General features: G+C 43.5%; 1 protein-coding gene and 1 long non-coding RNA gene across 2 annotated transcripts; both read left to right on the top strand.

Moving 5' to 3' along the window:
• Nucleotides 1–327: 327 nt before the first annotated feature.
• Nucleotides 328–10,516, top strand: LOC145342582 (uncharacterized). Its single transcript, XR_013886569.1, has 3 exons — nt 328–472; nt 4,961–5,104; nt 10,412–10,516. It is a non-coding gene; the product is annotated as an uncharacterized LOC145342582 (long non-coding RNA).
• Nucleotides 10,517–10,618: 102 nt separating this feature from the next.
• LOC145342581 (adhesion G-protein coupled receptor G2-like) lies at nt 10,619–27,777 on the top strand. Its single transcript, XM_080188134.1, has 7 exons — nt 10,619–10,659; nt 10,745–10,851; nt 12,502–12,626; nt 13,230–13,498; nt 15,790–15,904; nt 23,905–24,161; nt 24,735–27,777. Exons 2-7 carry the CDS (start codon nt 10,849–10,851, stop codon nt 24,830–24,832), a joined length of 867 nt encoding a protein of 288 aa, XP_080044260.1. The 5' UTR covers nt 10,619–10,659; nt 10,745–10,848; the 3' UTR covers nt 24,833–27,777.
• The last annotated feature ends 33,171 nt before the right edge of the window (nt 27,778–60,948 follow it).

Genomic DNA, 60,948 nt, shown 5'->3' with positions numbered 1-60,948 from the left:
GATGTTAGGAGCAGCCGGCTGCCAATATGAGAATGTACTTTAATCAGGCACGCACCCTCATGCAGCCAACTATGCACTAAATGCAGCTGGATCATGGGAAGCTGCCACGTTTCCATTAAAGACAATGAACGGAATGAATCTCATTCACAACTTTAGTCCTCTCCCTAACCAGCACACGGTGAGGCAGCTTGGGTACATTGCAGGCCTCAGACCAGTACACTGTGTAAAATGATTGGTCCTGATTTAGCAAAGTTAACTGTTGCCGTCTCTTGTTGACTGTTTCCATGACAGTAATATTCTTTCACTCTCAATCTTTTACAGAGCATCGATCAGTTCAATTCTGGAAAATAAATTAATGTATAGAGATTGTGAAGGGGAAACACAAGTTGGTGAAACAGAAAATATAATATTTTACATTAAAAAAATAAATCCTGGGAGTTTCACAGGAATCCAGTTTCCTAATTCGGACTTGGTGAGTGTGTTTGGAATTGTTGTGATCCAGTTGGAAATATGGAGAGTGTGGGCAGAATTCTACTGCCCTGCCTGCCACGGAAACAAAGTGGGCGAAGGGCAGACAGTAGAAATTTCCATTGACCTTGAGTGGGAATGTCCAGTCTCGCTCGAATGAGGCTGTAAAACCCAGTTCTGTGTGTCCCAGTTTGAGTTCTGGAGGCAGGAGGAGTATCTGTGGCCTCACTGCCTCCTATCACTGCAGTTTCTTTTCATTATTGCTCCCAATTTGAATGAGCAACGTTCACTGGATTTGTGCTCCATCACCACCATTGGCACTAATGATCACCCCTCCCACCCATACACACAACCACCCGCACCCCCCCTACTACGCACACACTCACGCTCAGACACACACTCAGACACGCATGCACGCGCACACACACACACACACAAGCCCACACATGCACACACACATACACACTCTCACACTCACACAGCCACATTCTCTCTCTCTCTCACACACACACACACACACACACACACATACACACACGCCCACACATGCACACACACACACACACACACAGTCTCACACTCACACAGCCACATTCTCACACACACACACACACACACACACACACACACACACACACACACACACACACACACACACACACACACACACACACACACACACACATTCTTACACACTTAGGGCCTGATTCTCCCCCAAAAATTCGAAGTGCTGAATTGCAGAAAAAATAGTGGAAATTATGATTGTTTTTTCAGTGGGAGTTTGGATCTCCTACACTCTGTCAATGGAGAGGTCACAACTGTGAATATCATTAAAAACCCAGGGGAGTTGGGGCCTATTCACGCTGAAGCCTGACAGTTCCAGAACTCTGCACATGCGCCGTGGCCTCGATCCGTCAGATTACGCTTTGCTGGCCAGCCCAGGACCCTCGCAGTGCGACCCCTCCAGCACCCCCCATGGCCCGATCATGGTCAATCCCAAGCCAGACCTAACTGCCCCCAGTGTCCCAGAGCACTGTAATCTCCCCCTCACTGCCTCCCCTCACCCCACGGGAGGCAGACCCACCCCCCTCTCTGGCAGACTACTCCCCCTCCTGATCGCTGGTGTCCCTTCAGCCCTGACTGACCCCAATGCAGAGTGGCAGCGGGATACCACACCCCCACCAATTGCCCCTGGGCACCATGTTATTGGCACTGCCCAATGCCAGTGGGCAGTCTGCAGTGCCAAGGTGCCCCCTGGGCATGGGCACGTTTCCCCTTGGGCAGTGCCAGGGAACACAGGCTGGCACTGCCAGGGTGCCCATATCAAGGAGGCACCACCTCCCAACGCCCGACCCCCTGGGGGGCCCCAATTGCCCCCTTCACTCCAGCGGGGTTGTCCCGCTAGTTCCCCAAAAGTGAAAAGCCAGCCTGAACCCCGCCGGAGCGAAGCACTCCTGGTGGGGTGGGAGATAATATTGGGCCTGGAGAATTCAGTTCCGAGCCCAATAGCGACATTTAAATAAGATTAGAAACAGATTAAAAGCACTTATCTGTCTTCCCGCTGGTTTCCAACTTAGTCCCGACTGCACATGCTCTCCGGCTTTGGGAGATAGATCGTTAAGGGACAACCTGAGGAATGTGATAGTTGCCCTGAAGGTGGAATGGGGGTGAGGGTGTTTGGAGACAAGATGGAGAGTGAGATTGGAGAACTGGAAAAATAAAGGTAAGTGATAAAAATGCATGAAAGAGATGAAAAGAGGAAATGAAATAAAATAAATGGAAATGGGGTGAAGGTGGAGGGGAGCATACTGCGCCGCCATACCTCAGCTCTTGATATCTCTCTCCAGCAGCACTCACAACCCTCTATCTCAAAGCTGTCCTGGTCCCCAGCTTCACTTCATACTTCATCTCATCGACGCATATACAAGAAACTTTTTCTCTTCCTTTTAGGTGTTAAAAATGCAAGCTCATTGATACCAATACCAATTCAGGATACCCTATCCTTTCCCATCCCTTGAATCTCATCCTTCTTAACCCCAGCACTTGCTGCTTATTCACTGTACCTTCTAACCATCCCCTCTCTGAGGCTGAGCATGCTGTACTCAGCAAAGATTCGGCTTTGTACTCCTATGTCCTCATCTCAACAAATTTCAGGCTCAACACGATGCCGAACTCTTCTTCTGCCACCTTCAGCTCCATGCTCACTTCTTTGGACAAAAGACCTCCTCCTGTTCCGCAGATCCTTTCACCCACTCCAGCATTCTCCCTCCCCCTGGGCTCTCTCTCTGGCCTCTTACCAACTTTTCATCTTTTCATCAAGAACAGTCTGTGTGACATCAGCCATCTCAATTTCTCTGCTCCCCTCAGCCATGCTAACTTGTCTCCTTTCAAACTTGCTGCACTCCACTTTCTCAGGTCCAATCCTGACTTTGTCAACTCTCAGATGCTTCCTCTTATCTTCTCATGGACCAAACATCAGGCCATTGTTTCTAGGACTGTCAATGACCTCATCTCTTCCAGAGATCTTCCTTCCACAGTTTCCAACCTCATTGTCTCCCAATCCCGGACAGCCCGCTTCTGCCTTCTCCCCAAAATCCACAAACAGGACTGCCCCGGTAGGCCCATCATGTCAGCCTGTTCCTGCCCCATCAAACTCATTTCCTCCTATCTTGACTCCAGTCTCTCTCCTGTTGTCCAGTCCCTTCCCATCTATATCCGTGATTCCTCCAATGCGCTATGCCATGTCAACAATTTCCAGTTCCCTGACCCAAACAACCAACTCCTCACCATGGATGAACAATTCCCAGCCACCACCACTCTCGTCTGCCTGGCTGAATTTGTTCTCTCACTCAACAATTTCTTCTTTAACTTATCTCACTTCTTCCAAACAAATGATGTGGCTATGGGCACCAGTATATGTCCCAGTTAAGCCTGTCTCTTTATGGGTTATGTGGAGTATTCCCTGTTCCAGTCTTACTTCAGCCTTCTCCCACAACTCCTTCATCAGTACATTGATGACTCTTTCAGTGCCACTTCATGCTCTCACCTGGACCTGGGAAAATTCATCAATTTCACCTCCAATTGCCACCCCTCTATCACCTTCACATGATCCATCTCTGACACTTCTCTTCCCTTCCTTGACCTCTCTGTCTCCACTTCTGGTGATAGACTATCCACCAGTATCCATTACAGGCCCACCGAATCCCACAACTACCTTGACTACAGCTCTCCATACCCCACATCCTGTAAGAACTCCCTCCCATTCTCCCAGTTCCTTCTCCTCTGCTGCATCTATTCAAATGATGCCAGTTCCTAAAATAGCTTTGCCAATATGTCTCCCTTCTTCCTCAGTCATGGTTTTCCACCCACTGTGGTTGACAGGGCTCTTAGCTGTGTCCAACTCATTCCCCAAGCCACTGCTCTCACCCCCTTCCCTCCCTCCCAGAACCAGGATAGGGTCCCCCTTGTCCTCACTTTTCCCCCCACCAGCCTCTGCATTCAAAGGACCATAGTCTGCCATTTCTGCTAACGCCAACATGATGCCACTACTCAACACATTTTCCCCTCATTCCCCATGTAAGCATTCTGCAGGGACCATTCTATCCAGGACATCCCAATCCGCTCCTTCATCATGCCCAATACCTCACCTCCTGCCCACCTTTCCAATCAGTTGTAGAAGGTGCAACACCTGCCCCTTTACCTCCTCTTTGAGGTAAAAATCTTATCTGATTTTCTTTGCTCTCAGCTTTAACAAAGGGTTATCCAGACTCAGAACACTGTCTCTACACTCTCTCCACAGATGCTGTATTACCTGCTGAGATTTTCCAGCGTTTTCTGTTTTTGTTTCATTTGCTGCTTCCTCCTTCACTTCACTGCAATGGCTGCAATCATTCCTCTGTCTTCAAGCTTTGAAACACTGATTGCTATGGGGGCTGATAAATAATCCATACAGTAAATGTTCATATTTTTTATTAAAGGTAACCACATCTCTAAAAAAAAGAAAAATTAGCATTTATACAGCACTTTTCAGCACCACAAGATGTCACAGAACATTTTACAGTCGTTGACGCATTTTTGAAATGTAGATCTGTTGTAATATTGGAAACACGGAATCGAATTGTGCACAGCAAGCTCTCACACAAAGCAATGTGATAATGAGTACATATTCTGTTTCGGTGATTTTGATTGAAGTTCAGCTCACCTGGTCTTCTTCGAAATTGTGCCTTGGGTTCTTTTACATCAACCCAAGCAGACAGGTGGGACTTCAATTTAACATCTCAGCTGAATGACAGTGCAGCACTCTCTCTGTACTGCACTGGAGCATCAGCCTTGGGTTTTGTGCTCAAGCCCTGGAGTGGGACTTGAACCTAGAACTTTGTGGCTTCTTTCCCACTCAGATTCATTGAACTTGTTACTCCCGAACATAAAAAGGGAAACGTTATTGCAGATTGTTATCAAATAATCAAACCTTTTACATTTTTTTACTTTTAAGGTGAATATCTCTACATCTGACCTCCAGGTTGAGATCAACTTGCCGCCAACTCTCCTAGACAATGTCAACATCATTGACAACGACTTTAATGCCACTGCACTTCGAATCATATTTCTTGTATTCAAGAATGCAACACTTTTCCAGGTAACATAATCACAGCTGCTTTTCTCAAGGTGTGTAATGAGATGTTGGATTTTATTAAACAGTAGTAAAAATATGTGACAATGCTGAAAAAGATGTCAGTAATGATTTCACTTGCTGCATGTTACCCATTGTTAATGGGAGAAAATCTCAAAGAAATCATCAATGCTCAGGGTTGGCCCTCGCATCAAACGGTTTATTTTCACCAGCAGGGAGATGTTTCTATTAAAGCCCAGTGCCTCTCTCCAACGAACAAAGGAAAAACATCCACTCTTACACATTTTTCAAACATCTACACAGCCCATCACGGCAGGACCTTATCCAATAATATTGATTACAAATTATATACATTAGTCACATATCCAATGAAAGAGGCATTAAGGTGAGCTTGTGTAAATTCAGCTCGTGATCTCATGGACATGATTCTCATTCCATGATTCTTATTAATGTTACCTTCTTTTCTCTCATTTTGAGCCTTTGAGCTTACAATCCTATGGGCCTGGGAGACTGCCCCAGCGTAGCTACACATGAATGAATTTACTCCCTTAAATAGCAGGCATATGATTAAACTTGTTTTTGTGTATCCAAAAACGGATAAGAGAAGCAGCTGTCCCTGCTGTTGTATACAATCTTGTGATTATCCCAGCTAATTGTGTTCAGGAATGTGGCTAACCCAGCTAGTATCCATTTTGTGTTGTTTTGATATTCTGAACTCCTGTTAACATGGTGGACCTTAACATGCCTGTGATCGTATAACACTAAATTCATACATGTTTATTATATACTATTAATCCCTACGGATATAAATTGCTGTATAGGTACCTACGAATATAAATTGTTGTACAGGCATCTAAAGCCATGATATTATTCCTTCTAAATCTATTCTTTAAATCTCCCTTCAACACTCATTGAGTACTTTAAGCAATGATATATCTTTAGTTCTTTGTGTGTATTATTTAAACAGTTGTTGATCTCTTGCTGTGTTGAGCTGTTGGATTGACCATTGATTTATCTGTGTGCTAGGTTAGTACACCTTCTTAACTGATGAGGATAACATGTCCGTAAAAGAGGAAAAACTACACTGGGGCAAGGAAATGAGATAAAAATTACAATCTCTGTTTAAAACAAATCAGATATTTTTGTTTCAGGATTTTCCAGAGGGCCAGTAGAGCAAATAGTACATCAGCTTTCCAATGGACAACAGCCAGAGATAAACTCAAACTTAACATTTCCAACATATAACAGAATTCAACAACAACAGATTCATTTATATTGCCCCTTTCATGTGTAAAAAATGTCCCAACGACATTTGTAATCAAAAGCCATATATTGTCAGGCTGTCATTTTAGGCACATGATAACCCTTTATTTTCATGTAGACAAGAATGCTCCAAAATACAAGGTGTTCTTAACTCAATCAGAATCCAGCTTGTATCTGAGGGTTGGAGTTTGTCTTTCCAGAAAGCAATGGATTAAATCCTAGTGCAAAGGCTTCAGAAAAGTATTTGGATCATACCTGCACAGATAGAATGTGTTGACTCACAAGCACGTGTGCAGGAATTGTGACATGTGATTAACACATGTCCATTATTAACATGCAGACAGGACAACAGCTTGGTGATTCCTGCTCATTCCCATGGCTGCTACATGCAGACAATGCTCCCCCTTCTGCTTACTGGCTGCACCAACAAGACACTCAGTACCATGAGTGCTTAGTACCATCTAAAGCCAGCCCTCTACCTCGTAAAGGGGAGGTGCAATTTGGCTCAAGGTGGTACTGAGATCATTTTGAACATTGTGTTGTGGAAGAGTCAACAATAACTGATCCAGGGAGACAGCATGAATCATGTTTTCAGATGCTGCACTGAAAATCTTGATGGAAGAAGAAGGAGAGGTGCCCTGAAGACAGTGGCAGGAGATACATTCAATGCCAGGAGTCAAGGCCCAAGGACTTGGATGCAGTGAAGTTTGATGATCTCATGAGTGGTCAAGTTCAGTGTTGATGCATCTTCAAATGGCATATGTTGCTAACTGCAGCAATAGCCTCAGCCACAGCTCACATCAACCAATGAGAATTATCAGTCTGGACAGTAAGAAATCTGACAACACCAGGTTTAAGTCCAACCGATTTATTTGATAGTAAACTCACAAGCTTTCGAGGTTTCCGTCTTCATCAGGTGAATGGAGCGTACTGGCCTCAGACAGAGCATATAACAGCACAGACAGTTTACAGATGAAGAGGGAAGCCTTGAAAGCTTGTGAGTTTACTATCAAATAAATTGGTTGGACTTAAACCTGGTGTTGTCAGACTTCTTACTGTGTTTACCCCAGTCCAACGCCAGCACCTCCACATCAGTCTGGAGTCAGACTTGACTTTCATATGCTTTACCCCACCCACTCACACATCACACTATTGCAATCTTCACAGTTTGTACACATTGGCAGCTATTCAACCATGACAGCCACATCAATCAAACATATTGAACTTTTGTCACTAACACACTTTCACCTTTCATACAGGAGAAGATGACTCACAAGACGAGGAAACAGAAATTCAAAGGAAGGGAGGAGAAGAAGGCAGATGGATGTACAGGCCTGATGCATTGAGGAGCCTGCCAAAAAGCCAGCAGTCAATGTCAATGATTACGGAGAAATCCAGCTTCAATTTGTCACAGGACGTTGCACAAACTTTGGAGCCTATCCTTTCCGATATGGAACGGGTAGTCATTTTCATTAATACACTGATGGAGCCAACCATGATCCAGTGTGTGATAGATAATATTTCTGCTTCTATTGCAGCTGAAGTCATATCCACCCAAGAAGGTTCAAACTGCTGACAAATCTGCTCTGAATTACAGTGCGCAAAGGGGAGCTCCAGATAATCACAGCTTCCAGCAAGTTCACCTTGAACAGATTACTGCATTACTAAGGCACCATCCTGGGGCAGTGACCCAATGGTGCACAAAACTGCCATCTCTCTCAGGATGACTTTTCTTGTTCTTCCACACCTGGTACTCTGCCAGTGCCTTTGCAGATGCCTGGATAACATGATAGTCAGTGATGGAGGAAACAAATCTGGGACTGCTGGTGAATGGGAAATTTGGGTTGAGGTTACTGGCCTTAATTGTAAATTATTTGTTCACATACAGCTGGACAGTAGGGTGTACATGACTAACAGTCTCCCTTCTTTATCATCCTCTTCTTCCTCCTCATTCACATGTCCTGTTCCTCAGTTTTCTGCCTGATAACTGTTGTCAAGATTTCATGCTGAAGAGGTTATGCAGTATACAACAGGCCAGGAGAAATCTTGAGACCTGCTCAGCTGTTCTGTCCTCCAGAACAGTTCAGACAATGGAAACATTGCAGGCCAGCAATGGTCTGCTCCACAAGAATAACAGCACCATTCTCTCTGAATGCCTGCTGTGCACATGTGTGGGAATTCCAGACTGGAGTCATGAGCCATAGCATGAGTAGGTAAAGCTTGTTGCTGTACAGCCAGCCTTTTGTTTTGCCAACATGATTGAAATAGCACCAGAGACTGCCAGGGAATGATTACATCATGATTGCTGGCAGGATAATGGGCATTCACCTGAAAGATATGTTACATGTGGTCACACGCTAGATCTACAATGAGGGCGTGGAATCACTTTTTCAGTTCAGGTATTTGTCTGAATTTCCACATGGCGTATACAAAGCAATATCCTTGCATTCAGTGGTACCCTGCAATATGGGGAAGCCTGTAATCCATGCAAACCTTTCAGCTCAATCCACAAGAGGGGCTGGGATGAAATTGTCTCTTTTTGTATACAGAGCCTCAGTGATCTCCCATATGAAGTGATGTACTACTGCAAGATGTTGCTTACCTTTCCAGCAATCTGAAAGAAGCCAGACATGTATGAGTTCAGGGCATAATTACCTTGACAGCTACAGTCAATGCTATCTCTGCCTTGCTCTGAGATTTGGGTTGTGACTACAGCAGTTGGTAGATTTTAGTCATGGCCTCTCTAGTGAAGTACAAATGTCTCAAGCATTGGTCATCACTGAAGTTCAGATGAAAATTGTTCCCTAAACCTTTTTTGTAGATATGGTCTATTTCTGAAACCCCTTTCCTCCCCCTCCCTTTTCTCATAGCTTGTCCTGCTCCATGTGGCCTCTATTTATTCTCCTAGTCATGCTCAAGGTCAAGATGAAACCTTATTAAGCCATCTTCATCTGGATGCAACTGATTAATGCACAAGCCTTTAACTCACCAAAACTAAAAGTTACAATAGCAGCCAGAGCACACTCTGTAGCTAACTGAATTTATTAACAAGTGTAGAAAGGTACTCAAAATGCACTAACTTGTAGCAGCAGCCAGAAGAAATAATCCAACAATGAACCCAGAAGCAATTCATGATCTTTTTAAGTAACTCAGGTGGGGGCCCTTCCTGTGTTTTTAACATTGTTTTCAGTGTGTGATATGGAGAGAGATTTTCCAGCCCTTCCCACTGATGGAATCTTCCAGTCCCACCAAAGCCAGGCCCTGCTGCAGGTACCCTGGTAGCAAGGTGGGCGAGCAATGCAAATTGCCATTGATTTCAGCAGGCCTGGATGACCCTAAAGCGACCCAAATGCCAAGCCACCTCTGTCACTGGAAAGCCTGTCGCAGGAAGGACTGGCAAATTCCAGCAATGGTGTACATTGTTCTGTGTGGCTCCAACATGGCAGTGCTACACACTGATTGACAATGAAATCTGCCAGCTCTTTATGGCGTGGGCAATCATTGGGTGCACAAAAACTCTTTTATGAAGATGGCATCTATTTCTCTTCCTATTAGCAATGAGGGTGCACGTTACAGACATAGTTTCAGATTCCTCATAATGGCCAAAAACAGGCGCTGCAAAGTCCAATTTCAACCCAGAAAAGTGGAAATATATTATGCCAGTGTCTACAGGCCAACTCATTTTTCAAACATTTGGCATAAAACTGCTGAAGTGTGCATGGTTGTGAATCAGTCAATAATATGTAGTATAAAGGAAGGAGGAATGTTGAGCTGCACCTATGTCTCATGTTTGTTCATCTCCAACCTTCTCTACGACTCAGCCCTAAACATTGCAGTTTCAACTCCACAAACAGGATCAGGGGATTCAATATTTCTGTCCTTGCCTCCCTTCCAGTTTCAGATGTCTGTCTTCTAATCAATGCTGCATGGCCGACAATACCCCAACTAAGCTGTGGAAGTATCACTATAACCTACTCCCATGGGTCCATTACATTTTTCCTTTGCTCTTCAATGGAAATTCTGGTAAAATCTATATTTGTGTCTTTGCAGGATCAAAATAAGAGCACGATTTTAAATTATGCAACTGGAATTCGAGTGGGAAATATAAACATTGTTAATCTGGCAGACCCTGTGACAATTGCATTTAACAAATCATCATCGGTAAGGACTTTTTTTTACTTTTTGAATCAGTTCAAAGGAATTATTTCTGTTAAAGGCAGTAAAGAATTCTTGTTAATCTTTTTCACTTTAGAGAAAGTCCATCCTAAAATGTGTCTTCTGGGATGTAAAACAAAATGGTAATAAAAGGAATCACTTTTATCAAATATTTCATTCATGTTGAAATCAAGAAGCAATTTCTCAGTGAGTAACTTTCCATTGCAGGGAACACAACTATCGGACACTGGAATGAATCGGGGTGTACAACAGAAAATACAGATGATCAAACCATATGCCGATGCAATCACCTGACTTTCTTTGCTGTCTTGATGGTTGGTATAATGGAATACAATGTTGTGTGTCTTTTATCCCATTCCAGTTTCGCTGTGAACAGCAAAGTGATCATCCTTCATTATACATCAAGTTAAAAAAAGGATATGAAAGACCACCTGGTCTATAAGATGAACCCATCCCAACATGGAGTGAGCTGCTCACAGCATTAAACCCATTCTCCTCCGCCCCCAACAATCTCTTTCCTCCAGGGCCACACAATCTTCTCAGGGAAGCACAAAATAATTAAATAAAATCCTAATTTAGGGATGAAAACTCTTTGAGAAGTTTCTTCAAACTCCCACAGACTAAAAGCAAGTTCCTCAAGACAATGACAATTGGTGTCACAATCCCTATTAATCCGCACGCCTTGGACAACTGGAGATATTTTCCACTCGCAGAACCCAGTTCCATTTGGAATGTTTGCAAGAAATCACACACTCTTCATGTGTGCTGGTGATTTATTCCAGAGAATGACAACTCCTGTGAAGAGAATTGTTTCTGAGTTTCTAATCTAAATCTTTACCTTTATAACTTGTACTGATAAGTCCCATTGTACTTGCCATTTCCACCCCACCTCCTCGTCTTCCGTTGCCTATCCCTTCATGACTGTGAAGATAGTAGCTGGAAATTCCATCAAATCTGCTCCTGCTCTGCTCCATAACTTTTCCAGCAATGCAGTGGAAACTCCATTCATGTGCAGGAATGTTTGTTTCCTCCCAAATCCATTAAGTGGCAGAGTGGGAGAGCACTGAGCAAGTCACCAGGCTTCACCATATCCCTTTAAAGTACACACTTTACCAAAGTCAAAAACACCTAGCTTGCTCATTTTGTTACAATATCTAAGAGGTCCCTGACCTAGGTATCAATCAAGTAGCTTTCCACTGAACCACTTCCAAGGACTCAATTTTCCTTACTACCTGAGGGAGCCAAACCTAACAAAATAATCTAGATGCGGCCAGATCAAGGCCTCGTACAAGGTATGCTCAGCACATTTGGTTTTATGTCTACTTTTTCCAACCATAAATTCTGTTGTCTCATTTACTTTTGCAACAGGCTGAGACGTTATTCATGCGCCTTCATTCCCATTTATTATTGTACCTGGTTAACCAATATTCATTAGGCAATTCAGGAAACTTGCCTTCCTTACTTAGTCTGTATTTTATGTCATTCCAAGCACACACCAATGTGGTTATCTCTTAACTGCCATCTGAAGTGCCTTTGTGAGATTTTCAATTGCACAGAGCAATGAAGGATGGGCAATGAATGTTGGCTTTTCCTAGCAACCTCAGAATTAATTCCATAAAGTAAAACATTGTACAGTAGAATACTAAACAGTGTCTCCCTCTCCCTATAAGTTTCCTGGTGCTGGATATCTAATCACAGACATGCTGTCCTGGCATTATGTGGAAACCAAGCACCTCCGAGCAGGAGTGAGAATTGTCCAAAGTGTGGACGTTGTTATAGCCAGCTTCAAATACACTTGGCCAGAGATGATATTCATGTTACCTCGCAGCAGGGGAAAAGTTGACATCACAAGGGCACTCAAGCAGGTGTCAAGGAGTAAATATCTGGAAAGGAAATAGTGTTACTCATTTAAAAGAAAACCTACCCATTCATCATAATAATACTAACCCTTTTCTTCTCTAAAGCAACTCAACAGGAACCAATCCTTGGATAAGAAGACATTGATATCGTTAACATATATCACACAGATTGGTTGTGGTCTTTCTGCCATTTTCACAACAATTACTTTACTTATCCATTATATTCTCAGGTAAGAGTATCTGGCACCAGAGCTATAATGTCATGTTGAGATCATTCTAAATGAACTGGCAGTGCAATCAAAATACAGGACAAATTACTCCTTGGGGATAGAGCTCATGTGTTGTAGATATATGAAACAAAGCAGCCTGTCGATGTGTTTGTTCTGAGAATACTGTGGCCAAGAAGTGAGCTGATGTGCTTTTGTAATTCATTATGTGATGTTAAGAGAAGGTGCCAGGATGTAATGGGCAGCAGATCCCTGGGTTCAAATCACACTCCAAGGCTTGATGATCAAGGAAGATGTGTTCATAACCTGATCAAACAGGATAATTAATAGCCTGCAAATGCTAGCATTATGCCAATGACAGGGTGGTGGGAGAATCTCCTTGTCAGCCTCGCTCATGCAGAGTTGGTCTCTCAGGCTATTGCCTCTAGCTTGAGTGACCTGTTTCAGGAAATGCAAGCTATAGAAATGGACCTAAGCATGTGCATTGTCTGCTTCATGCCTCCCTAGACATGGGAAACCTTCCAAAGCTAGGTCTATGTGATGTTATCAGGTTGCATGATGTCTCTCCAATGTCTTTTTAACCTTGAGGCTTTTTTACTCATTCAGAGAAAGACACAAGGAATTTTCCATCCAGATCCATGTGAATCTCAGTGCTGCCTTGTTTCTTCTGAATGTGACCTTTTTAACCAACGTATGGCTCCGTTCTATTAGAACAGGCAGTTTCTGTAAAGTCATGGCTATCTTGCTGCATTATTCACTGCTTTGCAGTTTTACATGGATGGGAATTGAAGCATTTCATCTCTACCTCATGCTAGTCAAAGTGTTCAACACTTACATTAAGTGCTATATGCTGAAGCTCTGCCTTGTTGGTTGGGGTGAGTATGAGGCATCCTGTTGCTAAGTTGTGTGCATGGTTTGATCCTCAATGGCCATAATTATTATTTCTTTACTATAAGAAAAAGAACAAAAGTTTAAAAGTTATTCTTTGGGGATTTCGGACATCCAGTCCCAGGTGAAATTTCAGGCCAAAAATGTTCGCTGATCAAACTTGGCTCCAGAATAGGAATCACAGTTAGCAAGTGAATTGAATTGAAACCCAGAGAAGAAGGATGCGAATGGAAGTTATTTCTGACGGTCCAGGTTTACTTCCAGGTCGTCACAAAGACATTATGAAATTTCCCTGAATGAGCAACTTGTTCAAAGAGGTCATACGACTGATTGATTTGAAGAATAGAAATGGTACAGAGACCACCTTCTGAAAGGAGGGTTAATCATATAATATACTAGAGCGTGCTTTTTTCCTTTAATTAATTAAGGAGGTTTCTCTAGCAGTACTGTGGGTCTAATCTTCCCAAATAATGGCAAGAAGTGTCAAAATCTGACTGCAAACTGGTGTGATTCTCTTCAGATCCTGTGACACTTTGTCAGTAAAGAAGAGGTGGGCGTGTTTCATGTTAAGAAGTTGAGGGGAAGGGTCTAATCATGCCGGCAAAGCCGACTGCACTGAGATCAGAGCACCATTTTTAAAGGGCGCCTTGATCAAAGGAAAAGATAACCTCCCCCCACACCCCCACCCCACCACGAAGGTCTCAGGGGCTCCACCCCACCCCCTGCAATCAAAGCCAACACCCCCCCAAACATCACCAACATTGCACCCCTTCCCCCGTCAGAGTCAATGCCTGCAACTCTCTGCCCTTCGCCTTAGCCAATACCAGCATCACCACCACCTCCACATGAATCCCTGAACATCGCTGGCATCCCCAACCCCCATGTCTGCTCCCCCCCACCACAAATAGATGGCTCCCTCCCCAATGAGACTTCCATTGGGGTTCTCCCCAGGCACTTTCCCTAAGCAGATGTTGGCACTGTCATGTTGGCACAGCCAGGTTGACATGTTGCCAGTGTGGCAGTGCCAACATGTGCCAAGTGGCAGTGCTATGGGCATAGCCAGGGCACTGTAACACCATATTCCTCTCCACCAGGGTGCTAAACTCACCTTTGCACCTCCTGGGTATCCCCACAACAGGTTCACATCTGGGTGAACCTGCTGTGAACCACGAGGGTTGAAAATACACCAAGAGGGAACTATATGGCAAGGGGAGGGTGTATAATTATGTGTAATGTATTAAAATCAAACTCACATCCATTATGGGCCAGATCATGTCACACGCGAGGTGCAGCGAAAATCAGATCCCATGATCTCATTGTGAGATTTGCAATTTTTCGGTTTCGCCAGATCTTGAGCCCCTGCCACCATTCTCACGCACAGAGAGTGGACTCAAGATCACTCCCTGAGTTTCTGGATGAGAGGCCTCAGCATCCAGTGCTGAAAAGTTGAGGGAGTGGTTCTCCTCATATCATTGTGAAGGGACATATGAAGATTCTCAGAGCATTGGCCATGCACAGGCCCATTAGCAGCCCAACACTTTGAACAAAAGAGCACTTTCCCTTCAGAGAGTTTGAGAGCTGCCATTGTCTTGTTGTGATATCAGGAGTCCAAGGACTCTGACACCAAATTTCCTTCCCCAATCTGTAGTGGATCCTGAAGAGTAGATCGGGTCCAGTCACCTCTGCGCACGTTCCTATATAGTGGTATTTGCTACCAAATAAATCTGTTGGACTTTAACCTGGTGAGATTTCTTACAGTATTTACCCCAGTCCAACATTGGCATCTCCACATCATCACATTCCTATTACCCAGAAGGCAGAATCAGGGTCATTTCTGTGGTGAGCAGAAGTCCTGCCTGGCAGAATATGTCTCGCAGAAATAGAAAGTCTGTGTCTTGACATAAGTGACCTGTCTGTTTGACTGACACTCCAGCATATTGGAATATAATTGCACAAATGAAATTAGTGCAGGCCAGTTGCACAACAGGGGCTCGGAATGAAACAGCAGTCTGTTATGTGCTGTGTCAGATTGTACTTTCTGTTCATTTGAAAAATATTGCCAAGATTTTTCAATTCAAGCCAAGCAAAACAGCAATGAGATGAGGAGACAATTCTCTGAATGGCATGTAAACAATCACGCTAAACACTTCTGTGGAATAGGCTCAGACACAGTGAAACATCAAAATTGTCAATTCTCTCTGACCCCATATTTTGCTGCTGGCATACAACAATTTCATTTGCGATAACTCTTTGTAACCATGTTCCTATGTATTCCCAGGCATTCCCGCTGCTGTACTTTTCATCACCGCTGGAATAAATATAGACTTTTATGGTCGGCATGTGATACCTGTCAATGACAATTATAACTCCACTAATCACAACCCTATTTATATGTAAGTTTCAACATTGCAGTTGCAGAATCACTAAATGTACCATATGGAAGGCCATTTGACTCATCATTCCTGTGCAAGCTCCTTTGATGAATGTATCCAATTAATCCTACTTTCATATTCTTTTCCCTGAAGACCTTTCCATTTTGAGTATTCACCAGATTTGCTTTTGAAAGTCACTCTCTGCTCCTATCACTATATCAGAATCATGATAACACCAAATGTGAATTTGTTTCCTCGCGTTGCCCAGATTCTTTTGCCAGTTACCTTGAACCTGTGACCTCTGGTATTGACCCTTCTTCCACAGGTTTATATTTATCTACTCTATCTAGAACACCTCATCAAATCTCCTCTTAATCATCCCAGCTGTAAGAAGAACAGCTCCATTCTCTCCACATAACTGAACTGACTCATCTCTGATATAATTCCAGTGAATCTTTCTGCACCCTCTCCAAGTTCTTGGTATACCTTCTGAAGTGCAATGCTATAACTGGGCGTTTTATGAAGTGTTGAGATAATTCTCTTGCTTTTGTACTTCATTTGCTCTCTTAATAACGTTTTTAAAATTAATCAATGATTCTCAGTAGCTTTGCCGAAGAATTGTGTGCCGACACCTCCAGATCTCTCTCTTTTCCAGTACCCTTTTCAAATTGTACCAAGATACAAACAAGGAGCAGAAGTTGGCATTCAGCCCTTTGGCCCTCCAAGCCTGGGCCTATCATGATATCCTAACTAAACTACAAAAAAAAAGTTCTGCTCTTACTCGGTCCATATCCCTGTATTCCCTTCCTGTCCAGCTGCTGCTTAAATGTTGCTCGTGTCTGCTTCCACCACCTCATCTGGCAGAGCATTCCAGGCACCCACCACTCTCTGCGTGAAAAACTTCCCCTGCACATCTGCCTTAAACTTTCCCCTTCTCACCTTGAACCTGTGCCTTTTGTAATTGACACTTTCACCCAGGGAAAAAGCCTCTGACTACCCAACCTGTCTATGCCTCTCATAATTTTGTAGACCTCTGTCAGGTCTCCCCTCATCCTCTGTTTTTCCGGTGAAAACAATCATAGTTTATTCAACATCTCGTCAATACCCTCGAGATCAGGCAACATCCTGGTGCACTGCTGGTGACACCAAGATTGGTGGAACGGCGAATTGCGCGGAGGGTGTGGAGAGTCTGCAGAAGGATCTAGATAGGCTGGGCGAATGGGCCAGGAAATGGCAAATGGAATTTAATGTTGGCAAGTGCGAGGTGGTCCACTTTGGTAGGAATAATGGTAGGAAGGATTATTACTTACGTGGAGAAAAACTGCAGCAGGCGACGGTGCAGAGGGACCTCGGGGTCCTTGTGCATGAGTCGCAAAAACCCAGCTTGCAGGTGCAGCAGGTGGTCAGGAAGGCGAATGGGATGCTGGCCTTCATAGCGAGGGGGATTGAATATAAAAGTAGGGAGGTCTTGCTGCAACTGTACAGGGCACCGGTGAGGCCGCAGCTGGAGTACTGTGTGCAGTTTTGGTCGCCACACTTACGCAAGGATATTTTGGCCTTGGAGGGAGTGCAGAGGAGGTTTACTAGGCTGATACCGGAGTTGAGGGGGTTGAGCTATGAGGAGAGGCTGAATAAACTAGGCTTGTACTCGTTAGAGTTTAGAAGAATGAGGGGAGATCTCATTGGGACGTATAGGGTGATGAATGGGATGGATAGGATAGAGGTGGAGAGACTCTTCCCGCTCAGAAAGGACAGTAGGACTAAGGGGCACAGCCTCAAGATAAAGAGGAGGCGGTTTAGAACAGAGTTGAGGAGGAACTTTTTCACTCAAAGGCTGGTGAATCTCTGGAATTCTCTGCCCGTTGAAGTGGTGGAGGCTGCCTTGCTAAATATTTTTAAGACGTGGGTTGATGGGTTTTTGATAAGCGAGGGGATTAAGGGTTATGGGGAGAGGGCGGGAATGTGGAACTGAGCCACGACAGATCAGCCATGATCTTATTGAATGGCGGGGCAGGCTCGAAGGGCTAGATGGCCTACTCCTGCTCCTATTTCTTATGTTCTTATGTTCATCTTCTTTGCATGCCCTCTAAAAGTTCCATGTCCTTCTGACAGTGTGGTGACCAGAACTGCATGCAATACTCCAAATGCAGCCTAACCATGGTTTTATATAGTTGCAACATGATTTCCCAACTCAGGGAAATGCCCTGGCTGATGAAGATAGGCATACCAGGTGCCTTCTTAATTACCTTGGCCATCTGCGTTGCCACTTTTAGGAACAGTGGACTTGCACACCCAGATCCCTCTGTATGTTAATGTTCCCAAGGACTCTGCCATTTACAGTATAATTCACACCTAAATTTGATCCTTCAAAATGCATCACCTCGCATTTGTCCAGATTAAACTCGATCCGCCATTTCTGTGCCCAAGTATCCAATCTATTTACATCCTGTGTATCCTCTGACATTCCCCAGCACTATCAGCAATTCCACCAATCTTTTTGTCACCTGCAAACTTATTAATCAGGTTACCCACATTTTCCTCCAGATTTGTTTATATATCACTAATAACAGAGGCCCTAACACTGATTCCTGTGGAACACCATAACTACAGATCTCCATTCTGAAAAACACCCTTCCACCTCTACTCTCTGCCTTCTAAATTTGGAGGATCAAGTTTAGGTATGAGTTAGGTATGACCAAGCCAATTCTGTATCCGTTTAGCCAACCCATCCTGAATCCCATGTGATTTCAGTTTTTGTATCAGTCTGCCATGTGGAACCTTGTCAAATGCCTTACTAAAGTTCAAGGCAGCAATTCTCCCAGCCCGCAGCACAGCAGGATGGGAGACATAAATGGAAGCTGCGTAGTAGGCTTCCTGCTGGGCACCATGGCCTCCACGCATCTCTGCCTGCTAGATTCCCGGCATTGTTAACTTTGTGCCAGAAATTGGTGTGGATCTGAATAAATTACATTAAAGACTATTTAAATATCATTAGTGGGATTGAGGTGGGCAGGAAGTAGGGGCAAGGCTGGCCCAGACATGTCCAGAAGGCCAGTGATCGGTTGGGGGGAAGGGCGGACGGCTCTGCAAGTCAGTATTGTGGGGTCGCCAGGGTCCCAGGGTTGGACAGTGATTGAGCTGGCCAGCGATTGAGGTGCCAGCAGTATGAGGCTACTGTGCCTGCATTGATCTCAGCTCTGACAGATCAGCGCATGCACAGTGGCCCGCTCAGCGCTGTGCTCCCAGTCTCTCCAGCGGGAATGGTCCTCACCCATTGATTTCTAATGGGATTCATGTGAGGGTTCTCTCTGATGCACAGAATGTGGGAGATTCATTTTGAAAATCCCTTTAAAAATTCAGCGGGATTTACTCATTTTTACGTGAATTCGGCACATAGAAGTTTTTTAGGAGAATCCTACCCCACATAAACTACATCCACAGTTCTGCCCTCATCAACTATCTTTGTCACCTCTCTAAAAAACTCAGTCAAATTGGTGAGACATGACTTTTCCCCATACAAAATCATACTGCCTGTCACAAACTAATGCAGTTTCTTCCAAATATGCATATATCCTGTCCCTCGGTATCTTCTCCAAATGCTTCCTTGCCAGCCTATAATGTCCTGGCTGATCTGATAGTAACCTCAGATCTGCATCCTGCCTATCCCAGATAAGCTTACTTACCAAGAATCTACCCATCTCTATTTTCAACTATTCAACACTCTGCTTCCACCTCCCTTCCAAGTAAGAGATCCAAAGACTCACCACCCTCTGAGAGAAAACCTTTCACCTCATCTGGTCCGGATGGGATTTACCCTAGGATTCTCTGGGAGGCAAGAGAGGTGATTGCGGAGCCTCTGGCTCTGATCTTCAGGTCGTCGTTGGTCTCTGGTATAGTACCGGAAGATTGGAGGACAGCAAATGTTGTCCCATTGTTTAAGAAGGGGAGCAGAGACTTCCCTGGGAATTATAGACCGGTGAGTCTTACTTCTGTGGTGGGTAAGGTTTTGGAAAGGATTATTAGAGACAGGATTTATAGTTATTTGGAGAGTAATGAATTGATTAGAGACAGTCAGCATGGTTTTGTAGCGGGTAGGTCGTGCCTTACTAACCTTATCGAGTTCTTTGAGAAAGTGACCAAAGAGATGGATAGGGGTAAGGCAGTTGACGTGGTGTATATGGATTTTAGTAAGGCGTTTGATAAGGTTCACCATGGTAGGCTTCTGCAGAAAATGCAGATGTATGGGATTGGGGGTGATCTAGGTAATTGGATCAGGAATTGGCTAGCAGATAGGAGACAGAGGGTGGTGGTTGATGGTAAATATTCGTCATGGAGTTCGGTTACGAGTGGTGTGCCTCAGGGATCTGTTTTGGGGCCACTGCTGTTTGTAATTTTTATTAATGATCTGGATGAGGGTATAGTTGGGTGGATTAGTAAGTTTGCTGATGACACCAAAGTCAGAGGTGTGGTAGATTGTGAGGAAGGGTGTCATAGTTTGCAGGGTGACTTAGAAAGGTTGCAGAGCTGGGCCGCGAGGTGGCGGATGGAGTTTAATGTGGAGAAGTGTGAGGTAATTCATTTCAGTAGGAATAACAGATGTGTTGAGTATAGGGCTAACGGGAGGACTTTGAATAGTGTGGAGGAGCAGAGGGATCTAGGTGTATGTGTACATAGATCCCTGAAAGTTGGGAATCAAGTAGATAAGGTTGTTAAGAAGGCATACGGTGTCTTGGCGTTTATTGGTAGGGGGATTGAATTTAGGAGTCGCAGCGTCATGATGCAACTGTACACAACTCTGGTGCGGCCGCACTTGGAGTATTGTGTGCAGTTCTGGTCCCCACATTACAGGAAGGATGTAGAGGCTTTGGAGAGGGTGCAGAGGAGGTTTACCAGGATGTTGCCTGGTATGGAGGGGAGATCCTATGAGGAGAGACTGAGAGATTTGGGGTTGTTTTCGCTGGAAAGAAGGCGGCTAAGAGGGGACCTTAATGAAACATATAAGATGATTAGAGGTTTAGACAGGGTGGATAGTGATAGCCTTTTCCCTAGGATGGAGAAAGCTAGCACGAGGGGGCACGGCTTTAAATTAAGGGGGGGTAGTTATAGGACTGATGTCAGGGGTAGGTTCTTTACCCAGAGGGTGGTGAGGGACTGGAATGCCCTGCCAGCTGCAGTTGTAAATGCACCTAGTTTGGGGGCGTTTAAGAGATCTGTGGATAGGTTTATGGACGAAATGGGATTGGTTTAGATTAGTGGGTTAGTGTTGTTTTTTTTTTAAAAGCTGGTCGGCGCAACATCGTGGGCCGAAGGGCCTGTTCTGCGCTGTAATGTTCTATGTTCTATGTTCTATGTTCATCTCCATTTTCAAAGGTCAGCCCCTTAGTTTTAAACAATGACATGTGGTTTTAGATTCTCTCACAACAGGAAGCATCTTCTCCACCTGTTAAGTGTGAACATTGAAATTAAGTTCTCTGTACCCAAGTTATAGCGGTTAGCACTGCTGCCTCACAGCGCCAGGGATCTGGGTTCTATTCCCACTATCAGTGCAGAATGTGTATGTTCTTCCTGTGTCTGCATAGGTTTCCTCTGGGTGCTCTGCGTAGGTTTACTCCCACAGTCCAAAGATGTGTGGGTTAGGTGGATTGGCCATGCTAAATTGCCCCTTAATGTCAGGAGGACTAGCTAAGGTAAATACATGGGGTTATGGGGATAGGGCCTGGGTAGGATTGTGGTTGGTACAGACTCAATGGGCTGAATGGCCTTCTTCTGCACTGTGGGATTCTATGATTCTATAAGTTTAGGTCATTAATATATATTAAAAAGAGCAGTGGTCCCCATACTGAGGAACACTAATGTATCCTTCCCTCCAGTCTGTTTTGCTGTCCTTCATTATTACTCTCTGCTTCTTATTACCTAATTTTGTATTCTTGATGTGACTGTCCCATTCTAATCCCACGGGTTTCAATTTTATCAAGAAATCTATTATGTGTTTTTTTTTGGCTTTTGCATTTTCCCTCATCACCCCTTACTGTTATTTCATCAAAGAATTTGATTAAGTTAGCCAAACAACAGTGATCTTAAACAAATGGTCTAAATTACCTGTTGACTTTCATTTATGATTGCATGTGTTTACCAAATTCCAATGAATATAAATGTTTTAATCATGAAGCTGCTGGCCTGGAGTTACCAGGCAAAGCCTCTCTTTTATTTTAGAGAGGCCTGCAACATGTTCAATACTCCTGGCCTCTCTCACCAATTCTATATCCAAGAACAGCAAGAATGGGTTTAGATCCTCTGCAATTTCCACAATTCCTCCCCTCAGTAAACTGGAATGCATCCAAACCAGGCAACATTTGGTCTGATGATAATTATGCCAACACCATAATTAAAAAAGCCCACCAACTCCTCTACTTTCTCAGAAGACTAAGGTAATTACGACTCTCACCAATTTTTACAGATGCACCATAGAAAGCATTCTTTCTGGCTGTATCACACCTTGGTATGGCTCCTGCTCCCCCAAGCCTGCAAGGAACAACAAAAGATCGTGAATGTAGCCCAATCCATCACACAAGCCAGCTTCCCATTCATTGACTGTGTCTATACTTCTTGCTGTCTCGGCATAGCAGCCAGCATAATTAGGGACCCCACACACCCTGGACATTCTCTCTTCCACCTTCTTCCTTTGGGAAAAAGATACAAAAGTCTGAAGTCACGTACCAACTGACTCTTCTTCCCTGCTGCCATCAGACTTTTGAATGGACTTACCTTGCAGTAAGTTGATCGTTCTCTACACCCTAGCTATGGCTATAACACTACATTCTAAACTCTCTCGTTTCCTTCTCTATGAATGGTATGCTTTGTCTGTATAGCACGCAAGAAACAATGCATTTCACTGCATACATGCTAATACATGTGACTATAATAAATCAAATCAAATCAAAATCAAAATTATTTGACTCCACATTTGAATTTCTGAAATAATCAATGATTTTGTTAAAACAGTACAGACAGAAATTTACATGAGTATGTTTACCTCACGCAGTTAAAATAACAGGCAAAGAGATACAGTGAGTGTAATAGTGTCATAGACTCATAGTGATCTACAGCACAGAAAAGGCCTTTAGGGCCATCATGTCTGCACTAGTCAAAAACAACTGCCTAACTATTCTAATCCCATTTTCCAGCACATGGCCCATGGCCTTGTATGCCTTGGCATCGCAAGTGCGCATCTAAATACTTAGGGTGGCACACTGGTTAGCACTGCTACCTCACAGCGCCAGAGACCTGGGTTAAATTCTGGTCTCGGGTCACTGTCTGTGCAGAGGCTGCATGTTCTCCCCATGTCTGCATAGGTTTCATCCGGGTGCTTTGGTTTCCTCCCACAGTCCAAAAATGTGCAGGTTAGTTTGATTAGTCAATGTAAATTGCCCCCATGGTGTCAGGGGTTTAGCAGGGTAAATAATGGTGTTAAGGGAAAATGGCCTGGGAGGGATTGTGATTGATGCAGACCCTATGGGCTGAATGGCCTCCTTCTGTACTTTGGCATTCTATGATTTTTAAATGTTATGCGAGTCTCTGCCTCCAGCACCCTTTCAGGCAGTGAGTTCCAGACTCCCACCAGCCTGTGGATGAAAAGGTTTGTCCTCACATCCCCTCTAAACCTCCCTTCTTTTCCCTTAAATCTATGCCCCTGGTCATTGATTCCTCCATCAAGGGCGATGTTTCTTCCTGTTTACTCTATCTATGCCCCTCCTAATGTTATACATCTCAATCATGACCCCCCCCAGTCTCTCCTCTGCTCAAGGGAAGCAACCCCAGTCTATCCAATCTCCCTTCATAACTAAATCTCTCCAGCCCAGGCAACACCCTGCTCAAAAGTAATTTCTCCGTGTAAGGAGGGTTGATCAATTGAAATGTGCACTTTTCACTTTCAGTGAAAATTAAGCCATTGTTTCTGCATAAATTCTTCTTGTGGTATTTTTCTGTATATCTATGAAATCACTTTCATGTTCTCACAACAGGTGTTGGATAACAAACGATATTGTGTCTTACGTTACAATTATTGCCTATTTCGCACTTGTATTCCTGGGTAATACAACCATGATGATAGTTCTGTGTGTAAAGGTGATCAGATTGAAAGGAGCTGATAAAAAGAGTATATTCACCATACTGGGCCTGACCTGTCTACTGGGTATAACCTATGGCATAGCTTTTTTCTCATATGGATCTCAGAATGTACCTGCACTGTACCTGTTCTGCATCTTCAACCCTCTGCAAGGTTAGTAAGATACCACTGGCATTATTTGCATTCACCAGATAAACTTACAATTTCAATAGTTAAATACTTTGCTGTCGTCAGACTTCCTGACAAATTAGCGGCCTTTGTTACAACTGGAGCAGAGTGCAATTAATTGAGTTGATGAAATGACACAGTAGTTGGCTATAGGTTTGCATCTATCATTTCTCACACGTCAAGTTCCTCAACTCTATAGCGATCAAGGCGAATTCTCATGATTCTCCAAAGAGAGGGAGAGAAATTTGCAAAACCTGGGTCAGTCTGATGTGTCTCAGGTTAGGCAATTAGACAATGACATTGGCAGACATGAGAGAGAAAATCATCAGGCCATCCTTCTTGGTATGGAGAATAATGAGATTAATAAAATTAATTTACTTGTGTAAATACATTTATGGACAACATCCCTTGCTGTAGCCCACTAAATTAACACTAGCCATCTCTAAATTAATTATAAAGCTTTGCAATTACTCATAACTAGAAATATATTCACAAAAGACTAACATAATTCATATAAACATTAATAAAAATTCCTTACATAGTTTCTTTTCCTTGCAGGGTTTTTCATATTCCTGTGGTACTGTATGTTAATACGATCATCCGTTAACACGGCAGGCGAGACATCAAAAACAAACAGAAGTAGAACTAGCTACTAAGGCCCATTGGAATGTCTACCTATTTGAAGACCAATGTTAAATTTTCATCTTCAGTGTCCCCTTTGCAGAGCTTCACACACCAGATCCACATAGAGAGCAATCAGGGCATGCCCCATAACTCTCCATCATTTATAGAAAATTGATTGTGGCTTATTGTACCTGATTTCCAATTGCGCTGACCAGCAAATGAGAGGCTGACACTTCGGGGCCAATGCGAATGTGCAGAGACCCACTGGTTTTGGCCTCTCCAGCGTGAATAGGCCCTGCCCCCAGAAATCTGATGACAATCACACTTGTGACCTCTGCATTGCACAGAGATTCTAGTCTGAATTCCCACTGAAAAAACAATCATGAATTATACTAGTTTTCCCGTGAATTCAACACTTTGGAATATTTTTGGGAGAATCGCCCCCCCCGCTCCTGATTTGTGAATCTGGCACATGAAGCTCTGCACTGGGAACGTTAAAGGCAGAAAGTCACCCATTCCATGTTCCCTAATATGCGACCAAATAATTCCAAATTATGTTACAGATATTTAAGACACGAGTTGTATAGAAGCTGATTGTGCAAGAATCCTGGAACTATATACTGAAAAAGTTAGATGAAAAGGATATGGAAAAGGATGCTCATGTCATCCCTAACCCTAACTTGTGTGACATTGCTTTTAAAAATATTTTAATGCAAAGTAATAGAAATGCATAAATAGAATATACTTTAATAGCCTTTAGTAAAGAAAATATATTTGACATAACTTTGATTTTCATGTGTGGTTGATTCAGACATTGTGATAATTTTGTACACATGCATCTTGCTTTAATCAGGGTTGTATTTAATTACTGATCATGTTACTGACTTATAACTTTATAACCAGTGGCCAATGTTCAGATAGAGCAACAGTTATTGTGATTACATATGAAGTCATGACACAACCTTGGTGATAATTTCCTCAGAAGATTTTATGTAAATTATCTATTTGATGAGAAGCGATATAATTGCTATATCAATCATTACTGTCTGGCTGATCTGATGTGGTAGAATTGCCATGATAAAACATTGGTTACAATAATTGATAATATTTAAGAATTCTAATAATGAAAGCATTTCTTGGCTTATATTTTAGTCCGTGTATTTTTAAAGTAATCCATGTTCTGATGTTAATAGAAGATGAGGAACTAGATCTGTATGTATTTGACCATTCAATCACAGATCTAAGGTCTACTGAGATTTCATAACAGATTACACCTGAGCCATTTGAGATTTGAGATGCTGTAAGGCAGTGCTACAAGACTAATTTGAACACTCTCGTTTTTGCTGCTTTGCTTGCTGAAACCAGATATAGCAGATCTATCAAGATATTCAACTTGAACTGGATGCACACATCTAAAAAAGTAACATCATCTATAATCTGCATTTTTTCTTGAGGCTGTGGAACACACCCAGGTGATTGCAGACAAGAATTTAGTATCCGCAAAGACCTACAGGCTTGAGGGAAAATTAGGGTCTTTATCAGTTCTTCCCAAACCCCATTTTGGTACTAGAAAATTAACTTGACCCCAGATGCCAACAAACGCAAAACGGTAATAAAACAACATTGTAGCATTTAATATATAATTATTAATGTGCACTTACTATAGGTCAACATAAAATACATTAGCCAGAGTTCTCTGGCCATTCACGCCAGTGGGGTTCTTTGGTTCTGCCAGCAGAACACCTCACCACCCCCCCTGCGGATTTCCCAGCAGCATGGGGTGGGTTCGATGGAAATCCCTTTGACAGTGGTAGAACCAGAGAATCCCGCCGCCAATGAATGGCACGTCACCTCACGCTGAGAAACATGCAGCTAGGAGGTCAGAGAATCCCACCCACTATATAAATATGAAAACCTGTGTTTTTGAAGTACTTATTGAAAGTGTTAATTTACATACTCTCCAGCTCACTACTTCATCTCAGCTGCTGCAGTTTATAGACCTTGGTCAGTGAGAAGCAGAAGATCAGGTTGAGGTTCTTGAGGTGGCTGATGTTGAAGCCCAGAACACTCCTCAGAGCTAGGATTTGGACTCAGAAAGGCCATAGTTAAACAACAGAGGCCAAGAGAGAGTAAGAGATGAAAAGCGTAAGGGCAGGAGAAGACACTACCTGGGCTTCAGCATCAGGGTCAGTGCAGTCTCAGAGGAGGAGGAGATCATGATCCCATTTGTTGTTTCAGTAACTGCATTGAGGTGATGACCACAATGTGGGATCTGCTGCCTTGTACTCCACCCATAGGCCTCAAAAACAGTATATAACTGATTGTCATATTTCAGCTCCCTTCATTATATGCTCTGCAATATGACCTCATTGATCAGAAAGGGTATGTGCAAATAAGAAAAAGCTTATCTCAATAACCAGATAAGGAGTCAATGTGTGTCCACCTTTGGAAATCTGACAGACACTCTATGAAATTCAGTACAGTCTCCCAGCTGTTTGCTACACACATGAGACATGGATGAGTTACAGATACCATATGAAAAATCTCACTACTTTTGACTTACTTCATCTGTGATCAGTAAGGGTTTTTAATCATAATTATTTCCTGGAGGGTGTGAAAACTTAGAGAGTGAGTTTTGATTACTTCCATTACTGTTTGCTCAAAAACCATTGATTTCAGAAGTTCTTGAGTGCATTGGCTGTTACTTGTGAGCTTTGTCAAAAAAAACTGCTCCATCTTCATGCAATAAATAATTATTTTGTTATTACGTATTTGGTGTGAAATATTGAAACTATAATAGAATCTTTATTGTGGTATATTGGTGAATTGTATTTTAAGAATTAAGGAACTGTTTGAGACTTAAATGATTTATTATGAAATTGATTACATTTTTAGATGCATATTAAATCTTGAACTGGCAGAATTTCTTTGTTTATTATTATTTCAAATTAAAATGCTTTCTTTAAACATGGTCACTGTCCTGTTTGCACCCAGCCTGGCACCTTGGCACTGCCCACTGGGCTCTAGGCAGTGTCAGGGTGGTAAGGCCTGAGGGGCAGTGCCTGATGGGGTGGGGTCTGACGGGGGTCGGGACTGAGGAAGGCAGGGCCATGATGGGGTGGAGCTCTGAAAGGGAGTAGGAAAGTGGGTGGCAGTTGATGGGCCGGGCAACAATAGGGGAGGGTGCAAACGGTTGGGTGCAATTGGCCATGGTGACGATTGGAAGGGTGAGGAGGTGATATCCATGGGGAATGGGGGCAATGTCCGTGGAGGTGACATCTCACAGTACACAGTGCACTGGGAAGTTGGCGCTGTTATCGGACAACAAATTTTATGAAATTGGGCGCACAATATGGAAGCAGGCTAAAATTACGCTCAGAGCTTCTCCACTAAAAATCACAAAGTAACAGACACAGATTAGCAGGCAAGAGCATGCTTTTAGAATGCAAATGAGGGCTAGCACACAAGGGAAACTGGACAGGATGGCACCTACAGGAACTAAATCAAAAAACACATCCCCACCCCACCAAATCAGCACTTCTAAACCAGTCAAATAACCTATGGAGACACCTAAAAATTAGCATAGCTAAAGAAACGTCCCTGGCCCCTCAAACTCTTTGAGATCAATCACACACCCATTGTTCAAACCCCAGAGATTCTAGACCATTAATAACCAATCAGACAAAAACGATTAACACGTACTTAAAACAATCGTTCTAACACTCGAAAACTTCGAGACAGGATGGCTAAAGTCGAATACTGTAAATAAAGTATTAGCATTTGAATCGCATACTACACCGATGTTCAGGTACAACTATAGCCCGTTGCGGCGGACCTTTAGAGTGCTTTCGGGACAGTTTGATTGTATGTCCTGACTGCACCTCTGTCGATGTAAAAGAAAATAAAGCTGTGCCGTTATTGAACTACACCCTGGGTCCATCGCGGTCGTTTTGCCCACTCGCGCTAACAGCGCACCTGTGAAATGGTGCCCCTAGAGCTCAGTAAAAAGTCTGACAACACCAGGTTAAGTCCAACCGATTTATTTGATAGTAAACTCACTAGCTTTCAAGGTTACCCTCTTCATCAGGTGACGAAGAGGGTAACCTCGAAAGCTAGTGAGTTTGCTATCAAATAAATTGATTGGACTTAAACCTGGTGTTGCCAGACTTTTTACTGTGTTTACCCCAGTCCAATGCCGGCATATCCACATCATGGCCCCTAGAGCTCAGCAGCCAGCCTCACAGGCAAGCTGAGACTCTAACACCATCCTCGCCCGGGATTCATATTACTGCCTCTGTATTGCATACAATGCCGTAAATTGCCATAATTTACCTTTTACCTTGCTGGAAAAAATACCAAAATGCCTCCCGTTTTCTTGCCCATTTTACTCTTAAAATGTTTTTAAGAAAATTCTGCCAATATCTTGAAGCAGTGGAATTCTCACTACCCTAGGAATATCAACCATCTCTCCTTGTTCAGAATAAAAATTTCAAAAACCGTGATGTGAGGTGTACCCTTCACAACCTCCATAGCGAGTGGAATGTTCATAGACCAGTTTTATCCTCTTTAACATGCTTCTCCAAACCTATTTCTGAAAGGTTGAATGTTCTGTTTGGGGTAACAAATACCTGAAGAGTAGACGAGGCATCTAACTACTACAGTCCCTGCTGGCATCACTTGAACCACATCAACCTGGATCTTTGAAGTCACAGAAGATGAAGAGCATGCAAAAGGAAATGGTGACCAAACTCCTTGACCCAAAGTTCCCTTTAAACTTTTGTTGCTTGGGAATTCTCTGAACATCACATGGTGTCATCATTTTCTTCTCCGAAGGGCAAGTTAATACCACCACTTGTTGCTCTTCTGACGCCTTCAGAAGATGAAAGTGGACCCCTCCAATAATTATGTCACCCTGGTCTCCACCAGCTTTGCAGACTGCAAATCAGATATTCCTTTCTCTAGAACACATTTGTCTTTTTGTTGATCTAATGTCAGAACAGCCATGGCTGCTCTAAGCATCTGGAATCAGCAGTTCTGTACTTGTCTCCCTGCTGCCACAAGATTCTCCATCAATTCTGCAACTTTTTTATCTCTCATCTCAGTCCCCTCCTTTAGCTTCTAAATTCCCAGCATTAGACACTGTAACACTAAAGTTTTCTTCATCTTTTTGCTTTTTAACATTAACCCCCTCATTGTTTCCAGCCCTATCGCTTAAAGTTGCCTTTAGATGCAACCCATTTATTAAAAGCTGACCAAACCTCATTCATAAAATTTCCTAAACCTTCAGTTGATAATTGGAGATGCCTTATTGCCGCCACTTCAAAGAGAACATTCACCACTTGAACCAAGCAAGCTCTTCCTCAAGCCAACTACAGCTTAACAAAATTAGAAAATATTTTATAAAAACAAAAAAATACTGGAAATTCTCAGCAAGTCAGGTAGCATCTTTGGACAGAAACAGAGTTAATGTTACAGGTCAATGATCTCTCAATCCATTAGAACAGATGCTGCATGATCTGTTGAATATTTCCGGCATTTTCTGCTTTTATTTATGTCCGGGTCACCTGCAAGGTGGACTCCTTCCTTGTTCTAATTTGTTTCATTATTGTAATAGAAACCCTACAGTGCAAAAAGAGGCCATTTGGCCCATCAAGTCTGCACCAACCACAATCCCACCCAGGCCCCACCCCCATGTATTTACCTGCTAATCCCTCTAACCTACACATCTCAGGACACTAAGGGACAATTTTAGCACGGCCAATCAACCTAACCCACACATCTTTGGACTGTGGGAGGAAACCAGGGCACCCAGAGGAAACCCACACAGACGCAAGGAGAGTGTGCAAACTCCACACAGTCAGTGATCCAAGCCAGGAATCGAACCCAGATCCCTGGAGTTGTGAAGCAGCAGTGCTAACCACTGTGCTACCATGTCACCCAAGCATGGGGTGGAATTTTTCTCCCTCTGTGGCCCTCACTGGTGGCAGCACCTTATGGTCATGACATTGTCAACAGGATTTCCCGTTGACTGCATCCCTCACCATCAGGAAACCCATGGCGGGAGTACGCCACCAGCAGGACTTTAAGACCCCACTGGCATGAATGGGAGCAAGATTTTGGCAATGGAGTCACTCACTTCAGTTGTAGCTATACAGAATCAAGTCCACTTAATCACCTTCATATCATAAGCACAGTGACTGCACCAAGATCTCCTAGACTATAAAGTCATGAAATGACTTCAATTCTTCATCCTAGTCACAGGCTTACTTCCCTGTTCAGTAGAAATACAAACCGAAAATACTGCAAGTTAGGCAGCGATTGTGGAGAGAGAAACATTGCAGGTGAATGATCTTTCATCAGAACCAGGAAGCATTGAAAATGTAAGAGATTTTGAACAAATTGGCAGAAGACAGAGAGTGGGAATAAAGTAGTCTTTTTCAGGATGGCAGCCAGTGACTAATGATGTGCCTCATGGGTCAGTGCTGGGACCATAACTTTTCACAATATACATTAACGATTTGGAGGAAGGAGCTGAAGGCGCTGTTGCTCGGTTTGCAGATGATACAAAGATATGTAGAGGGACAGGTAGTACTGAGGAAGCAGGGGGACTGCAGAAGGACTTGGACAGGCTAGGAGAGCAAAGAAGCAGATGGAGTACAATGTAGAAAAGTGTGAGGTTATGCACTTTGGAAGGAGGAATGGAGACATAGACTATTTTCTAAATGCGAAAATGTTTAGGAAATCAGAAACACAAAGGGACTTGGGAGTCATTGTTCAAGATCCTCTTAAGGTTAATGTGTAGGTTCAGTCAACAGGTAGGAAGGCAAATGCAATGTTAGCATTCATGTTGAGATGGCTAGAATACAAGAGCAGGGACATACTTCTGAGGCTGTATAAGGCTCTGGTTAGACTCTATTTCGAGTATTGTGAGTATTTTGGGCCCATATCTAAAGAAGGATGTGCTGGCCTTGGTAAGGGTTCAGAGGAGGTTCACAAAAATGATCCCTGGAATGAAGAGCTTGTCTTATGAGGACCAGTTGGAAACACTGAGTCTATACATGCTGGAGTTTAGAAAGGTGAGGGGGGATCTTGTTGAAACTTATAGGGTACTGTGAGGCCAGGATGGAGTGGACGTGGAGAGGATGTTTCCACGAGTAGGAAAAACTAGAACCAGAGGGCATAGCTTCAGGCTAAAGGGACAATCATTTAAAACAGATCTGAGGAAGAATTTCTTCAGCCAGAGAGTGGAGAATCTGTGGAACTCTTTGTCGCAGAAGGCTGTGGTGGCCAGATTATTGAGTGTCTTTAAGACAGAGATAGATAAGTTCTTGATTAATAAGGAGATCAGAGGTTATGGGGAAAAGGCAGGAGAATGGGAATGAGAAAAATATTAACCATGATTGAATGGCAGAGCAGACTAGATGGGCCGAGTGGCCTAATTCTGCTCCTATGTCTTATGGTCTTATGGTCCAAATTTCTGATGGGAGAATAGAAAAAGAACAAAATGAGGAGTTTGTGATAGGGTAGAAGACATGGACAAAATAACCAATGAGTTTATGGTGTAGAGCCAGAAGGAACAGTAATACGAAAAGCAAAACCACAAAAGATGTGTCTAGAGGAGGTATGAATGGCAGAATAAAGGACAACTCCATTGAAAAGCTAAAGGGAAACACAAGAGAAAAACCCTTTAAAAAACGGGGAAACAACCAGGGAAGACAGGAGGAGGGAGAGGTTGAGTCAATGATTACCATCTAAAATTCTTAACTTTGTAAGTCAAAAGGTGGGTTGCTGGTCCTCAATTTTGCATTGAGCATCATTGGACTACTGCAGATGGGTTAGTGTGAAAGTGAGGTGATAAGTAAGCTCAGGGTCATGCTTGGGGTTTAAATGGAGAGGCTCTGTATCTGGTCTGCTTGATGCAGAGCCAAATGTGCAGTATAAGAAACTGAATAAGATGCATGTTAATCACTGTTTCACCTGGAAGGAGTATTTAGGACCTTGGATGGTGAGGAAGTGAAAAGGCAGGTGTTCATCTCCTGCAATTGCTGGGAAAGGGAGACTGTTTTGAGGGTGGCTGAGGAATGGACTAGGGTATTAGGAAAGATTGGCTTTGATGGTTCAGGATGGTTCAGGAAAGAGGGGTAACATTTTGTGGGGCACTGGCATCAGTATTGGAATTGGAAGGAACTGTACTGTTGGGATGGGCTCCACCTGAACGGATCTATGACCAAGTCCCAGTGGAAAGTCACAACGACTTTCAACTAGTAAATGGAGAGGAGGGCTGGGGATGAAGTCACTACAGTTTCAAAAACATGTAACACAACAGAGTAAAGAAGCAGTCAGAAATCTTACTTCAGGTACGACAAGTAATGGCAAAGCTATTAGGAGTGTTTTGATTAAACCAGAAGAGGGAAATAATAAACTGGTGAATAGGACATCAGTGCTGAGGGACAGGTTGGAATGTATGGCCCAAATAACAGTTATATGTACAAATGCATGGAGTGTAAGAAATAAGTTAAATGAGTTGCAAGTACCAACTCAGATTAGAGATTATGATAAAGTAGCCATTACTGAGACATGGTTGCAGAATGGTCAAGACTGGGGACCAGGTTAAAGGTTCACAGGACGGATACAGATAATGGCAGAGGAGGTTAAGTAGTCTTACTGTTTAGAATAACTACTTTTCCTCAATATTTACAGTAGAAAAGGAGGATAGCTTGCCAGAAGTCCCAAGGAAATTAATAGCAGATCAGGGAAATTGGTTGAGTGGCAGGTGACAGAAATGATGGGTAGATACTCAAATTGATAGATCAGTTGCTAACTTGAAATCTAAAGTAGGTAAATTTTTGTTAAGCAAAGGTATTAAGGGATATGTACCAAAGGCAGGTATGTGGAGTTAGGCCACAGAAAGACCATGGTCTCATTGAATAATGGCAGAACAAACTCAAAGGGCTGAATGGTCTACTCCTGTTCCTATGTTCCTAAATTGGATGGAGAAGAAGATGTGTTTGGTATTGGCATCATACTAGATGTGCAGAAATGGAGTATTTATTAAATATGGAGGTTGGTGGGATGGAAGTTGAGAATGAGGGCAATCCTACAATGGTTCTGAGAAGGAAGGCAAGGAGTGTGAACCAAATTTCAGGAAATGCGACGGGCAACAACTACAATACTGGGATCTACTCAACAATGTGGTAAATTGCCCACACATGTTCTGTCCACACCAATCCAGTCTGTCCTTACTGACCCATCAACCTCTTCCCAATCTTCAGCAAAGTGTCAGCAGCAATGCCATTAAACAGCACTTACAAGAATAGCTTGCTCAGTTGGGTTTCATGTTGTAGAGATGCCGGCGTTGGTCTGGGGTAAACACAGTAAGAAGACTCACAACACCAGGTTAGAATGTTTCACACACCTGACGAAGGAAAACCATTTTCCGAAAGCTTGTGAGATTACTATCAAATAAACTGGTTGGACTCTAACCTAGTGTTGTGAGACTTCTTACCCAGTTGGGTTTTACCAGGGCCACCTGACTCCTGATGTCATTACAACCTTGATCCAAACATAGGCAAAAGAGCTTAATTCCAGAGGTGAGGCGACCGTCACTATTCTTAATGTCAAGGCACCATTTGACCAAATGTAGCATCAGGGAGCCCTAGCAAAATTGAAGTCAATGAGAATTAGGGGGGAATCTCTCCACTGGTTGGAATCATGCATAGTAGAAGAGAAAATTGGTTGGGATCCAATTATCTCAGCTCCAGGATATTGCTTCACGAGTTCCCTGGAGTCATGCCCTTGGCTCAACCATTTTCCAGTGCTTCATCAATGACCTTGGTCTGAAATGAAGATACTTGTGGATGGTCACACAATGTTGAGTACCACTTGTGGCTTCTTAGATACTGAAGCAGATCATTTCCTTTTCAGCAAGATCTGAACAACATTCATGGTTGGGTTGATAAGTAGCAAGTAGCATTCAAGCCCAGAAGAGACAGGCAATGATCATCTCCAACAAGAGAGAATCTAATCATCTTCCCTTGACATTTAATGGCATTACCATCACTAAGCCTCCCATTATCAACATCCTAAGAGTTACCATTGATCGGAAACTGAATTGGACCAACCATATAAATAATGTGGCTGCAAGAGCAGTCAGAGGCTAGGAATAGCATGGTGATGAACTTACCTCCACACCCCAAAGCCTGCCTGTAATCTACAAAGCATAAGTCAGGTGTGTGATGGAATACTCTCTTTTTGCCTCAATGACTGTAGGTCTAATGACATTCAGGAAACTCTATGCTATCTAGGGTAAAGCAGCCTGCTTGATCGCAGCAGTGTGTGCCATCTACAAAACACACTGCTGCAGCTTTAAGGACAGCACGGTGGCATAGTGGTTAGCATTGCTGCCTCACAGCACCGGTGACCCGGATTCAATTCCAGCCTTGGGTGACTGTCTGAGTGGAATTTGCACATTCTCTTCATGTCTGCATGGGTTTCCTCTGGGTACTCCAGTTTCCTCCCACAGTCCAAAGATGTACAGATTAGGTGGATTGGCCATGCTAAATTGTCCTTAGTGTCAGGAGGATTAGCAGGGTAAATACATGGGGTTACGGGATAGGGACTGGGTGAGATTGTTGTTGGTGCAGACTCGATGGGCTGAATGACCTCCTTCTGCTCTGTAGGGTTCTATGGTGAACTTGCCAAAGCTCCTTCAACAGCACCTTTCAAAACCATGACCTCGGCCACCTAGAAGGACAAGAGTAGTAGATGCATGAGAAAACCACCACCTGCAAGTTCCCTTCCAAGTCACTCATTGTCATTGGAACCAAGGCAGGAATCTTGTAGAGGCAATGGCTGGAACTCTGCTACCTCGGCCACACGGAATTGGCAGGAGTCAGGGTCTAACAATGAAATCGCCGCTGAACTTGGGTGGGAATTTCTGGTCTCTCCTGAGTGGGGCCGTAAAATCCCACTCAGTGGGTCTCAGACACCAGCTGTAATGTTGGCAAGAGCCTGTGTTGCTTCTTTTTGCGAAGGGATCGAGGACTCCAGGGACAGAGATCCAAGCTGTTGAAAGTTGTTGGCAAATGAGAGTAGCAGCAGTGGCTGTTGCAGATGTAACATCTATCTGAGGTCTTGGATTAAGATAGGACCATGACAGATAAGTGCAGTGATAGCTGGGGAGCCTTTGTGTGGGAGGGAGGGAAGGTGAAGCATGAGAAGGCTGCTGATGAGACTTCTCACCTTGGACTAATCGGGGTAAGGCAGGACGTTGGAGAGTTCTGACCCAATACCCTCCCAACTGACTAAATGCCCCCCAACCACCCAACTCACCACAGGGGAGGGAACATAATTTCATCCTATTTTGCCATTCCTTCCCTCTCACTGGATAAAAACCCTAGACCAATCTTCCAAACAGCATTGTGGGATTGGCTACCCCCCATGGACTGCAACAATTTAAGAAGGCAGCTCACTGCCACCTTCTCAAGGGTAAGTAAGGATGGGCAACAAATGCTTTACAGAAAGTACACATTGTAAGCTGATCGCCTGTCTCCAGAAATCAACACTGAGAAGTCAAGAAAGAAAAGGAAAGAGTTGGAGGTTGACCAAAAGTGATAGAAGAGTGGAAATTGGGAGCAAAGTTGATTAAATTTTCCAGTTCAGGGTGAGAGCAGTAAACAGCACTGATACGGCAATCAACATGCCCGTATTTGACTAGAACAAGTAATGTTCCACATACATACAAAAAAGCAGGCTTGGCTAGGACCCATGCTGGTACCCATAGCAACACCTTTTATTTGGAGGAAGTGAATGGAGATAAAGGAGAAATGTTCAGCACATTCAGCTATTTTAACTCATTGTGTACTGACCCCACAAACAACAAGGTGGACGTACCAGTCTGATAATAGTAGTGTTTCAGGGGAATGTTTAACATTTCAAATTTATTCTGCAGGCAGTCTGTGTGCTTGGAAAACATTTAGCTCAAGGGTTGTAAAAGTAAGTGAATTACTCGCTTCAGCTAGGAATTTGTCATTAAATGGATTATTAAATCAAATTTATTTTACTATGAAATATCTCTAATATGTCAGTGGAATCAATCCTGGAATGAAACATCTTTTCCTCACAGTTATACCAAAACAGAAAAATTGTTGGGGTCTTGTCTGGCTTCCTTATGTCATTTGGGATTCTGGTCCAGGACCCAAACACTAGCCATTGGCATTTTGCCCACAACCCTTCTCAAAGGCTGAGATATATATTTTTAAAAATGCCTTTTAATCGTTACTGACACTTGCATGGCTACATATGACTATTTACATTTATGTGGCTACATTCCTTAAACTCTTTCCATCATCATTTTTAGGTAGGCATTGACTTCCTATCTAAGCTTCCCACCCTTTCATCCCCTTTGGTGAGTTGCATTTGCCAGATCTTAAAAGGGCTAGAAACCTAGCCACATGCAGTAAATGAAGCACACTCCGTAAGATTTGCTGGAACACGAATGATTGGATGCAGTTGAAATACTGTTTCTCAATGTTTAGCAGACAGGCACTGTGTTCATTGCAAGCAATCACTATTCACTGAGCAGTATCAATTGTTGGTTTGCATTATCACAAATAGAAAAACAATGTGCTCCTTTGTCACATCTACTTGGTGTATCGCAACATCATTATCATGTGACTACAATTTTGAATTGGACAGGAGGTGAGATTCAGCTTGCAGTGAGGTGGGAAAGAAGAACAGAGACTGAAAGAGATGCCAGAGTGCTAAGTTTTCATTTATTATGTGGGGCCGAGAGGAGCAGCAGCTCCCTGATCCCTGCAGTGGGTCAGGCCATTTGCCTGCTATCTGCAGAGGGACTCAAAGTCGCATTCCAGAAAACTGGGTGAATTGGGGCTGGGCAGCAGTGACTCTCTCATTCCTCCAAATACGTTAACTCCCAGGAATATTGGGAATCATGCTGGTTGGCTTGCGTGATGATGGGGTAGTGCCATTTTTTAATGCGTGTGCACCCATATCAGTGATGAATGTTGCCTGGGCCATTGCTTATCCCCCAAAGAATGGAGGTAAACCTGTGTCACTCTGCTTGAAGCAGCAACTTTGAAGTTTCTCGCCCAATACTTACTGTCACAGACATGATGCATCAAACAACTGAAACAGTTGATCAGCGAACCTGAGGCAGTACTTTTTCTTACTTATTATTGTCACATGAATTAACGTACAGTGAAAAGTATTGTTTCTTGCATGCTATACAGACAAAACATACTGTTCATTTAGAAGGAAATGAGAGAGTGCAGAATACAGTATTACAGTCATAGCTAGGCTGTAGAGAAAAATCAACTTAATGCAAGGCAAGTCCATTCAAAAGCCTGACAGCAGCAGGGAAGAAGCTGTTCTTGAGTCGGTTGGTACGTGACCTCAAACTTTTGTATCTTTTCCCCGAAGGAAGAAGGTGGAAGAGAGAATGTCTGAGGTATGTGTGTCCTTGATTATGCTGGCTGCTTGGCCAAAGCAGCTGGAAATGTAAACAGAGCCAACGGAAGGGAGGCTGGTTTGCGTGATGGACTGGGCTACATTCACGACCTTTTGTAGTTCCTTGCAGTCTTGGGCAGAGCAAGAACCATACCAAGCCTTGATACAACCTGAAAGAATGCTTTCTATCGTGCATTTGTAAAAGTTGGTGAGAGTCATAGCTGACATGCCAAATTTCCTTTTGTGCTGGCACAATGGGTGGAAAATTAAGCTCTGTATTCAGTATATTGTAGAGCAAGCCAAAAATAGAAAATGCTGAAAAACCTCTGCAGGACTGAAAGCATCTGTGGAGGGAGAGTAGAGCTAATGTTTCCAGTCTGGGTGATCCTTTGTCACAGATTCAAAATGTTGGCTCTATTCTCTCCCCGCAGATGCTGTCAGACCTGCTGAGGTTTTCCAGCATTTTCTATTAAAATTTTAGATTTCAGCATCTGCAGTATTTTGCCTTTATCCCACAATACTGTGTGTTCAAATGTTAATTCTTGGGCACCTGAAAAGTGAAAGGTCAAGTCTAGTGTTGGGGTGTGCGAAGGAGTGGAAAGGATGCATGCTTACACCGTCTGCAACTTGTAATTCAGAAAAATTGCAGGATGTGGGAAAATGGGATGTGAGAGGTGGTTTAGGTAGGAACAAATTATCATCTTCAATGCTTTCAACATTGGGCACAGCCTCAGCAATGGTCGCACCAGTGATTTCCAGTGTCATATCTTCCACTGGGGCGAGGACATACAACCATACCTGCCCTCTGCTTGTCAGTACCACTGCCTCTGACCAGATACCACTTTGTCCGACAGAAGAGAAGAAGTTGTGCCACTGTGGTGCAACATGTTTGGCTGATGTCACTGAAGTGGTTGAATAGCTGGCAATGTGAGCAGGCTGTAGAGATGTGCTGTGAGGCTCACAACAATGCTGAGTGTTTGAGCATGAGATGGAGTGTAAGATGTGAGTAGTGATGGAGATTGTGGGCAGGTGAGTGATGTGCATGTGTTGTTTTTGAAGATCCATTCACTGACCTTGTCCACTCACATCAGGAAATTACATTCCTTCTGACAGTGCACTCTGTTCCTTGTGGCTAGACTGCTGGCACTGGCCACAACAGCTATTTACTCCCATTGCTTTCTCAGGCAACCCTGGATTTGTTTGCTCTATTTTTCCCCTTTATGGGAATATACCTTGCGTGTGCCCAAACTATTTTTTCAGGTAACCCGTTGTTAAGATACCATTTTCCTGCCAACTTTTGATTCTAGTTTATTTGACCCGTTGAAGATGGCTGGCCTCCAGTTAATTATTGTTACATTGGATTGTTTCCTGACATTTTTCACATGCAAATTAAATCTTATGAAACAATGATTATGGTCACTGAAATGTTCTGTTACTGACACGCGATTCACTTGATCCACTTCATTCCCAAGGACCAGCGCCTCTTTTCTCATTGGACTCGACACATACTGTTGTAGAAAACTTTCCTAATCACATTCTCAGAACTCTGTCCTTGACACTGCTACTGTCCTAGTCTGTGGGTGGAATTCTTCCCTTTTCAAGCTAAGTGTCCACATTGGTAGGAAAACAGGTTAATACTGCCACCTCACAGCATCAGGGACCTGGGTTCAATTCCAGCCTCGGGTCAGTACCTGTGTGGAATTTGCACATTCTCCCTTTGTCTGCATGGGTTTCCTCCGGGTGCTCTGGTTTCCTCCATAGTCCAACGATGTGCAGATTAGGTTGGTTGGCCATGCTAAGTTAACCCTAGTGTCAAGAGATTAGCAGGCTAAATATGGGTGGTTACAGCAATAGTGCCTGGGTGGGATTGTGGTTGGTGCAGACCTGATGGGCCGAATGGCCTTCTCCTGTACTGTAGGGATTCTATGATTCTATGGTGAGATCTGAGCTGCAATATCCTGGGCCCCTCAGACATCGCCACTTGCATGAAAGGTGGTGACAGTGGGGGGTGTGAGGAACACTAGGTAGGGAGGCGTGCTCAAAAATGGGCACTCCTGATTTGAAACCCCAGTCATACAAGTGGGATGGGGAACTTGTAAATGGACATCTGCAGAAAAAGTGCATGGGTAAAATAATGCCGAATGTAGTTAAGTGTGGAAAAGTGTGAGATCATTAACTTCGGAACCTAGGAAAGGCAACGAAATATTATGAAAAAGATGCCCAATTTGGATTGGGAGGTTTGAGGTTCCAAGTACACAAATCACTAAAAATGAGTGGCTAGGCACAAAAAGCACTCAGAAAGATTAACAGGATATTTGCTTTTATCTCAAAGGTCAAATTGAAAAGGAGGTGGATGCTGTATCGAGCCTTGATTAAATCCTACCTGGATTACCCTGCATCTGGTTCTGGACGTAGACCTCAGTAAAGATATATTGGCCTTGCAGCAAAGATTTAGGCCATACAGGATTAAATGATATAATTTGGTTTATCTTCCCCTTATCAAGGTAAATACAGAAAGGTGATTTACTTTGATAGGGGATTCAAAGACAAGAGATTAGTTGTTTAGGTGTATAATCAGGAAGCCCATTTTGCCACATGAAAAGTAATAAAGTCCAGAAGGCTGTGGATCTCACGACACAGTAAAAAGTCTGACAATACCAGGTTTTAGTCCAACCGATCTATTTGATAGTAAACTCACAAGCTTTCGAGGGGACTCCCTCTTCGTCAGGTGAATGGAGAGTTCTGGCCTCGGACAGAGCATATAAAGCACAGACAGTTTAGAGATGCCCGAGGTCAGAACTCTCCATTCACCTGACGAAGAGGGAGTCCCCTCGAAAGCTTGTGAGTTTACTATCAAATAAATCGGTTGGACTAAAACCTGGTGTTGTCAGGCTTTTTACTGTGTTTACCCCAGTTCAATGCCGGCACATCCACATCATGACTATTATCGATCTCACGACAACAGGAGCTTTTATGATCAAGATGGATAGATATTTATTGTGTAAATCTATCATGGAAACAAAATAAAGGTAGGCAAATGAATGTGAGCTGCTGATTAGCTATGATATAATTGAACAGGAGAGCTAGACAAAGGACTGAATGATTATTTTCTCTGGAGCAGAGAAGACTGAGAGGCAACCTGATTGACGTGTTCAAGGTAATGAGGGGCATGGACAGGGTGGATAAGGAGCAGCTGTTCCCCTTAGTTGAAAGGTCAGTTACAAGGGGCCACAAGTTAAAAGTGAGGGGTGGGAGGTGTAGGAGGGATTTAAGGAAAAATGTTTTTTACTCAGAGGGTGATCATCTGGAATGCACTGCCTGGGAGGGTGGTGGAGGCAAGATGCCTCACATCCTTTAAAAAGGACCAAGAGCTGGCGAGTGGAATTAGCTAGACAGGTCAGGGCATTTCATGTGTCAGTGCAGACTCGATGAGGCAGAGTACTGTAGTACTCTGTTAATTGTGGTGGTACAGCGGTTAGCACTGCTGCCTCACAGCGCCAGGGACCTGGGTTTGATTCCCGGCTTGGGTCACTGTCTGTTTGGAGTTTGGACATTCTCCCCGTGTCTATGTGGGTTTCCTTCGGGTCCTCCGGTTTCCTCCCACAGTCTGAAAGACGAGCTGGTTAGATGTATTGACCCGAACAGGCACCGGAGTGTAGGGACTAGTGGAATTTCACAGTAACTTCATTGCAGTGTTAATGTTAAGCCTTACTTGTGACTAATAAATAACTTTGTTTCTGAATTGGACAGCTCCTCCCAAATCACCCCCAAATTTTCTGCACTATTCTCCTCTCCAAATATGTTAAATGGTCCTAAGATTTGAAACATGTTTGAAATATGTTTCTGCATTGTAACTTCTATCAGCCCAAACAGCCCATATTAATTTTTACCCTCTATGTGTGTACATAGTTTAAATAATGATTACCTACCTTGTTCCAATACTCCAGTTCTATTCTGTAATCCGGAACGTTGGCATTGTTGTTGCCAATAACTCTGCAAGTGAATTCCACAGTTTACCAACTCGCAGTGTAAGACGCCTTTCTCACTCTGGTCTAAATTTTTTAATTCAATCTGATTTAATCTTGCATCTATAGCCATTCATTCTAAATCTCTCGACTATTGGAATTATTGGAACCGTTTCATTTCTTTGAGAATTTTAAATATTTGCATTATACCACCTCATTGATCAAACAGAAAACAGATTTTGTACATAACATCAGAGAAGGTCATTTAACCCCTCGAGCCTGTTTTGCCATTCAGTGAGATCATGGCTCATTTGTGATTTATCTCCAAATACCTAGTCTTACACCAGGGCTGGAATTTTACTGGCCCGCTCGCTGCGGGAATAGGAGCAGGTGGAGTCGGAGCATGAGAAGGTCCATTTCATGACGAAAGAGCTCATAAAATACCACCCCTTGTCTCTTAATCTCTTCGAATAATTCAAAATTAAGAACTGCTATATATTCCAATGATCTTAGCAGAAGAGTGTACCAAACATCTACCACAATTGTGTGCAGATCTCTTTCCTAATTTTGTTCCTGCAATGTCTGGCTCTCATTTCTAGGCTACGCTCTCCACCTCACCCCGCTCACCATATTAGATGTGCCCCCCTCGCCACCAACCCTGGCCTTCAGACTGCTCTGGGAAGTGGCTATCAAATTCCACTCATTGTTGCAAAAAATGCTAGGGACACACTCAAGAAATTTACTACTTTCCTGACGTATGCAAGCCTGATGATCCTAATCTCAATGAAAGTTAAAATACCCCATTGAAATTACCCTGCATTTGCTACAGGTGCTCTTAATCCCTGCATTTATACACTCTGCCACTCCACAGCTGCTATCAGGGGCTCTGCACACCACCCCTATTACAGTCTTAAGTCTGCTTCTACATCTTATTTCTACCCATGAAGTCTTTACTTATTTGCTTACCCCGCTTGAAGTGACTTCATCCTTAATCACTTATTCACTGAGGCCGCTCCTCCCCTTTACCATTTTTCTTTCATTTCTGTAGCTCTTATAACTTGTTAGGTTTTGTTCTAACTGTCGTATGTCCATGTCTCAGTAATATTAAATATATCATTCCTTCTGAGTGGACTCTGTGCCTACAACTCATTTCATTCATTCCTTATACTTTATGCATTGTATAATTAAGTAAGTCATGATGTGGGTATGCCGGCGTTGGACTGGCGTAAACACAGTAAAAAGTTGTCAGACTTTTTACTGTAATTAAGTAAGGACAGGAAGCTCCGAATTTAAAGCTGGTGCAAGGGTTGGGAGATTTTCACTCCAGGAATTGGCTCTCCATCCAAATGTAACAGGAGTTAGGGGTCAGCAGTAGGATCTCTGATGGCAGTTACTTGGGGAACAGTCCTTAATACCAACATAAATTACTGTGGAGGAGGGAAATGTTGGAGGCAAATGCCTAGGGCAGGGAAGGCAAAGAACTTTGAGATGGGGTTACTTCTGCTGCACATGGAAACTGTAAAAAAGATAAAATGACCCAGCCTGGCCTCTTTTCCTAATAGGACCCAGGTTCCAGGTGTTAAATGTATCATAAATGAGGTGCTGAGCTATTGGCAGCCCTAACACTGCCAAAGCCCAGGGGTTAAAATGACATTATGGTGGAACCTGACCACTGCTTTATCCTCCCTCCCACTTTGTCCCCATGTTATGGGAAGGGTTAAAAGCAGGCCTCTCATTTCTCAGACTTTCTTTTGTATTTTTATTTCCTCGTACTAAACAACACCCTGGTGAATTTGCATTGTACTCTGCGCGCTCCAATCCAAAGTGCCCTTCCTTCACATTATCCTCCACACATTTTATTATGTTATCAAGTTACCTGTGATCTACAAACTTGTAAATAGTGCCACCCCATATCAAGTACAGGCATGAATATATATCGATACAGCAATATCACTAATACTGACCCCCAGTGAGTACTAAGGTATACATCTTTCCAGTCTGTAAAATGATCAGTCACAGTTCTTTGCGACTCTTAGCAAATTTCATATCACACAGTTCCAGTTAATGCCACAAGTTTCATTTATGCTCAGCAGCCTAATGTGTAATATTTACAAAATGCCCCTAAGTACCATTAACACATCAACTGTACTACCATCATCAACCCTCTTTGTTATTTCATGCAGTTTCTCACACATGATTTTTCTTATGTGAAGCCAAATTAATCTACGTTATTTTTCAAATTAAGATTATATTTTTCCCTCTCTATTATTTCTAGGATTCTCTCCTTTATTACATTTAGGTTGATCAGCCCACAGTTCCCAGGCTTATTCCTCCCCATCCTTTGAACAGAGAAGCCGATGTGGGATTCTCCATCCTGCTAGTTCCCGGCAAGTATCGTGATGCCATGGAAAATTGGGCACTGGGTAAAAGACGAGTTTGGTGCTGGGTGCCAAACCCATTGCAATGCTCCCAGCCCAACCCGCTAGCCCCAATAAATATTCAAATTCACCACTTCAAATATAATTAGCGGGCTTTGAAGCCTGATTCAAACAGCTCCCGCTATTCATCCACGTCTTCAGCAGGATCTGCAGTGGACAAAGCTTTATACAGGACCTTACAAGTAAGGACCTGGTATGTTGGACCATAAAGGTCAAGAAAGCACTACCAACCCCCCAGCAATGAGAGGCATCCTCTCCCTCCTACACCAAGCAGGTATGAGGTTCATCCAACCCAACATCCAACTTAGGCCCCCTTCCTCCACAGATCCTCCACTCAGGCCCCCTTCCCCTTCAGATCCTCCACTCAGGCCCCCTTCCCCTTCAGATCCTCTACTCAGGCCCCCTTCCTCCTCAGATCCTCTACTCAGGCCCCCTTCCTCCTCACATCCTCCACATAGGCCCCCTTCCTCCTCAGATCCTCTACTCAGGCCCCCTTCCCCCTCAGATCCTCCACATAGGCCCCCTTCCCCCTCAGATCCTCCACTCAGGCTCCCTTCTGGCCATGCGCCTTGGCAATGTGCACAGTGCATTTCCATTCTGCACAGCTGTATGTTTGGTCCCATTGTAAGACACAGCTTTGATCTGAAGTTGCTGAGGCTTCCCAGCAAGCTGAGATCATTAAAATCCTCTCCATTCCATTTGAAGGCTTTGATCTGTGACAAACTCAATGTGCAGTGCCTCGTAAAAGATTAAGCTGTCAGCTCAATGGTGGTCTATCATCCTCCAGGCACCTGTGTTTATTTTTATTTCCCTTCACAGTAGAATACACCTCAAGTACTCCATTGATCCTGATCGCAATGTTGACAGAGTCTAATCCTAATTGACAGCCTGTGATTTAACTTTTACTTTTGCAAACCATTTCAAAGTGGAATCTCTTACTAAATGGCGGATTAGGCTTGAGGGTCAACCTCTGCACCCATTTCATATGTTCTAATGTTTGTATGTGGAATGGCATGCTGCAATGATTTAAAAGCCTGCTGGTGGTGGGGGAGAGGGTCAGTGTGTGTGGGTGGGTATGGAGATTAAAGCTAACTGGCCACTTCAGAGCTTTCACTACTGACAGGCAGGAAGGCAGAAATTGATCACAGAGCTGCCTGAAATCGCCATGCCAGGGCTCGAAGGGGAGTCCAGCCACAATCCCCCCTCCCTCAGCCCACTCAGTCCCCAGGAGCCTTAAGGGACCCATCCTCTGTGGCCTGGCAGCATCCGAGGGGCAAACGGCTACTGAACCTCCCTTCTCGAGCCCCCTTGGGGCCCAAGGTGTACGGCCAGGGTGTCAGCACCAGGGTGCACCATGGGCATACCAAAGCACATGGTCTGAAAGGAGGCTGAGTGGGGGGTCTGAAGGGGAAGGGGGGGCTGTGTGGAGTGTCTGGGGAGAGGTCAATTCACCCTCATGCCTGTGTGGTATGGGGGCAGGGCTTCCCTGTTATTTGTGGGTGAGGAGGGAGGATGCCCCTCTTTGGTAAGAGGTTGGTGGTGCTCCCCTGGTCAATGGTTGGGTGAGGGAGGGGGCACCATTTAATTTTTTGGGGCGAGGGGCCTATCTCCGAATGTGGAGATCGGAGCATCCTTTGGAAATGATGGTCTAGTCTCTGAGCAGTAGGGCTGGCTAGTGGGTTGTCAGAAATAAGCTCATTAACATCCTTCAGGTAGGGGAATCCCACCTGATGGGCACTGCCATGCCTGTCGGAAACATTCTTATTTCCTTGACTGCGTGGGCACTTAGTTCAAGAAGAGGAGAATCGCAGCTCGTACTATTTGCAATCCTCAGTCCTCCGCCATTATTCACACATACAAACATTAGAACATATGAAATAGGTGCAGAGGTTGACCCTCAAGCCTAATCCGCCATTCAGTAAGATCATGACTGATTTGTTTGTGTTCTATTTTCTATCTTCCCCAATAATCTTGCTTAACAAGAATCTATCTACCTCTGCCTTAAAAATATGCAGTGACATTGCTTCACCACATTTTGAGTTCCAAAGTCACACAAAGTGGTTGGGGTATGGAATGCACTGCCTGCTGTGGTAGTGGAGCCGGACACTTCAGGAGTTTTCAAGCGGCTATTGGATAGGCACATGGAAAACACCGGAATGACAGGGAGTGGGATAGCTCGATCTTGGGTTCGGACATAGCTCGGCACAACATCGAGGACCAAAGGGCCTGTACTGTGCTGTACTGTTCTATGTTTCTATGTTCTACGTTCACACATGTGAACCCCCTGACATCTCTGTCCGATAAGGGCAACCCCTAAGTTTAGAACAATGCTTCCTAGTTCTGGACTCCCCCAAAACAGGAAACGTCAATCAAGTCACCTCTCATTCTTCAAAATTCCAGTGGAAGCAAGCCCAGTCTGTCTAACCTTTCCTCATAAAACAATCTGCTCATTCCAGCTATCCATCTAGCAAACCTCCTCTGGACTGTTTCCAATACATTTACATCGTTCCTTGAATAAGGAAATGAAAATTTCACACAGTATACGAGATGCGGCCTCACAAATGCCCTCTATACATTTATGTTCAATTCTTCTTGTAATAAAAGGTTAGTCTTCCTGGTTACGAGCTGTTACTAATGTTTTGCAACTCATGCATGAGCACATCTAAGTGCCTCTGCACCTCAGCATTTTGTACTTGTTTTCTGTTTAATATTCTTCTTTTTTATTCTTCCTGCCAAAGTGAACAACTCCACATTTTCTTGCATTATATTCTATCTGCCAGATCATAGAATCACAGAATCCCTAAAGTGCAGAAGAGGCAATTCAACCCATCGAGTCTGCATCAACTCTCTGACAGAGTATCTTAGCTAGATGTTTGCCCAGTCACTCAATCTATCTATATCTGTCTGCAAACTCTTTGTCTTCTCCACTTTCCTACCTACCTTTGTGTCATCCGCAAATTTAGCCACTATGCCTTCACTCCCTCATCGAATTCATTGATATAAATTGTTAAAAATTGAGGCTCCATCACATTTACCTGTGGGAGTCATAGAACCCCTACAGTGCAGAAGAAAGCCATTCAGTCCATCAAGTCCACACTGACCACAATCCCACCCAGGCCCTATCCCCATAACCCCATCCATTTACGCTAGCTAATCCTCCGACACTAAGGGGCAATTTAGCATGGCCAATCCACCTAATCCGCACATCTTCGGACTGTGGGAGAAAACCAGAGCACCCAGAGGAAACCCACGCAGACACGGGGAGAATGTGCAGACTCCATACAGACAGTGACCCAAGCCGGGAATAGAACCTGGGTCCCTTGTTCTGAGCAGCAGCAGTGTTAAACACTGTGCCACCATGCTGCCACTGGCCAACATGCTGGGGGTGGGGGGGTGTGGGGGGGCACAGAAAATACTTCCGCTTGTGTTTTCCGGTGGCTTCCACTGGTTTCACACCAGAGTCACAATGGGAGACAAATCCCATAAGCAGCCAGTACTTATCATCTCCACAGGTCATTACAAATGTAAATACCAGTAAGGGGATACAGTAATGAAGATGGCATTAGAAAAAAATCATAAATGGGAGTTTCAGCTGAATAATTATGAGAAGAATGTACCTCAGCAGTTTAGGATGAAACTAATTCGCAGTGTACCGTTAACATTCTTGTGCTGTCACTGAGGCTACAGTCAGAACTTAGCTGAGAGGAATGGAGTGAAAGTCTTTAATTTGTCAGCTCTAACAGTCCCCAAATGAACTCATTCTGAACAGTGCCAATCTCCAGCGCACAACTGGCAGCATCACCTCGAGAAGTCGGAGGGCAGGAGGCAAGTGCAGAAGCAGAGAAACCTACGCAGACCAAGTAGACATGGTCTTATTCTAATTGCTGGGTTTTAGGTTAATTGAGATTTCATTCTTTAGTTACCATTGTCACCTATAGGGCAAATCTTCCCGTTCCACCTGCAATACAATTGGAGTGGGCGAGGTGTGGGCCATGGAAAAGTCTGTTGACCTCAGGAGGGATTTTCTGGTTTTGAGGCGAGTGCAGCTGGAAAATCCTGCCCATAGGTTCAACCTTAGCAACCAGTTCAGAAAAGGGTTTATATTTCACAGTTTTTAAAAAAGGGAACATAGTGTAAAGTAATATTTTCCAGTTGAAAGGCTTTTTCTGAGGTAAATGCCATGTAAATTATTACTTTCAGCAATTTCTTAATAATCCTAGTTACAGTTGTAATGTTTGGTATCAGAGTAAATCTAACAATTTATTAACCTGGGTTCAAAACTTCAAATCTAAGAATCTAAATTTGAAGGCAACACCTTTTCTCACGATGACAGGAATTTTCATTCAGCAGACTATCAGCACCTCAGGTATTTTTCTTTCTATAATTCATTAGATGTGAGTGTCACTAGCGAGGTTAGAATTTGCTGCTAATCTTTTATTGCCTTTGAGAAGGTGACAGTGAGCTGCCTTCTTGAACACCTGCAGTCCATGTCGTGTAGGTACACCCTCAGTGCTGTTAGGAAGGCAGCCCCGGAAACCTGAAGCTGTGGCGATGAAGGAACAGAGATATGGGCAAGAATTCTCTGACCTTGCCCACGGCTAGGGTTATCTGGTGCTGGATGCCAAATTCTCCGTTGTCACTGGTGGCAGTAGCAGAGTGTGCGAGACCAGAGAATTCTGGCCATAGTTCTAAGTCAGGATGGTGTGTGACGTGGAGGAGAATATGCAAGTGGTGGTGTTGTCATGTGTTTTCCACCCTTGTCCCTCTAAGTGATAGTGATCACAAGTTCTTGTATGTGGTCCACACTGCTGCCACTGTGTGCCTGTGGTGGAGCGAGTGAAGGTTTACGGTGGTGGATGGGGTGCAATCAAGCGGGCTGCTTTCTCCTGGTTGATGTTAAGCTTCTTCGTGTTGTTGGAAGCACAATCCTCTAGGCAAGTGCACAAGATTGCATTATATTCCTGACTTGTGTTTTGTAGAATGGGAGAGTCAGAGAGTCAGGGTCACTGCAAGATTCTCAGCTTCTGACCCACTGTTGTAGCTGTAGTATTTGTGCGGCTGGTTCAGTTAAGCTTCTGGTCAATGGTAATCCCCAGAATGCTCATGGTGGGTGATTTAGCAATGATACTGCCTTTGAACAAGGAGACATAACTAGATTCTCTCTAGTTGGAGAAGATCACTGCTTGGCATTTGTGTAGAGCAAAGGTTATCACTTATCAATATCAGCCTGAAAGCCGTCGAGGTCTTGCTGCATTTTAGCACAAACTACATCATTACTTGAGAGATTGTGAAAGGTGCTGAACATTGTGTCAGTAAACATCTCACATTACTGACCTTACTGTGACAGGAAGATTGACGAAACAACTGTAAATAGGTTATAGCCCACTGCTCTGAGGAAATTGCAGTGATGTCCTAATCCTGAGATGATTGATCTTCAAAACAATATGAGGTTCCTTTGTGTAAACGATGTTTACATCTGTCCCCACGCAGCATTTAAAAAGAAAGAACTTGCATTTAGATAGCAATGGTTTATTTGAATGAATACAGGCGATCCTAATTTAAGAGGCAGGCATTGTCATGTAGATGGTGTCTCAATTTCCTTAGACACTGATAAATTTTCTAATGAGATTTGAATTTGAAGTGCCCAACTCAAATGATCAGATGGCATGATTTTTCATGTTAAAATTTTTACTGTAACAAAAACAAAAATGAAAATTGACTAAAGCTTATTTAGTGGATGTGGGCGGGGGGGGGTGCGGTGCGTTGGTGGTGGTGCAGAACAGAGGTAGGAGTTTGATAAGCTGGTTGTGGACAAACAAAGTCACGGATATTTTGGCTCTCCATGGTGATCTTGGCGTAGTGTATGATTTTGGCAGAGGGGTGGGTATGTTCAATCTTTAAATTTGACTAAGAAAAGATGGTGACAATGCCAAACAGAATTGGCAAGGTAAGAGAGAATAATGCCTTGCTGAGGGCAAGTGCATCAAAAGGAGGATGTGAGAAAACTAACAGCCGCAAAAATCTCCTTGTGAAGGGAAGACCAAAAGCAGTTTGTCAGGACCGCTGTAAATAACTTGAGGCAGAGTTTCTTTTTCCACTGATAAACACAGATAGAACAGACTAGAGAGAAGGGACTAAGGCAAAAGAAATGTTGAACTTCAATCAGGAAATAGGTACTGTGGCTTCTGCACTAAAAGCTACATTCTTAATTTAAAAATAAAGCGATGGACTTAATTTAAAGGTTTAAATTTATAATCAGGAATCCCTTCCATACAATGGCATTTTAGATTATCAAAAACCCACATGCTCATTCCGGAACTTGCTAGCATTTCTTTGTGGTTTCCATTACTTCTGCATTCCTCATTTGGATCCAATGGCAATAGGCTGTTTACAAATACAGAAGTAAGTTCACCTTCAAATTACATTGTTTTCCAGTTTTGGGAGGAGAATTCTGTTGGCCATCCAACTTGTACCTGTTCAAAAATGGAGATCTGTTCCAATCATTAGTAAGTCATTTGATCATTTGATCGGTCTGTCTGCTGGTTAGTACTAATGAGTGTATAATGCTAATGGGTGCCTTTATAAACTGTGTATTAGTGAAAGAAGGTCAATATCTAATCACTTATCTTGTAAGAATATTAGCTTTTGTAACTGTTCCAGGCAAGTTTTCTTAATTGGGTCAGGATTCTCCAGCCCTTTCTACCAGTGAGATTTTCCAGTCTCACTGAAGGTGACCCCTGTGTCAGGCTCCCTGGTAGCTGGATGAGCAAACTATGCAAATTGTCTTGGCTCCGGCAGGACTGGAAGATCCCACCACTGCCCCAGGAAAACCCACCAAGGAGAGGGCTGGAAAATTCCAGCCATGGTCTTGGAGAAGATACAAAGGAGATTTACAAAAATTATACCAAACCTGAAGGACTTCAATTATCTGGTGGGACTGGAAAAATGAAGGATGAGCCCGTATCCAGCTACATTTTTATGCTAACAGCAAGCAAGCTGTATGAGGAAGGTGGGAATCTTCATGAACATTTTAAAATTCAGCACTCACAGTGCAATGTAATCTAAATTTGACTGCTGCCTGTTGGGCTTCTCATGGCTGCCACAATGGAAACTGGAGCTGACAGCTTCAGAAGACAATTTTTTTTTACAACATTGCTTGTGGCCCAGGTAGAGAAGTGTTTCTCTCCTAGCCCCTCAAAGAAGGATATGGGCAGCGCAACTTGTGGGCCAAAGGGCCTGTTTGTGCTGTAGCTTTTCTATGTTCTATGTTCTAAGTCTTCAGTCTCCCAGCTGCCAATTGCAGCCTATCGGTAGCCTCAGCTATGATCAGTGATCTTGCCCTACCTCTAAATTCCAGATCTGCAGCCCACTACAAAATCTAACCTGACTGCCATCGATGTCCAGTCTGGCTTGCCTGGCAATTGTAATTGCCCCCAAAGGTCCCAGGCAAAATGATGTTGAGTTGCCTTTCAAAGCAACATGTTAATTCATAAATTTGATTTGGAGTATTTGCTTTGTGGTGGGTTTTATTATGGCATTTTGGTCAAGAGATCATTGTGTATTTAAATGGTGAAAAATTACAACATGCTACTGTGCAGAGGGACCTGGGGGTCTTTGTGCATGAATCACAAAAACTCAGTCTGCAGGTGCAGCAGGTGATCAAGAAGGCGAATGGGATGTTGGCCTTTATAGCGAGGGGGATAGAATATAAAAGCAGGGAGGTCTTGCTGCAACTGTACAGGGCACTGGTGAGGCCGCAACTAGAGCACTGTATGCAGTTTTGGTCCCCATATTTGCAAAAGGATATATTGGCCTTGGAGGGAGTACAGAGAAGGTTCATAAGAACATAAGAAGATAAGAAATAGGAGCAGGAGTAGGCCATCTAGCCCTTCAAGCCTGCCCCGCCATTCAATAAGAACATGGCTGATCTGAAGTGGATCAGTTCCACTTTCCCACTTTCTCCCCATAACCCTTAATTCCCTTGTCTATCAGAAACAAGGTATCACCAGGCTGATACCGGAGATGAGGAAGTTAGCTTATGAGGAGAAATTGAGTAGATTGGGCTTGTACTCGTTGGAGTTTAGAAGGCTGAGGGGTGATCTTATAGAGACATATAGGATAATGAAGGGGCTAGCCAGGGTAGAGGCAGAGAGATTCTTTCCACTTAGAAAGGAAACAAGAACTAGAGGAACAGCCTCAAAGTAAGGAGCTGGGCGGGGGATCAGTTTAGAACAGAGTTGAGGAGGAACTTCTTCTCTCAGAGGGTAGTGAATCTTTGGAATTTTCCACCCATTGAAGCGGTGGAAACTACCTCGTTGAATATGTTTAAGTCACAAGTAGATAGATTTCTGATCGATAAGGGAATTAAAGGTTATGGGGAGCAGGCGGGGAAGTGGACCTGAACCACTTTCAGATCAGCCATGATCTTATTGAATGGCAGGGCAGGCTTGAGGGGCTAGATGGCCTACTCCTGCTCCTATTTCTTATGTTCTTATGTGATGGGCGCTACCAGAAGGAACAGTGTGGGATTGTTGATGAATGGCAAATTGGGGTTGTGTTTTCTGTGTGCTGTAGTCAAATGAGTCAATCAAGGAAAGCCTTGCTGGAAAGTGACCATAGTTTTCCTCCTCCCTTTTTCCTCTTCTCCACCTCCTCCTTAGATAGTCACAATACCTTTGAAGACAAGGTGTTTCCTCCTGATAGTGAGGTTGTGCAACACACAGCACACCACCACAAATCTGACATGCACTTGCCCTCCAAAGTACTCCAGGCAGCAGAAGCAGTTCTTAAGCACTCCAATGGTTTAGTTAATCGAATTTGTGTGGCACATGCTACCCCATGCTACACATATGTACAGCAGATTGTGCAGATGAAAGGCATGAAAACCAGGCACTAACATGTGAGATTTTCTGCATGTAGGCTCAGACCAGCTGGACATTGAGAAAGTACAATCCCATTGAATTGGCAAGCAATGCCCTCAAAGCAAATCCCAGGTGTCCTCAATGGAACCATGTACCATGCGGAAGACTGAAATCCTTGTGTAGTTCTCTGCTTACTCTGTCAGCTTCTTTCTGGCAATAGAAAATTAAACACTTTCAATGTAGAAATGTCAGCTGTGGCTCAGTTGCTTCTGAATTGCAAGGATCTGGGTTCAAGTGCCAACCCAGAGCTTGAGTTCAAAGTCAAGGCCACCACTCCAGTGCAGTACTGAGGACCACCACTGTCAGATGAGATGTTAATACAAGGCCCGATTTCGCCTGTGCTGTTAGATATAAAAGACCCAATGGCATTATTTGAAAGAAGAGCAGGGGAGTTATCCCTTGTGTTTTGGCCTATGTTTGTTACACATTCAACGTCAGAAAAAGATGATCTAGTCATTATCTTGTTACTATTTTTGGGAGTTTGCTGTATTCAAATTGGCTTCTGTGTTCCTACAACAATGGCAGCACCTTATTGGCTGGAATGAGCTTTGAGTCCTTTGATCATTAAAAATGCTACATAATTGCGAGTCACTTTTAACTCTCTCGGCACACAGCTCTTCTGTGATCCCCCTTGAGCAACAATGGGCAACAAACTGAGAGATGTGGTCGAACTAGCAGGAGCAAGGCACATTGTCATGGGCACCTTAACCATCATTGGCAATGCATCCTGTCCTTGTTCTGCAACTGCAGGTTGTGCTTACAGCAGGTGGCAGGCCTCAAACTGGATGCCCTGAGTACAGTGGAGACCTCTCACACACTGATCTCTGCTGATGTTCAGGCCAAATTGCTCTCTTAAATGCCCTCGGCAATGGTTTAGCAAACCACTCAGTTCAAGGGCAATTAGGGATGGGCAATAAATGCTGGCTCAACCAGTGATGCTCACATCCCATGAACGAATAAATAAAAATGGAATACAGACAGGAAAACTTGGATCACCGGACTGGCCAGGAGTACAATTACACCACATTCCCAGTGTCAACTCTGATGCTGAGGAAACTCTAGTACCAAGGTTAGAAATCCACATGAGGAAAGAGAGAATAGGAGAAAGCCTCTAACTGTCCAGTGAACAGCATTGGTAGCATTCCATTGGCAGGCCACTGTTTGTAAGAACAGAACCAATAGTTGCTTTAGGATAATAATGGCTTTCAAATAAAGAAAACACAACTTCCAACCTCCACAGTGTTTGAAGATCAAAGCTGAAAAAGAGAAAAACAAGAAAATTAATTTTAAAACCCGGAAAACATTTCATGCCACTTGGCAATGCAGTGCATTGACATAATGGAAGGAGCTTGCCCGTGCTTACATTTTTACAGTGTGATTTATTGAATGTACAATTTTGATGTCTGTGAATGTTCAAAAATATGTAAGATTATTTCTAGCTGCCAGCTCTTTCAGCCTCATTGTGGTTTGAAGTATTTTTATACTTGTGATCTGTGGGCACAAAAATCAGGAATTAATACTTCCTATAGAAGGACTCTGCGGACCTGCAACAAAAACTTGAGCAACTGCTCGCCGCTGACTGCATACAACATTTCATAATCTCGTATTGGGCAGCCTGACAAAATTATGACGTGATGTGGATGTGCTGGCGTTGGACTGGGGTAAACACAGTAAAAAGTCTGACAACACCAGGTTTTAGTCCAACCGATTTATTTGTTCAAATAATTATTATTAACTGTTCAAATAAATCGGTTGGACTAAAACCTGGTGTTGTCAGACTTTTTACAAAATTATGACATCCAGGACAAACTGATGGCAATTTAATGTAGAACACATATGCACAAGTTGTGAAGGAAAGCATACGTTAAAGAGGAAGAATTTTTTTTTTAACAAAGTGAAGCATTGACAAATAAATGACTTCCTTGTTTATGCAGGAGCAGAATGAGTGAGCTACAGTGTGGCTAGCTTATTCTACTCTCCCCCAGCCATATGCTTCAGACCCACAAAGAACAATTAATTCATTGTTGGGAATTGCGCGTTCCTCAGAAACCTAATAACCAGATCATTTCCATGCTGACACGTCACTATTTCGATATGCAAAGCATATAATTGGGCCAGAGGTGAACTTGATGCCTTATTAGTAACGCTGGGAGCTGTGTGTAGACAGGCACTGACTCTGGAGGACAAAGCTGATGGCAGCTATGACTGGACTTCACATTCCCTTGTAGAATGGTGCAGATACGAGACCAACTAAGAGGACCAGCTGCGTCACAGTCTGAATAGGTGCCCAACTCCTCAACCATCCAGAACTTCATGCATCCTGCTTGACCTGCCACTATTTGCCGCAGTTTGATTTTCCTTTTATTTCCTGGGCCTCAGATCAGCAGTAAAACAAATAATGATTACCCAGTGTGTTCCCAATTGCATTTCCTTAACATATGAATGGGATGTAAACATTGCTGGTTAGCCCAGCACTTATTGCTAATTGCCCTTGAGAAAGTGGTGATGAGTTGCCTTAGAATCATTGAATCAATACAGTGCAGAGAAGGTCATTCTGCCCATCGAATCTGCACCGACCCTCTGACAGAGATCTTACCCAGGCTCTATTCCCATAAACCCACACATTTCCCATGGCTAATCCATCTAAACTACACATGGTGGGACACTAAGGGGCAACTTAGTATGGCTGTTAATCCAGATAAGCTGCGCATTTTTGCAAAACTTGTCCACTTCAACAAGAAAAATACAAAAGAACATAAGAATATAAGAACTTGGAGCAGGAGTAGGACATCTGGCCCCTCGTGCCTGCTCTGCCATTCAATAAGATCATGGCTGATCTTTTCGTGGACTTAGCTCCACTTACTTGACCGCTCACCATAACCCTTAATTCCTTTACTGTTCAAAAACTTATCTATCCTTGCCTTAAAAACATTCAATGAGGTGGCCTCAGCTGCTTGAATGGGCAGGGAACTCCACAGATTCACAACCCTTTGTGTGAAGAAGTTCCTTCTTGGTCGCCATATTTACGCAAGGATATTTTGGCCTTGGAGGGAGTGCAGAGGAGGTTTACTAGGCTGATACCGGAGTTGAGGGGGTTGAGCTATGAGGAGAGGCTGAATAAACTAGGCTTGTACTCGTTAGAGTTTAGAAGAATGAGGGGAGATCTCATTGAGACGTATAAGATGATGAATGGGATGGATAGGATAGAGGTGGAGAGACTCTTCCCGCTCAGAAAGGACAGTAGGACTAGAGGGCACAGCCTCAAGATAAAGGGGGGGCGGTTTAGAACAGAGTTGAGGAGGAACTTCTTCACTCAAAGGGTGGTGAATCTCTGGAATTCTCTGCCCGTTGAGGTGGTGGAGGCTGCCTCGCTAAATATTTTTAAGACGCGGGTTGATGGGTTTTTGATAAGCGAGGGGATTAAGGGTTATGGGGAGAGGGCGGGAATGTGGAACTGAGCCACGACAGATCAGCCATGATCTTATTGAATGGCGGGGCAGGCTCGAAGGGCTAGATGGCCTACTCCTGCTCCTATTTCTTATGTTCTTATGTTCTTAAATCTGCTTCCCCTTATTTTGAGACTATGCCCCGTAGTTCTAGCTTCATCCATCAAATCTGCAGGATGTAAATGGAGTCCCGTAGGGTCTAGGCTGGGGGTTCAATCACTTACCATTTATATCAATGGCTTAGATGAAAGGTTGAATGCACGGTATCCAAATTTTCAGATGCCACAGAGATAGGTAGAAAAATATGACACCCTTAGAGAGATAATTCTGTTGAAGGAATTTAAAGAATTGTTGCCTACAATGATTAAGAATCATGTCGAGGAATAGATAGTTAGACCTGCCAGGCAAGCTGTGGAGTTTGCAGATGACTGTGATTCATAGTTTATTGACCAAAGCCTTTCTTTAGACCCACTTTTAAATCTGATGAAGATGGAAATTGGGAAGTGTGAGAGATGATAGGCCAGCCAGAATGGAAATCATTACAACTACCATTCAGGCTTCACCTCAAAACAAAACAGAATCTGCTGGAGGAGTGAGAGATATAGAAAAGGTTCGGGGTGAGATTTTCAGGCTGTTCATGCTGGTGAGAATTTCTGGTCCTGTTGTAGTGAACAGAGATTTGGCTGCTGAGCACCAAATTCTCCACCCTCTCACAGCATCAGCATCAGGATGTGAGCAGCTGGAAATACCGGCAAAGATGTTTTCATTGCAATGATTTGGGCCACACAAAATCATTATGGTGGAGATTGAAGGGTGACTTAAGTGTTATTCTCACCAGTAGAGGGAGTGGACAGAGTCTAGTCACGCCGGGAAGCCGGCTGCCAACTGCTAGTCATGCTATTGTGCACGCACCCTGATGTCTCAGTGCACTGTGTACAAATGGGAAATCTCACTCCCCCCTCAACTTCAACTCCCCCTCCCCTGCAGCCAGACAATGCCTCTACAGATTGCTGGCCATGATCACTGCCCCCCCCAAACCATTGCCCCTGATTGGCTTGGGGGATGGCAGCAACCACTAGTCCTGATTCTTCCCGGATGATCACTGGCCCCAGTTGCTGCCCCCTCCCCTAGACAATTGCTGTCCTGGCCAATTTCCAATGCGGAGTATAACCCCAAGTGCCACACCGCCAAGCTGGCACTGCCCAAGGAGCACTGCCCAGACTTGTCCTGGGCCACTTCCTGGCCTCAAAGGCCCCTGGTCCCAGCGGCAAGGCCATCACATCTAATCTCTGTGCCAAATTTTTTTGTGAGGGCTGTCCAAAGAGACCATGAATAGCCTGGAGATCAAACAGTATAAATCATCAGCATAGACTCCCGGGGAGCATGACAGGGTTGGTACCAGATTTTGAAAAGCATGATGTGAGTTTATAACCAAGACTATCCTCATGATTGGGACAAGGGGATTCCATTTTTATTATTTGCAATTAGGGATATCAATTTACTAAATTTAGTCCTTTTGAATTAGTCTACGGGCATGAGGTTAGAGGATCATTGCAATTAATTTGTGAAAAGTTATGAAATACAAAGTCAGAGACTACCATTTTAGATTAGGTCTCAAATTTCAGGGCTGTGAGGTGGTGAGAAAGCATTTAGAGACAACCCAGTAAGATATGAAATAAAGGCAAAATACTGCAGATGCTGAAATCTGAAACAAAAACAGAGAATGCTGGAAAATCTCAGCAGGTCTGACAGCATCTGTGGAGAAAGAGTAAAGCCAATGTTTCCAGTTTGGATGACCCTTTGTCAGAGTTGAATGAATGAAAGCCAGGGCTGATAGGAAAGCCCTGACTTGCGGTTTACAACAGGAGAGAGAACTCATGTTATTACCTGTGTCAGGTGACCCCCTGAAAGCTAGATTCAGAGATTTGAGCAAGGTAAACTATCTGGTATGCACCCCAGCCAAACACAAGTCATACAGAGTTTGTCATGCGAATATGTTAAAGAAATATTGGGTTAGAGGTAATGAGAACAAGCAGGAGGTCTTGTTACTAAGGAAGAAAGGGGAAGACCAAGCATCAAATAATAACGGTGACTTTCCTATAGTACACTTGAGGAAATGCTGAAAAATTTAAACCAGTAAATAAGTCATTTCCCAGGTAAGAGCAGAAGTGACAGAGTTGCTGCAATCCTATAAATGTATTTGTGGGAATAAACTAGATAGAACCGGCATCACCACCTAATGTCCTCCAAAGCAGCATTCTAGAATCATAGTGTCCCTACAGTGCTGAAGGAGAACATTTGGCCCATTGGGTCTGCCCCAACCACTATCCCACCCAGGCCCTATTCCCATAACCCCGTAACCCCACTTATTTACTCTGCTAGTCCCAGTGACACTAAGGGGTAATTTACTATAGCCAATCAACCTAAGCCTTCTTTGCATTTCATTCTGGAATACCAGAAGGTTATGTTTATCATTTTATGCCCTTGTCTCTTCTAAATTATTTCTTCTTTAATTAGCTCCTGCTCACCCTGTGGAAGATATTTGACTTGATTTGATTTATTATTGTCATATGTGATAAGTATTGTGTCTTGCACACTGTTCGTAGAGAAGGAAACAAGACAGTGCAGAATGTAGTGTTACAGTCATAGCTAGGGTACAGAAAAAGATCAACTTAATGCGGAGTAAGTCCATTCAAAAGTCTGACAGCAGCAGGGAAGAAGCTGTTCTTGAGTCGGTTGGTATATGACCTCAGACTTTTGTATCTTTTTCCTGATGGAAGAAGGTGGAAGAGAGAATGTCCGGGGTCTGTGGGGTCCTTAAGTATCCTAGCTGCTTTGCTGAGACAGTGGGAGGTGTAGACAGAGTCAATGGATGGGAGGCTGGTTTGCATGAAATATTGTTCCAAACTATAGTGAAATCTCAACTGAGCCATTTATTATCACTCACTGAGATTACATTTATTTTTACATAATGCGTGCTGCTCCCCTCGCTTGCTACTGAAATCTTCAAGTCATGATTGTTTTAAGCGCATATTTGAAGAGCAGTATTAGGTATTGCACTCAGTCAAAGTCAGCATATGATTAAATAAGCTGATCTCACAATTTATGTCAGGTTCAACAATCAAATTGGCAGTCAGAAATCTGTAATGGGAACACTTTTTTCAAATTTCAGAACTAGTTTGCTTACTTACTTTTCTCCTGCTCCCCTGCCAATACTCCAACCCTAGCGATTTCTGAGAACATTGCACAGTTATATTTCCATTTTAACCAAACAAGTTTGCACTTTTACAGAAAGTGCTGGAGGAACTCAGCAGGTCTGACAGCATCTGTGGAGAGAGAATAGAGCCAACATTTCGAGTCTGGATGGCCCTTCAGAATTGAAGACAAAGAAAATCAGACAAGATTTATACAATGTGGGGGTGGGGTGGAAGCTGTAATTGGGCAAAGGGAATGTAAGTCGTGAGTGATGATAAAGGCTGAGAAAGGTGCTAAGAGATGCTCAAGTACATTGCCTCTAAGTGTGCATTTCTGTCAACCAACACCCTTTATTGCCACCCTGCGTCTATTATCTGGCTTATGTGCCATAAACTGCATTGGATTTTGAGAATTCTTCTGTATGATGTCTTACATTGAATATTTCTATCTCAGAACAGGTCATTGCAGCTGTAAAATGGCAAATACAGGGAGAACTGCGATCACGTGGAAAACAGTATGCATTATTTTGTTTGTCATCATTTTTCTATATGTGCAAAGTGAAGGTAAGTTATATTACAGCATCTTATTTTATTAGATTTAAAAGGTTGCAAGCTTTCAATTTGTTTTATACGTTGTGACTGACTGACTGACCTCTGCATTTTGTGTTTAGAGTCATAGGGCAATAGAACAAAAGAGCATGGAAGCAGGCCCTTTGG

The sequence above is a fragment of the Carcharhinus amblyrhynchos genome, chromosome 4 (genome assembly GCF_965287045.1).
Source record: "Carcharhinus amblyrhynchos chromosome 4, sCarAmb.v2.hapA, whole genome shotgun sequence".
Lineage (NCBI taxonomy): Eukaryota > Metazoa > Chordata > Chondrichthyes > Carcharhiniformes > Carcharhinidae > Carcharhinus > Carcharhinus amblyrhynchos.
Note: the sequence above shows the minus strand (reverse complement) of the source record. Positions and strands in the feature narration are given on the sequence as shown.

Coding starts and splice junctions, on each gene's coding strand:
- LOC145342581 (XM_080188134.1), top strand. Junction 12,627..13,229: donor CTTATCCATTATATTCTCAG/GTAAGAGTATCT, acceptor TTACTCATTCAG/AGAAAGACACAAGGAATTTT. Junction 24,162..24,734: donor CATCTTCAACCCTCTGCAAG/GTTAGTAAGATA, acceptor TTTTCCTTGCAG/GGTTTTTCATATTCCTGTGG.